Genomic DNA, 72089 nt, shown 5'->3' on the forward strand with positions numbered 1-72089 from the left:
TTCTCTCAACATATTTTTCAATGTTTTCATCCTCTGTCATCTTCATCCGATCAAACTAACCTCTCAAGCTTATTGCCTTGACTTTTTTCAAATTATCATCACCTCCATACATATCCTTTAGTTTGGTCCACATGTCATGAGTAGTAGCACATCCTTTGATTTCATCAAATTCAACATAGTTAATAGATGATGCAATGCCAATCATCATATTGTTATTATTTTTCTTTTCAACATTCTCATCCATAGTCAATGTTCTAGTAGGAGCCTTGTAAGCATTTTCCAAATATTTTAAACCTGAATCACTGATGGTTTCTAAGTGAAACTTCATATGTTCTTTCCATGACTCGAAGTTATCTCTATTTAGGTTGGGGATCTCTATTATGTAAGACATCCTGATCTTTAGCTTGGCTCCTCTAAATCTTTTCTGCGAGTACCAAAATCTCTGATATCAATTGTTGGAAATATAAGAGAAGTAACTGAGAGGGGAGGGGTGAATTATTTACCACTAAAATAAATCCTAGATCCCTTAGATGTCAAAAAAGAACATAAAATTCACTGAAAAAATATTGTTTCTCAGAAAACACACAGTCACTCGGTTAATACTGATAATATGTTGTAACTCGGTAACCACTTAAATAACAACTATAACTTAGTAAATGCTTAACATGAATTTTTTTAGATATGATCTATGATTAACCTTAATTAACTGAGTTTATAAACATAAAAGAAATAACATGAACACAAGTGATACCAAGATTTAACATGGAAACCCAATTTGGGAAAAACCACCAATTGTAACTAGATACTGATTTTCACTCTTTTGAAGTGAGCTTTGTTAGGAGCCAACCCTATTAAAGGTTACAAAACACACTGTTAGTGTGACCTTGTTAGAGGATTTAATCACCTTTTTAGGAGTGGCCTTGTTAGAGGTCTTTAGACACTTCAATCTAGAAATTTCACCTTGTTAGAGGATTTACAAATAGCTCTTAAGCCAACTCTACTAAGAGATTTAAATCATTGCTACAATGGTTAGAGAGTAACAATGAGATAACCTAATTTCTAATGCAACTAAATTGTTGATTATAGATATCAATTCTGGCTTGAATACTTGATCCTTTCTGATTGAATGTATCTTTGTAGCTCCTCAAGGACATTCTTCTTATCCTTCCAATTCACTTCCTCTAAGCATCTTCTATTCTTCCATACACTTGCACACATTTAATCCTCAATTTGACCTTATATTTATAACTTATGCATCATCAAGTCAGCTTGAATATATCTTAGAATAATTATTATTCATCTCCTCAATCAGCTAGAAGCAAAAAGCAAATCCATTCGACTCAAAATGCAAAAACAAGAAAATCCTTCATTAGTTGACTCTGCTCGGTAGACACTACCTCATAAATGATTTTCCTATGTCAACCAAGTGAAATAGGTTAACACTACATCTTCACAAAATTCCTTTGGTAATCGAGTGAACTTGACTAACACTGTTTCCATCCAACTTTTCTTTTGTTACCTGAGTGAACTCGGTAGAAATTGACATCTAAACTTTGAAAACACTAGAATGCCTGGTAGACCTAGGAAACTGACTTCATTGCCTGAGTGAGCTTGGCATACACTGCCTAATAAAGATATGAAATTTTGTGTAACATTAAAGAAAATACACAATTAACCATTTTTTTTCAACACAGAGTGCCTCCTGAGGCCCCTCCAGAACTACTAGCCAAAAGACCATAGTTATTGAAAGGATTCTAAACTTTTTGCTTTTCCTTTCATCATTTTCATTTCCTGTTTCCTGAATCACCATGATATCAAAAAAAAATTCCTATCTACATCTAATTTATGGATTCTTTTCATCCCCCTTACATTCCAAGATATGATCTTCATTAATTTTTAGGACTAAAATCCATAATATTAGCTTGCTTTCCATCAACTATATTCTACATATTTTCAATTTCTCTCTTATTTTTAATAGTCTTTTCACCCATTTTTCCTAGAGATCCAACTTTAGGCTTAAATTTTGATGACGCTATCTCTAGTTTCCTTCTTCTAGTTGCAACTCTTGAAAATAAGACTTTTGAGGAAGCTTCCTTTTTAGCTTTCTTCCTTTGTCTAATTTTATGTTTAAATTATTCCTTACCAACTTTTTGTTCCTTTAGTTCACTTGGAGAACCAAGGACAAAAAAAATCAAGATTGACTCCTCTAGTAGAGGTTTCGATAATGGAGGTTGCCTCCATAAATGGAGTCCACCACATAATCATTCAAAATATCATCTAGAAATCCTTTCTCTTCCTCTTGGATTTCTCCTTCCTCAAAGTCCCTTCATCATTTCCCAAATTCTCTTTCTTATTTAGATTAATAACCATATGGTTTTGTATCCTCCCCAATTTTCCATTTACCTGTGGGATAGAGGGAAGACTTTTCTCTACTTCCATCACCTTAATACCATCCATAGACTACACCCTACTCTCATCAGCCCTATCTTGATTGCTAGGAGTTTCCCTAGGTTGTATCTCCTTAGAAATTGACTCCCCTTCTGTTACTTTAGGTTTCCATACAAGTTTTGGAGCCTTCTTTTCCACTATCTCCACCTTTTTTTTTTGTTTTCAATTTTTGTGGGCAATTTTTTTCTAGCTGACTCATCTTCATGCAGAAGAAACATGCACTAGGGAGATCTTCAAAAACAATCTCTTGAGTCCATTTTACCACTAGAGATAATATTTTCCTTCTAAGGTAAATCCTTTAGTTGAACAACCTTAACATAGATCTTAGCTAATAATAACCTCGACCTTGAGGCAATCATATTATTAATAGCAATAATTTCACCAAAGGATCCAACAATTCCTTTAAAAATATCTTCATGTGAAAACTCTAGTGGGATACTCGGGAGTCTAACCCAAACATGAGTAGTGAGAAAGAAAGCATTTGATAGGTCCAGATTTGGTTCCCATTTTTTGACAGTGGGGGAGATACTTCCAAAGTACCATGGGTCCCCACATAAAACCATATTTAAAATCCTCCTTGTAGGTAAATAAAAAGGAAAAAAAAACCTTTTAGGCATAATAGAAATGTCAATCTGACCCCGAAGGGCCCATTTCCTTTTTACCATATTTCTTATGGAGTCAAATATCTACTCAAGATAATAAAGTCACCAAGTGCAAGAATGAAACATCTACTCAAGATAATAAAGTAGGGAACATGGCTAAACCCACATGTTCACCTACACCAGCGAAAGTGTTACAAACACTTCCAAAGATTCCCAAGAACTAAACCATAACTTAGAATCCAAAGATCATATGAATCATGAGAATATACCAAGGAGATATTATTTTTAAACCCAAAGTAAAAGTTCCTGGCATGATTAAACATACAAGTCCATTTCCAACTAACCATAACATAATCAAGAAATATACATAGAGACCATCAAATGGCCATGCACAAGATGAGGATGCAAAGTTATGACTACTCATCTATTAGACACCATGTTGAATCCTAAAATTTGGCTAAGTCTGAAATCTTGAAGCCTTGAAATTTGGCTAACTTTTAAATTCTGAAAACCCAAAATTTTCTAAAATCTTTATCTTAACTCCTAGAGGGCTAGAATCTATCTATAGTGCCTCTCATGTTTGTAGTTTGTACCTTGTTTATTTTGAGCTGAGAGATACTTGATACTCTTATTCTTATTTATATTTTGAGATGGCATGAGGGTCAGATGTTATACATTGATTCAATATCATTGATGCTTTATTGCTATGTTGTTCAATTTATCATATTGGCATGTTAATGCCATTTTGAGATGACAATAGATCTATGATGATATTTGATTATTTGGTATTTGGGCATATTTCTGATTATGTTATGTGATGGATTTCATGCTATGGTTATTTAGTTCATTCTTGTATCTTTTATGCTTTATGCGAACTTGAGTGATGTAAATGGATTAATTAGTTATTTAATACTTTTATTACTTTGGCTATGATATTATTATGCAATTGCACTTGATCGTGTATTTTAGTGTGCATGATTTATATCCCTGGTAGTGGCACATGGAGTTAGTGATTCAGCTTTTCATATTTACCAATGTCATCCCTGTATGGTTGACGAATCCTTATTTTAAATTGTTTAATGTAAAACCTTTCAGTGATTATTAAATCCAAACACATCTACATTATATGATTAGACTAGTAAGCGTGTCTGCGCATTTAGAGGTTTGCATTGTCACAAAAGTTGTTTAGTGATTTTTCGTGATTTTGGGTTTTTGGGCTTTAAATCTTTTCAAATTTAATTTCTAGCAGCTTTGCCTTAGGTGAATTCCCGTTATATAAAATAACCTATTTTCATTTGGGTTGATTTGGAATCTAGCTAGTCTAACTGGCTATATGCCCTAATCAACTATTCACTCAATAAGTGAATAAGTATTGAAAAAAAGCTTTTATTATTCACTTTTCACTTTTTCAAAACAGAAATTTGAGAGCTCTTTTGAGATTCTTCTTCTAAAGGATTCAATTTCTACTCGTTTTGGGAGCTGTGAGTGTGGGTTTTTCACGAGATCAGTCTCATTGGATCCAGCACGGGGAGTTCTTGCTTTGCCATCACTTTTAGCAGTTTTGGCAAGATATTTATTTTATTCTGCAGGTTTTGGTTTTTGCCCTTTTTCTGTCAGGTAGGGCCTTCTCATTTTATTATTTTTTCTCCAGTTAAGCTTTTGTTTCTTGTAGTATTATGTTAGGAGGCTGAGAACTAGTGTTCCCCTCCATTTCTATTTGCTGGTTTTCCCAGTTGGTCAGGTATGAATATTTTTCTTATTTTTGGAATGAGGGTTTGGGATTTTGAGCCGTTATGTTGGCCATTTTTGCATACAGTGTCCAAACTCATTAATTTTTTGATTTTCAGGGGTTTTTACACCTAAAGGCCAAATGGGTTTTAATTTCAAAGTTTTTTAAAATTTTGGGTTTTTTACCTCAATTTGTGTGCCACCTTATTATCTAAGGTTTTCTTGGCTTGAGTCTGGTCATGGGCTTGGATGATCTGTTTGGATGTCGGTCAAACCTTTATTACAATTTTATGTTGCATTGCGATGTGTGTTGCGTCTGTCCTCTTGATTCTATTTTTGGTGGAGTGACTTTTTACTTTGTGTTCTCATCCAGTCCTTGTGTTATGATCTTCATGATGGTGGTGCAACACATATGAGTATGTGCATGTACATCTATCGAGTGATTTGCAAGGCCCAATCTCCCATGGTACTTTTGAAAGTTATGATCATTTGGGTTGGGTTGGGAATTTGCATGCCTACAAGCACTCATCATTGGATGAGCATGGGTAGATTAGGGTAGCATATGGAGGGGGCTTCTATCTTGCAGCTCTATGAACATGACGTTGGAGGTTGGCAAAGGAAGTTTTATATAAGTGATAACTAAATAAAACACTGGGTGGTAATAAAACTTAAGATAATAAAAAATGTTTTGTGTTAGAGACTTTTCATTGAGGGAGTTGAATCTGCATTATCCAAGCTTGGGCTTGTCGATGCCAAGTGACTCTCCATGATGTCAACCCCTACTTAGTAGCCCTTTGAGTGTCTAACTAGGACCTATAGTTTATGCATTGTCTTTGTCTTGGTTTTAGTCATCATACTGTCTAGTGTGTGTGTTAGCCATGGATGTTTGCTTTACATGTGTTTGTGGTTGGATCATTATCTCCATCAGTATGATGGGTGTGGACCTATGGGTACCACATGGTTGGGAGGCATAGCTACCTACACCACTGCTAGGTACCAATGTATAGAGATGGTATTTTTTCCTAGTGCGATTGTTGCTGGATATTTTCACTTGGTACTTTGGGTTCCAAAGTATGCTTTCTTGTGATTTATGCTTTCATTGGAATGTTTGTATATCATGTTTAGATGATGTTAGTTACTGCTGCATTTCCTTATTATGATGATTAGCATGTGATAGGTGATGTTTTCTACTTTGTAGGATTATCTTATGCTTTACTTCTAGCATGTTAGATTTCCTTATGCTTATGCTGTAGCATGTTTTAGTAGTGATGTCCCTATTATGATAGTACTGATGATCTGTTCGGTGACTTGGGATGTTACGCATGGGGGATGGTTAGGGCCCATGATGGCCTTATGGTGCCATTGACGGTTGGGAGGAACTGCGTACTTAGTTTGGTTGTACTGCTCATTGTGATGTTATTACCATTTACTACGATGTTGCTTCTATACTTTGCAATGTTTCCCTTTTGTTCCTTTCCTTTGCTGTTTGACTAGATGGTTATATGTTATTTCCAATTTTCCTTCTTTTAGCTTGGTTTGAGTGTTCTTGCCTCAAAATGTGGATCTGGTACTCCCAAGGGTGGAGGAATTTAATCACTTAGATTTCTTAGCTTTTTCCAGATTTTTTGTTTGCATGCTAACTTAAGATCTCATGTGAGATTGCACTTTCTGGTGTGAGGAAGCAAGACTTCATGTGGTGTAGTGGGTTTCTTCACATGGCTGGGCACTTCCTCATGTGAAAGCTTGCATCAATTTTTTGGTGTTTTGGTTGTATGGCCAAACACATGCTCACACTGTTGTGCACATCTTTGCGTGGCATGATGCACTTCTTCGTGCAAAATTTTGGTAGAGATAAGTTCTCATGTGAAAAATAGGGGGTGTACCCTTTGGGTTGCCTTAAATTACCTTGGTCAGGCAGTTTTGAGATTCTTAGTATTGGTTTCCATCTTTAGGTTTCCGTTCGTATATTGTTGTGTTAGTTTTGGTAGTGGTGTCAGGAGATCTATTGGTTGCTGGGATGGTGGTTAAGTTTTTCATTGTAATTTGTATAATCCATGTGTGATGCAATATTGTGCACTCATACTTGTTAAAAATAAAAATCTTGGCTTGTATTTCATCCTTGTTCCAAGGATCTCTGGGTAGAGCATTACACTATCTCAAATGAATTGTCACATATATTAAAAGATATCTTAAGTATAAGTTGCCAACTTATACTTAATTGATATATTTTGCACACCCTAGAGCTAATTTTTTTTAATATAGGAAGATGTAGGACCCAAAAGGGTAATCAAAACTATAATTTACATCTTCTCAAAGTGTGTGCAAACACTCATTATTTTCCATGCAAGAAAGCAACATCAATGCTCATGCAAGATAGGATTGACTATTACATGCAAATCCCTCACGAACTTGGTGAGACTCCACACCAAGCTCTCATGAGACTTCACTTCACCATGTACTTGTAAGTACACACTCACACGAGACTTTGCACTACCACATGAAAAAGTGCATACTCACATCAAACTCTGCTTAGTTATGCACAAATCCTCCACGAACTAGGTGAGACTCCACACCAGGATCTCGCAAGAATTCACTTCACCATGTGAGTAAGTACACACTCATGTGAGACTTTTCACTACCACACAAGAAAGTGCATACTCACACAAGACTATTCTTAGTCACACAAGAGAATGCTCCTTTAAGGGAGAGCAAACATTTCTTGGAGGACCCCATTTAATTAAGGGGATGACCTAGACTCATGCTAGCCTCTATACCTATCACACATCCCCACACTATCCAATCAACCAACATATAATCATGTGGCCATTTTTTGCATTTTACGGGAGTTACATGAGTTTTTGGCTTAGAGAACACACTTTTACTAGCCTACATGGGCCCTCAACCTCTATGCATCTGTTTGGAGACCCACACATTTACTTTGGCACCTATCTTTTTTACCCATGCACTTTGGCCATATGGCTCCCACTTTTGCCCTTACCACCACGAAAACATCTGTTGTGCCTTCCACCTGATTTGAAAAGTGCCTAGTGTTGAAGTTAATTTGGGCAAAGATTTTTTGTGGGCAAGTATTTGATTTGATTTGGACCAATGAATTTCTTGGCCTTTGTCCTCTGTCATTTTTTGGGAACACATACTTTGGAGATAATGCTTAATAAATGATGCTTTTCATAGGCTCATCCTCATCCACTGAGGCCCGCTCAAATTTTGATCACATTTAATGGTTTTTATTTGGAGAACATGTTGATTAATTTTTTGTATTAGAGTGCATGTTCAACCACACCTGATATTTTTGGTGATTGTCGAGTTTTCATATGACCAACCAACTTTGGTGTTGATTGCCCCTCCTCACCCATGATTGATAGATTTATTACTTGTCATTTTGATGGTTTTACATGTTTTTGGCATTTGTTTTTTCCATATACATGATTGGTGATTTTTTGGTTGGGATTTTGTTTTTTCACAACCTATCACTTCCACCACATAGCAACTTAATTAGCCATCATATTTCTTTTTCTGACATTGACCCCATTGTTTTTGGCATTCTGGTATTTTTATAGCACTATTTTTTTGGTGATGTTATTTTTTCTAGGAACAAGATTTTTTTGGCATTTTTTCCTTATTTGTCATTTGATCACTTGCTGATGTCATCACCACGTTAGGACTGCATCTTTAGTGTGTTTGCCCTCATCGCTCTACTTGGACCTACCTTCACATTTTTGCTCATATCTCAGGCATACAAAATCTATTTTCCACAAATGAGATATCACCAAAAAGCTAGTTTCAAGCCCGTCATATTGGTGCAAGTAATTTTTAATTTTGATGCTTTTTTATAGTTTTTGTTATTGTCAAAATCAGGAGTTTATTTTTACACTCTGAGATACATAATTTGAGCATATGATCTCCAATTTGGCAATTCTTTATATCATTGAAAAGGTCTTTCAAATCTCTTTCTAGTGATGCTAGTTGTTTTTCCAAATTCTTCTCTAGGTACATTTTATTCATTTTTTTTTGCAATTTTGCATTCTGGTGGATATATTGGTTATTTCAGGTCCACAATTGATTTTATTGCTTTAGATGATTTTTCATGAGTTATAAAATCTATTATATCAGCCTTATGTCTCTTCTAGTCTTTGTAGACATCATTTATGTGCATTTTTGCAAACACACTAAGATAAAGTGCCACATTCCTTCTATATTTTCATTTCAATTGTTTTGCCTTATTTTGCCTTTTGATTCAAGTAGTGTCATCTGAGGAAACTCATGTAGATTATTGTATTCTTGGGATTCATTATATATGCACTATTTTGATTAAAGTGTTAGGGTTGATGTTTTTCCTTTATTTTCCATCTTCCTTTGTCTAGTAATTTCCCTTCCATGACATTAGCCTCATGACTTGTTTGAGATTGATCACCTCAGTACAATCTATGCATTATTTTGTGCATCTTGATTGTGGCTCCTTGACATGTAGTTCTTTTGGCCCACTTTTCCTATTGTCTCTCACCTCACCCTTGTCTGCATTAGGGGGGTTCTTCTATTAGTTCTTATGCTTCCTTGATTTGATGGAGCGAGCCATGCATTCAGTATTTGTTCCTATGTAATAAGTAGATATAGTGGTTGTCTACCTATGTATTTTAGTGAGATGGACCTTTTACCATAAAGACACTCTTCTTTTTGTTCCTACTTTGCATGTAGCCTTCCATGTTTGATTGATCAACTCTTCGGACTTTGGTGTTTTATGCTATTTTTATCTTTGAGTTCAATTATTTGACTTTGTGTGCCTCTTGATTTGAGTAGTGTCTTCTAAGAGAACTCATGCAGATTATAGTCTTCTCTACTTAGCCAGGTTCTATTTCTATGGAGGTTCTTCATATCAATAGTTACTTTTGACAGAGCTTTGCAACTTCTACATGCTTCATTGGTGTTCTTCATGAGCATGTTTTTTCTTATCTAGTTTGGAGGCTTCTTCAGCCCTTCACTAATTTTTTTAACATTCTTTCCATATCTTCTTGGAGTAGGGTTTTTCCCATGTGGTTTTCTCTATTCCTCCTCTTTTCAGAGATTTGGTTGTACTTGGTACCTCATTAGGCTTTGTTGCCGAGACCCAAATCTACTTTCAGTAGTAGTTTCTAGGTTTCTAGCTACTCCTCAAGTTTATCTTAAGAGGGGGGGGGGGGGAGGGGAATGTTAGAGTAATAAATTATTTCCTTATTAATAAATTCATGATGATTTAATTATTAAGTCACTTATTAACTCAATTCTACTTAAGCTAAACTTTAGACATCTAATAATTAATTATAATCATGCAACCTAGGTTTTACCTTTTAGGGTTTTGGATCTCCTTTTATAAGGATTGATTTCTCTTTGTAACAATTCATTCAATATAATTTGTAGTTCTTTTTTGCACATCAAGAATGTCTCATATGTGGATCTAGGAATTCTATGCTCCATAGCTTTTTCTCCTCTCTTTTTGTGATAGATTTTTGCATGAAGGGGATTCTTGGGAGCTGTGAGGTTGATCTTTCCCCCCTCCATAGCTTTTACTCCTCTCTTTTTGTGACAAGTGTTTGCATGCAGGTGATTCTTGGAAGCTGCGGGGTTGATCTTTCATCAACTTCAACAATTATAATTAAATATTAATAGTTAACATTTATTTGTTTGAAGAATACTAAACTATGTAATTCTTATTTTCATCCAAAACATAATAATATAGTCTCATTTTCAAAAGTAAATATAAGCAAATGTTAGTCTTCAATGTTTATTGCCTTAACCCCTTTTTTGTATTTTAGAATAATTGAACTTAGCACTGTCTAGGTGAAAAAAGAGATATTATATTAATTTAATAATATTCAAGTGATAATTAAACTTATAATATAATCTATTCTAATTAAGTTTTAGGATTTAGTAAAATATAATTGGTTTCATAGCAATCATATTAAAAAAAAATTATAGTATCCATAATTTGATAAATATAACTGAATACATCCAAATGAATTCATATATATAATAAAGTTAAACTTACAAGTCTGTACAAAATAAAAATCAATTGTTAGATATATTACAATTGAAATATTGATAAAATATATGCGAAATACAATCAATCAATACATTACAATCCATATTAACATCATTAATATGTATGAATTTTAAATATATTACATTTTATCATAAACTATATATATATATATATATATATATATATATATATATATATATATATATATATATATATATATATATATATATATATATATATATATATATATATTCATATCATTTTATCTAGTTTTAAAATAGATTTATATAAAAGTAAATATTTAATTTAAATTGAATCCTTATTTTATTATAATAACAACTTGTACATAATTAATTCACATTCTATTTGATTTTATTATCTCTATCTAAATGTTTTAAAAAATATTCTTTTATAAATGAAATATGCTTTTGATAAATTTTAAAATTTTATTTAAAATTTTTAAAATATATTATTATCATTTATGATTACATTTTTTATCTTATATTTTACATTTTATACCTTACATAAGAATTTATATTTTTTACATTTTCTATTATTTATACATTTCAAATCAAATTTAATATTTAACAACAAACATTATAAAACCCTCCCCACCTTTTTCATTCTGAAGTCAAGGTTTGGGAAGCATATACAAGATCTGGTATATGAAACTACTTACATATTCTACCATAATTGCTAAACTAGGGGACACACTACAAATACCTATAAACTGAAGGAGCATAAAGAAAAAGAGAGAGTCTCCTCCCCAGGGATTGCGAATATTGCTATGGGAGAAATCTCAAAACCTAGTGAAACCACCACCCAAAGTGAGGAAAATATTAATACCTTAGAAGGAGATAAATCACAAGAGACCATGGAGGTCCAAAAAGGCCTTATAGGAGGAGAAATGCAACAAACTCTTGCTGAGAAGGAGATAAAAAATACTAAAATTGACCACCACCAAAAGCTGGATGAGATCTTGCAACTTGAGGACCCCCACTTGTAGGGAATAGTGAACCAAATTGTAGTGGTTGATGTAGGAAGCACCTTGGTTTTTGCTTTCTAGTATCAAGCCAAAGGGAGACCTAGAAGAGGGAACTGCAAAACTCAGATGATTCTCTAGGTGTGACCCCCAAGGAATTGGTTAGTATTATTGATCTATCCAAGTCTTCAACACTCACCCCCCATGGAAGGGTTATACCAGGTGGATGACCTAGTTAATATTAATAGATCTCTCCAAGATTGCAACACTAAATCTCCCTCCTCCCCCACCCCCCTAGAAGGGTTACACAAAGAGGAAGACCTCTAGTAGTAGGCAGAGGAAACTTTGGTGGAAGCTAATTCTAAGGAGGAGGAAGGGGAATGTAAAAAGAAAAAAAGATGATCAAAGGGAAAAATATTGAAAAGCTGAATGTGGGCGGAGACTCCACAAGAGGAAGACTTAAAGAAAGGGTCAGGTGCCAGAAAGTCATTACAAGGGAGATTTTTGTTGGAAGGCAACTCACCTTAAACACTCATTGACAAGGTAAGAAATGATCTTTCTACCCTAGAATATAAAAGGGCTAAACAACCCTAAGAAGCATTTTGCTATTAAACAATACATTTTTTAACACAAGAGGGATATCCTGATGATCCAAGAAGTTAAAAAATGACTTGTATTAACTTCTCCAAATTTCTAACAACCTTAGGTAGGGGTCCATGTACTTATATCACGAATCCAATGGTACTTTAGGGGGTATTACTACCCTTTGAAACTTGTCTAGATTGAAACGTTCCCTCCTTTTCTTTTTCCAAAACTACCTTTTGGATTCTTTTGTGAAATATCAAAACTCTTGATAAATTTTTTATGTGTACACCCCCAACACTAGGGTAGGCAGAAAATCCCCATGGGAGGAATTACATAATTGTTTACAACCTTTCCCCTTTGACAATTACATGTTAAGAGGGGACTTTAACTCCCCCTTGTTCCAATTGAAAAAGAGGGGGGTGGGGGTGGGTCTTGCTAACTATACTGATAACACGAGGGACCTTGTTAGATTCATTAATAATTCCTACCTTGTGGATATAAATATCACTAGAAACCCCTTTACATGGACTAATAATAGAAAATGAACCCTTTTGATCAAGGTCAGATTGGATAGATTCCTTTCTTCCTCTACTTAGGTGGCTTCCAATGATTCTAATTTGAAGTCTTTGCCCCATATTGTCTTTGATCACAACCTGTTGATGTTTTGATGGATGGATAATATATTGCATGGCCCTCCCCTATATAGATATGAAATCATGTGATCCTTCCACCTGTCTTTCAAGGAGATGGTTAAAAGGTGGTGGGTCACTCCTATAATGGGTATTTTTATGTTTAGAATCTCTTCTAAAATAGAGATAATTAAAACTAAGGTCAAAGGATGCAGTAAGAATATTTTTTTTACTAAGAAAGATCTTGCTTGCTCACTTCCCCACCTCTAGGCCTAGTTGGCTAAAGGGAATGCCCTACTGGATGTTCAACACAAAGAGGAAATGTATAGAGGGGACTGGAAGAAACTTCTAGACATGGAGGAAACTTATTGGAACTAACACTCTAGGGTCCAAAGGTTGAGCGAAGGGGATAAAAATACTTCCTCCTTCCATAGATCTGATACAAATCATAAAAGAAGAAACACTTTTGAGATTCTTCAAGATGAAGGGGAGGAATCTTTATTGACAAACTGCTTTAGGGGGGTTTGGCTACCAACTCTTTCAAATCCTTCTTTTCTTTTGGGGGTACTAACATGAGTTGATTGTAACGTCCCCTAATTAATGTGACCATCAGGGTTAGTATATTAACCTATGATAGGAGCTTCCATAAGCTAATGAAGTGATTAGGGAGCTCATTTGCAGTACTTTCAAGAGTTACTATTTTTAGTAAGTCCATGGGAGTCAAGTGATATAGAAATTTTTAGTGTTCAGCTTGGTGGATTTGGATGAGCTCTTTCCAATGAGCTATCACACATGGTATTCTAAGTTTTACTCATATGATTTTAATGCCAAGGTTAATTTACTTTATTATAAAGTGATAATTAAATAAAACACTTATCAATTAAGTCACTTTATTATAAAGTTCTTTTAAAAAGGTGTTCCCCATTTATCCCACATTGCTTATGCAAATGAAGTTGACCTCCTTGAGGACTTTACATTCTCTTTACTGGAATGAGTAGATGAATGCTTGGATGATATTATTATTATGTTGTTGTATTTTTTTGGAAAATCTAATTGTTGAGCTTGAAGGATGAAACCCCTCTTTGCTAGCATTCTCTTCATTGTTGAAAGACAAAATCATGAGGATTATTGGGTGTTTTCATTTAGGAAACACAGTGGGATTTATTGGTGATTTTACACCTGATTTAAGAGCTTTGAAGTTTAGGTTATGTAGGCATGAATAGTGTTTTTTTACAATGCACGTGAATACTATTTTGTATTTTTGCTACACTGTGCGTGAACAATATTTTGCTACAATGTGCATGAATAGTGAAATTGCTATAGTACCATGAATAGTGCTGCTACAGTATGTGAACAATGTTGCATTGAGTTTTCTTGCCCACCCTTGCCGGTTAAAAGTTGGGACACTATCATTTCATCTATAGATCACTACTTCCAGGTTCCTTCCATCATACTATTAATTTTAGGCATTATAATTGTTAAATACCAGTCTAAATATTTGGTGCAGCCCATAGTGCAATTGTATGTAAACATTTCTATTGTAAAATCAATATTTTATCAGCGAATGTGGAGGTGCTAGACTTTGCATATTTATTGTTGTATGTTGCTAAGTGTTTGTCAAAATGCCATGTTGAAAATAACACTCTAATTGATAATACTTAGTAGTTTGCAAGTCTCCTCAAAAAAAAAAAAGGGGGTGATTATTACAATTGTGTTGGAGCTATAAGTCCTGCCATCCCGTGGAGGTCTTATAAGGAATTTGGAACAAACAAATAGAGGGAAAAATGTTTGACAAAATATCAAAAAACTAAAATATTTTTTTAAAAAAAAAGCAAAGCTTTTATGTTTGAGCATGCAATAGTGGCCTTATAATTTTTGCAATACTAGAACAAGACAATATAGGATTTCAGACTTGCAAAGAAAATAGTCTAGTTCATCCGTGTAGGTGGACATACAATCCAATCATATAGACACATAGAAGATATTGTTTGATTAGGAAAATAATATGGGTGACCGAGATGACAGGAATACAAGATTAGGAAGAGGTGGGAATACTAGTCCAGACTAGGGGGAGGCAATGTTTAGACAGTTATTGGATACATTAGAGTAGGGGCAGTGTATGCAATAGGAGTAGAATAGGTGAATGGACATGATGCTACAACTTATGGCTAGATAGATGGGCATCAATATTAATCCAAGTGATGCTAATAATGAAAACAATAACAATGGGGGAAATGATAACAATAGGGGCAATGATAATAATGGAGGCCAAGGCAACAACAATGGTCCCGAGAATAACATTAATGGAAATAATAGACATGGAAACAATGGGAATGAGGCTGATAACTTTAGACATGTTACATACCCAACTTGAACTGTGAGCTTGAGACCTCTTCTACCCACCTTCCCACCCAAAGATCTGGTTCAACCAGTAAACAAACTACAGATTACTGAGTTACAAGATTATTTCAGGAGGGACTAAGAGGCTAGTGTACCAAAGTTTTAGGTGGACATTTCCCTTAGAGATTATATGGACTTGAGGATGAGACACATGCCCTGAGCAGGAGGGAGGAATCAAAATTTTGAGTTGAGAAAGAAAGTTGGAAAAATTTCTTTACCTTATTATGATGCTTTAGGGAAGATGACTACACAAGCTTGGGTGTAGAAGGTAGATACATACTTGTAGCTGAATCCTATGCTTGAGGAGTAGGTTATAAAGTATGCAACTATTGATTTGGATGGTCCAGTGGATGAGTGGTGACACCATAGCATGGTAACCTTGGGGCATAATTAGATCACATCTTATGAGGAGTTCACTAAGAGGCTCATAGAGAGATTTGATACTAGGGATCCCAAGCTACAGTTGAAAGAGCTAGCACAACTCAAGGAGTGGGGATCAGTTGAAACATACATCAATGAATTTCAGAGGTTAGTTTTGTTTACAAGTATTTTAGAGAAGAGATTAGTAGTACTATTTATGGATGAACTCTCATATCCCTTGAGAAGTTGGGTTAAGGGACATGACTTGGCTACATTACAAGAGGTAACTAAGAAGGTTCGTGACTTAGCACCTTCTTCTTTTAAAAGTAGCTTTCAACCTAGGGATTCACATATGAAGAAGGATAAGGGTAAGGACAAAAAACCTTTTTACTAGGATGCACAACCAAAATGGGATGATAGGAAGTTGGATAATGATACCCTAGATGAGTTGAGGAAGAAGCTATGTTTTCATTATAGAGAGTCTTGGGACTTATCTCATAAATGTCCTCTCAAGGCTAAGGCCAATCAAATGGAGTACTTTTCAATGGAGGATTCACAGTCAGAGGGGAGAATTAACACTCTAATTCAGATGAGAGTAGCACTCTAGAGGAGAACATCATTCCTAAGGATGATAACTCATTGGCATGATTGAAAAGGGTTCAAAAGGCGATCACATTTAGGGTTAGGAGTACTATCTAGGGGCAGAAAGTGATCTCTCTCATTGACACTAGGGCTACACATAACTTCATATATCCACGGTTAGTAGCCATGAGAGATTTATAGACCAGGGAGCATGTTGGGTTTAGAGTCATGGTAGCTAATGGTGAAAAATTATTATGCACTTGAAAGATATCTAATCTTCATATCAGGTTTAGAGATGGCTATGAGTTGGAGGATGAGTTTTATGTAGTAGACATGGGAGACTATGACATCATCCTTGGCATGACATGGATGACATTTCTAGTTGAGTTCACACTCAACCTAGAAAATTGGAGATGAGATTCCAGCATGAGGGAAGAATTGTTATACTTAGAGGACTTTCAGATGGTAGTTGCAGAGTAGTCTCCTTGAGGAGAATGCAAAGACTTTTTTGGCATAATGACATAGAGTGGGTAGTAGAATGTTTCACTATGCTAGCTTTACAGGAGCCACAGGTGAAGAGTCATCCACTAGATATCTAGAAAGTATTTGATAGACACATTACAATATTTGGTGAGTTTCCACATGGGGTTCCTCCTGATAGGGGGGAAAGAGCATGTAATTGAGCTTGAGGAAGGAGCCAAACCAGTTGTGATTACCCCCTATTGTCATCCTAAGAAACACAAGGATGAGATAGAAAAGGAAATTAAGGAGTATGTAGGAGATGATTGGGCTTCTATAGTAGTTGCAGGCACCATTCAAGATGATAGGTATAGAGTGTTGGATGGGTTGATAAGGTTTCAAGATAGGATTTATTTGATTCCTACATCATAGTTTAGAGAAGAGATCTTGAGGGCATTTCATAATGCACTTACAGATGGACATCCTAGGGTCTTCAAAACTTATAGGAAGATCCATGAGAGATTCACTTAGAGGGGACTCAAGGATGATGTCCAAAGATATGTGAGAGAGTGCATGTTGTGTCAACATAATAAGGGAGAGCACACTTTTCCCATAGGATTGCTTCAACCCTTGCCCATTCCTAAGATGAATTAGGAAAGTATTTCAATGGATTCCATCATTGGGTTACCATGAGTGCAAGGGAGAGATTGCATCTATGTGGTGGTAGAATTCTTGATGAAATTTACTCACTTCTTTGCTACTCCATTCACTTATATAGTAGCACAGGTGGTAGATATTTCCTTCAGAGAGATATTATGGTTACATGGGCTACCTAGATTCATAATTAGTGACAGGGATGGTAAATTTATGAGTATTTTTTGGCAAGAATTATTTAGGTTGTTTGGTATAGATCTTACATCCCACACTAATTACCATCTGCAGACAGATGGACGGATGGAGATTGTGAATAAATGGGTGGAGGGATATTTAAGAAACTATGTGAGTGCACAATAGAGGGCTTGAGTCAAATGGTTACATATGGGAGATTACTATTATAATACCACTTATCATATGTCCATCAAGATGACTCCTTTCATGGCACTATATGGTTATGAAGAACCTAACTTCATCAATTTAGTTTTGGGGGTCAACAAAGTGCCCAAAGACAAAGACTTATTGTAGGATAGTTAAGATATCCTAAAAGTGCATAGGGAGAACATACACTAGGCTCAGAATCAACAAAAGTGGTATGCTTTTTAGTACAGGGTAGAGTGCAGTTTTGAGGTAGGGGATATGGTCCACTTGAGGCTACAACTATATAGACAGTCATTGCTCAAGAAGAGCAGAGCCAAGAAGCTGAAGCCCAGGTTTTATGGCCCCTATAGAGTGATTCACAAAGTGGGCAAGGTCACCTATGAGATTGAGCTTCAAGAGGGTAGTCAAGTACATAATTTGTTTCATGTGTCAAGACTTAAGAAAGCCATTGGTCAACAAATTGTGCCTTCTATAGATTTGCCACTATTGGATGAGGAAGGTAAGCTTGTGTTGGTCCTTGAAGCTATTTTAGATACCAGAGAGAGGACTCTTAGGAATAGGGTAGTTAAGGAATACTTGGTTAAGCGGAGAAACCTACCAAAGCTGGATGCCACTTGGGAAAAAGAGGAGGTATTGCAGCATCAAGAACTGAGATTGCTGGAGGACAAGAAATTTCAAGGGGGGTAAATTATAATGTCCCCTACTTAACATGACCAAAAATCTTGATATATTAGCCTATGATAGAGCTTCCGTAGGCTAATTATTGGGACTCAAAATTGAAGCCCCGATTTTGAGTACCATTGAGAAATTAAGCCCTATAAATGCTTTTTGATGCATGCGTACCCGACTATACTTATGAGACCTAAGAGGTGTTTAATGCTTCTAGCACATTTCATTTAGTAAATCTATGTGTCCCATGATGATAAACTGCCATTCCAAACCATTTCGTGAATTCCTATTTTGAGCAATTGTCAAATCTGCATTTTTGCTGAAGTGTTAAACAACAACATGAGGCTGTGTTTGCAATTGAATATCTCACACCCAGTAATTTTTTATGACTCATCACTTTGGGAGTTTTTAGTATCTATACCTGAGAGCCTATGTTTTAGATTTTGAGTTGTTTTGAATTTGTTTGACTAGGTTTTAAATCCCTCAAAGTTGGTCATTTATTGTTTTCATGCATTTGCAAATTGTGCAAAATTCTAGAAGGCACTATTTGACCTATCATAACTTTTGAATAGTTAACTTGAATGAGAAAATTCCTTTTGTGTTGCATTCTAGAGGTCGGATACTTTTTATGTTTCAATTTTGAACTTATGACGAATCTGTTTGATAAGTTTTCAAACGTGATTCCAAATGGAATTTCTAACTTTTTACTGGTGTCAAGAGATGCAGATTTGTCAGAACCCCTGTTTGTGATGTCATCTCTCAAAATCTATTATAGGTGAAATCAAATGGATGGTACCACTATGTTTTACTTTTAAAATGCTTTAAGTGTGCAAATTTTCAAGTTTCGATGAATCCGTTTGCACACTTTCCTAGGTCAATTCCATTTGCAAAAAATGTTTTTCTGCCATTGTTTCACTCTGTAAAATTTTAGTAGCCTACTTTGACCGCTTGCCATTTGCGTCTAGTTATTCATTGTGAGTCCAAATTGTAGATTTATACTCCCCTCGTGATAGTGAACCAATGCCCCAGTTTTTGTTTCCCCAAGTGTCAGTTTTCCCAGCTTTCAAAGCCAATTCTAAACATGTTTTATACTTTTCTAACATGTTTTCTTGTAGGTAGTTCTGAGAGGGAAACTTTGACACTCAATATCTTTTGACTAAGAATTCATCATGAGATGAGATTCGACAGGGTGCAAGTATGCGGAACAAAGAATTAGTATGTAGAATTTTATAGCTTGGTTAGGTGTTTGAATTAAGTTTTAAAGCCGGTCAAATGACCTCCTGGCACAAAGTTGACAAGTTGCAAGAAAGCGATAAAATGAGTTTTAATTGACAGTTCAATGATCAAGTTTGATTTTGATCTGTATCACATGGTCAATGGATCAGTTTGGCATTTTAGGTGTTTGAGTTTGAATTTTTTTTTAATTGGACCCGCTTTGGGGCCTGACAAATCTGTCTTAGAATGATTAGAATTGCAAGTTTCAAAGGTTTTCAAAGTATTATAATTGGTTATAATCATTTAATTGCTTTGAGGTGCATATGAAAATTTAAAGTTCAACCTTTTACCAATAGAAGGGTCCTTCTTCGCTCTTTGATGATTTCATTCTAGGGCTCTCGGTCAAAAATCATGGTCAAGAGGAGAGAGTAGACCAAAACATTGTTTGTCCATTGCTTCTTCTCAGAAGCCTCTGAAAAAATCTTTTGTTGTGCTGGATCTAGATTTGTCATCAAATCCAACATTTATTTTTGCACCCAATTCCTTAGAACAACTGAGTGTATCATCTTTTCCTATGAACACTAATGAAAGTAAGGTTTTGGACAAATAATACAAGAGGGATTGATCCATATAGAAATTTTTTCTTTGGATATATTATGTAAGTTGTCTTTTACAAAATATGATTGGGCCGATATACTTGAAGAAATGCTATTCTTTCCAAGCATTGAGGTAGATTCTCGACATGAGAGGTATATCAAAAGCTGGTCCAAGGACACAAGGATGACTAAGGTGCATCAATTATAGCCTCAAAAAACTCACATAGACTTAATATGAAAATGATAGAGTCTGACCTTAAAAGAGGTTATAGGGGAAGCCAATGAAGGCATCTGGTGAGTTTAGAGCACATAGCAATGATAGAGAGTAGAGAATTGAAACATGTTGTCATGTTTCCTTTCATGGCACATGACCATTTTATTCCTAGTTTTTGCAAGTGGTGATTGTTGCCTTGGTTTGAGCTTTTGATGCTCAGTGCACCTTTGTCACCATTTTCACTGATGCCTAACCTTCATGGCACTGCACTAATAATGTCAATGTCAGTCACTTAATAGAAGTATGCACTCAAGCGTCCAAGGCAGTAATGGACACATTTGCTTGACACTATTCTTCTCTAGCTGAATTCAAAGAGAAATCCCTTTTCTTTTGCATAACCAAGAGCATATGAAGAATGGAAAATCTAGACTAGGATGCTGATAAGAAAGTAGAGGGTAATGATACATAAGAAGATGACGAACCTAATTATGTGCCATATCATAGAATGTTTCCTATTGTTCCACTTAATTGGTATGGAGTTAGTGCATGAACCAGGAAGCGACAACATAGAACAGGGAAAACCATGAAAAGGAACCTCCAAGCAAACCCATGCATGAAAAAAAGGAGCCAACCAAGTAGAAACTAGCATATAAAAAAGAGAAAGCTGTCACTACATTTTGAAGGACAGAGCCATCAAAGTAGGAAGACATTTTTTGTAGCAGGAGAGGCAATATTTGACTAAATGTTTAGTCTCCTATGCCATATGAAGTGGAGATTTGCGAAATAACAAGAAGCCTCATGCAAAAAAAGGAGGCAGCATGTAAGGTTTTTTGAAATTTTATTTTATTTCATTTGTTTGATTGCTATCTTTGAAATAAGTATGACATGCCTAGCGTGGGAGCAGTGTTCCCACTATGGATGAGGATAGATGGAAAATGCCAAGGAAGACATGGCTAGCAAAAGAGGGAGAACTCGTGCTCAGGCAATAGACAAGAGAGATCTCACATGTTTTAGCAAGCTATAGTTATAAGGTGGAAGTCACCATAAAATATGAAAAATCCATAGGAGAATAGCCTTGCAAGGGTGGCACCCAAATATTTTGTAAGCGATTTGTATTTTTATTACAAATTGGTGGCAAACATTGGAGAATCCATGTAGAGAACAGAGCAGACGCTATGGCTGCCGTAGCGTGAAGGACCACCCACATCATTAGTGCAGGTGTCCACGTAAATGTTGGAGAGAGACCATGGTTGAAGAGGGGAAGCCACTTCAATGAGGAAGCCATTTCAAAATAGGGGTGCAACACAAAGAAAAATACGCCTAATTGTCTTTAAAAACATTGAATATGGTTTTGTTAAAAAAACTAAACTAGATGCAAGCTTTTGGAATGGAGCAGAGCTGGTTAAAGGGAGGCACCATGCAAGAAAGAAGCCACTAGTTGATAGGAGGAAGCCTTTGATTTTTCACCATGATCAAAGGAGAGAAAATGCATTTAAAAGGATATATCCCACATTTAGTGGGTATGAAGAACTTTTAACATTTAAATACTAAAACACTCACTTTGCATAATGTCTTCAAGATTGTGAGCTATTGGAAGTCGTGTATGAATGGTGAGGCCCATGATCGACTGACTGAAGGAACTCAAATTCTGAGCTAAGATAAAATTTTAAACAAATCAACGCACACAATGATTTGTCAACAGAGGCACCATATGATGACATGTGTCTTCATCCTATAGTGTGTGCTTGCCCACAAAATAAAGATGCTTGACATATAAGGAATGTGGGAATGTGCCCAATCGCCACGTGGTAGTGGGCTCGGGGCACATGGTGACATGGCACAACTTGTCAGCAATAATGTGGAGCTCCAAATGAATAGAAGAGTGACACATGGCATCGATTGGATGAGTCTTAAAGTGACAAGTGCTAGTGTGGAGATCTGTAGGAGCTTGAGATGGAGCTGTCAAATTTTTCCACGTGGCAAGATCTGATGGCTGGCGCTTGCCCACAATATGGAGATGCAGGGAGGTTAAGCAAAGTGGGAATGCGCTTGAGTGCCATGTGGCAATGGGCCCAGGTCAAAAATAAGGTGGCAACTGACTAGATGGATAGACGGGCCAATCATATGCTACCACATGGCAACCTAGTCAAACTAAGTTTGATCGAGATCCAAGGATAAGGGGAAATTTAGAAGTGTCAAAATATTTTTTAATATTTCCTCATAGAAAGTGCACGTTCAAAAATTTTAAATTCAAAAGGACATATTATTTTTAGATTTTTGAATTTTCAATGTTGCAGACCAAAGTTTTATAGCATGAGGATATTTTTTCAAATTGAGATTCGGGAGGTTTCTGGAAGGCAAGCATAGTGATATTATATATTGTTGAAACTGGGAGAAGACAAAATTTCTGACTATAGAGTTCATTTTTGCACAAGAATTCATTTGTTTGAGATATTGCCAAAAATGTAAAATTTGGGGCCTTCTTAGTGAAATGGGCAAAAAGTGGAAATGTAGTTACGGACATGGTAAGAATGCAGTTGGGGTCGATTTTGATCACCTTCATTCAGTTTAAACCTAGATTTTTACCAGCATTTCATGATGTAGTTAAGATATTTTGGTTGCAAAATGGTTTTCATCATTGAGTAGAGATATTTACAAGTTAGTTACATAATAATGATGAACTCCATATCAGATCAAATAGGTAGAGAGATGAAAGAGGTTTAGCAACTGCAAGGAAGGGAGTTTCAAGTGGACACATGTCATCTTCATATCAGATCCAAGAATTCACTCTCCTCTATATCTTTCTTTCTGTCATCCATTGTAAGGGTTGGTTCCAGTTTTGAGAAGAAAATTGATTCACTACTAAGACACCATTCTTTTAGCATGATTCTCTTGTATGAACAACAGTAGGAAAGATAATACAACAAGTTCAGATCTATTAGGTGTTTTTGTGTTTTGATTTCATGCATATGAATGCATTATTTCAAGGAAATCAATACAAAGAACAACACGTGTTGAGTTTCATTTTAAATCTTGTCTCCTTTCTTAGTGAGCTGTAATGTTTTATGACCTTTGAACAAAGGGCCTAGGTCATAGTTGCAGTCCCTTAAGGTTGTATGTTGTTTCATTGTTGCTTATAATTCAAGGAGTTATGTAAATGCTTTAGGAAAATCAATAGGGTTGCAAGTTTATTGAGGAGAATGTTGGGTAAGAATGAAATTTATATTGAACACAGATGTCTATTTACAAGGTGAATGGATAGCTCAGATACCTGAATATATGAATAGGTATCAGGTGTCCATATGTATGTGTTTGATTCATGGAATTGCCCAATAGATAAGGCACTGATCAGCTACAGGATCATTAGTTCTTACTATTGCATATTAGGGTTTTTTCTGAATTCAACATTATTAATCAAATGCTTTTTCCTTTCATGTTGAAGAGCTGAAAAGTCTAACCCTCACTCAACTTATGAATTTCATTATCTTGCATTTAGCTATCGCAGATCTATGTCATTGCATGAGTAAATAGAAGAAATAAGGGTTAAATCTTCTGATTATAGATTTAGGAATATGTTTTTGCACTGGTACCATATTAATTGAATCAGAGGTCCACCCACCTAGGTTTTGCAGAGCCTAAAGTAGAAGAAGGGTCTAGCCTTATAGTTGGCCCAATGTCTGATAATATGTGTTAAGGATGCAAGTTAGCTGCCCCTAGATGTATGTTGTTCTCATCGGGGTAATTTGAAACCTATAACATTTCAAAACACCAACACTAATGACTTGATTGGGGTGCTCATTTGGTAGTACTTTCAGGAGTTACTATTTCTACTTAGTCAATGGGAGTCAAGTGATATAGAAATTTTTCGTGTTCAGCTTGGTGGATTTGGTTGAGCTCTTTGCGACGAGCTATCATATATGGTATTATGAGTTTGACTCTCATATGATTTTAATTTTGATGTTAATTTAATTTATTATAAAGTGATAATTAAATAGAAGACTTATCAATTAAGTCACTTTATTATAAAGTTGTTTTAAAAAGGCATTCCCCATTTATCCCACATTGCTTAAGCAAATGAAGTCGACCTCCTTGAGGACTTTATATTCTCTTGGCTGGAATGAGTTGAGGCATGCTTGGATGATATTATTATTATGCTATTGGATTTTTTGGGAAATCTAATTGTTGAGCTTGGAGGATGAAACCCCTCTTTTCTAGCATTCTCTTCGTTGTTGAAAGACACATTCAAGAGGATTATCGAGTGTTTTCATTTAGGAAACATAGTGAGATTTATTGGTGATTTTACACATGATTTAAGAGCTCCAAAGTTTAGGTTATGCAGCCATGAATAGTGATTTTGCTATAGTGCACGTGAATAGTGAAATTGCTACAATGCCATGAATAGTGCTCCTACAGTGCATGAACAATGTTGCATTGAGTTTTCTTGCCTACCCTTGTTGGTTAAAAGTTGGGACACTATCATTTCATCTGTAGATCACTACTTCTAGGTTCCTTCCATAATACTGTTGATGTTAGGTATTGTAATTGTTAAATACTAGTCTGAATATTTGTTGCAACCCATAAGGCAATTGTATGTAAACATTTCTATTGCAAAATCAATATTTTATTAGAAAATATGGAGGTTCTAGAATTTGCATATTTATTGTTGTATGTTGCTAAGTGTTTGTCAAAATGCCATGTTGAAAATAACACTCTAATTGATAATACTTAGTAGTTTGCAAGTCTCCTCAAAAAAAAAAGGAGGTGGTTATTACACCAGTTCCATGATCAACTCCTCCAACACATCCCTAACATGGTTACTACTGAGGACAATGAACATCTCTTGGAGACTATTTCAGACAAAGAAGTTAGAAAGATTGTGTCCTCTATGAATTCTTACAAGGCCCCCAACTCAGAAGGCTTCCTGACAACCTTCTACAAAGAATTCTAGGACATTATGGGGTTGGATGTGTCCAGAGCTTCTAGGGACTTCTTCATGACCAATAAAATGTTAAGAGAACACAATAAAACTTATATTCTATTAATCCCTAAACACATTACTCCTATCAACATTAATAACTATAGGCCTATAAGAATCTACACCACCTTTTACAAAATTCTTTCCAAAATTATAGTGAACAAAATTAAGACTATTCTTGATAAACTTATCAGTGTTAATCAAAAGGGATTTGTCTTGGGAAGATAAATTCTTCATGCTGCCATCTCTACACATGAAATCATATGCTTTATGGACAAAAGTAAGCATGTGGGTATGGCTCTTCAACTTGACATTTCCAAATATTATGATATGTTAATTGGTCCTTCCTATATATTCTTGCTTACTTTAGTTTTAATAACAAAATTGTCACTTAAAAAAAATAATGTGTTAAAACGGTTAACTACAATGTTATTGTTAATGACACTCTGGGGGATTTTTTTGGTCCTAGTAAAGGTCTTAGACAAGGGAACCTCCTCTCACCCTACTTATTTATTATGATTACTGAGGTCTTAGGAAGAAACATTCAAAGATTAGTAGCTAAACAAAAAGCGAAAGGCATTAGGTCTACCTCGAACCTTCCCCCTTCTATTATCCAATAGTTTATGGATGATACCTTTTTCTTTGGTGAGTCCTTAGTGGTGGAAGACAAAGAATGGAAATTCTTGTTAGATCATTATGTAGCTACTTTTGGTTAGAAAATTAACTTTTAAAAGAGAAGAATCTTATTCTGTAATACTGATCATGATATTTAAAATAAGATTATCAAAATTATGGGTTTCCAACCTGCTACTTTCCCCTCTACTTATCTTTGTGTCCCTCTCATGGTTAAGGAGGTTAAGTCTAGGTTTTGGGACTCTATCCTGGAGAGAACTTAAAAAAACTTGTAGGGTAGAGAGGAAAACTCCTTAGTCACACGGGTAAACTCTAGCTCTTGAAATCTACCTACCCTTTAGGGTATACCGGTTTATATCTTGTCCATCTTCAAGATATCTAGTGTGATGGCTAAAAAATTGGAAATGATACAATGCAAGTTCTTATGGTTTGGAACTAAGGAGAAAATAGACTCTCTCATGATAGTTGGGACATGATTTGTGCCCCCCAAAAATTTGGAGGCTTAGGTTTAAGGAAAGTTAGGAATATTAATATAGCCCTCAATTGCAAAATGGCTTGGAAGCTGATGATAGAAGAAGAGGATTGGTGCAACATTATAAGAGCCAAGTATGTTTTAAGGATAAGTTCAAATATGGTAATCTCCCCTAGGGCTCCAAAATTTGGAACAACATTACTAAATGTAAAGATCTTCTTCATAAACGTCTAAAGTGGCAACTTGGAAATGACCAAAAAATTAATTTCTGGAAGGAAAACTGGAATACTACTCAACTAGATATGGCTAAGAATCATAATTTGAGTGCTACGCTGACACAAAGACTAGGGGATAAAGTGGAGGGGTACATTAGTAACAAAAAGTGGATTAACTTGAGCCAATTTGTGACCAACAATTAGGGGTTGTAGGTCTTTGTTCAGGAGTTGACTAAAAATTTGAAGTACACTAGAATCTTCCAGACTAACATTGAGGACATAATTCTCTAGGCCCCTATGCCCTCAAGAAGTTTTTCCACTAGATTGACTTATGATATCAATTTAGCTTTACCAAAAATAGTCTTGAATGGAGAAAAAATTGGGATAAGCTCCTCATCCCCAAAATGAATTTCTTTTGGTGGACTCTTCTACATGGGAAGGTTCTCATCCACGATAACCTTTTTAAAAGGGGATTCATCTTAGCCATTAGATGTGTCATGTGCAAAAAATAAAAGGAGACCATTGACCACCTTTTCATTCACTACGAGGTTGCTACTTTTATATGGAAAAAAGGTCCTTAACAAGCTAAGGCTCAATTGGACTCTGAATGTGGATCTTAGATAATTCGTTAACTGGCTTAGTCTCTCTAACTACCCCCTCGTCAATATGCTTTGGGAATTAATCCCCCCACACATCTATTGGTGTATTTGGAAAGAGAGAAATGACATGATCTTTCAGGAAGAGGAAAGAACACCCTAAGTTATTTTACATTTGGGTATAAGGATGTTATTAGAGAATATGAATGCTAGACTATGTGGAACGCTCTCAGAGAGCAAACAATTAACTAGGCTGAGGGAATGACTCTGCTCTAGGGTCTTAATATTGCTTTTACTTTAAGGATAACACAAATTGAAGTTGAGGGTAATTCTAAAGTTATTAAATAGGCCATCCACATGAATGCCAGTGTAGGGTGGAGAGTCAATACCATTCTTGATGATATCACCGCTCAACTGCTTAGATTCCAAAACAAAAAAATGTAGGTACATTTATAGAGAGGGAAATGTAGTTACAAATACCATGGCTACCACTGGGCTGCAAAAGAAAGGGTTAAGGTATTGGAGGGAAGTAAATCTTCTTCCATAATAAACAAGGAACCTCATAATGAGGTAGGAACATATGGGAATAGGTAACCATAGTTACCACCATTTCGTGGGATACTTGGCAGAGGCTTAAGGGTGATAAGGGATACCCTTTCCCTAGTTTGAGATTTTTATCTTTTTGAAAAGACACTTAGCATTTATTAATTATGAGTTGGAATGGCAATTTTGGGCTCAATTCGAAGGAGTATAGGAACACATTTTTAATGATTTTGTATCATTACAAAAATATTCTAGGAAATTATACTTACAAAAAAGCCTTAAATTACAAAGGCAAGTTGTGTATTAAAATGATGATTCAGGAGATGAGAAGAGAGCTCAACAACTTTAATATAAGAATTAAAGATTCTAATAAGTTTTCTATTAAAGTGATACATGCTTTTTTGGTGATGCTATTTATTTTGCATGAAAATATCTCTAGGACTAACCTGAAGACAGATGGAGACTATATAGATGTCTTCCAATTCCTTAAGGAAGAGTGGACTTCCACACAGTTGTTGAAGTGGTTGGGAAGAAATTAGTTCTTTTATTTTATGGTTTTTTTTTTTGTTCCAATTTTTTGATAAACCTAGTTGGCTTTAGAACTCTTACCCTGCATGGCATAGATACTATGTTTTTATTATTACTATGTTGCAAGAATTTACTTTTAACCTTGATGCTTTGAACTTTACTTTTTTGTTTTGTTTTGTTTTTGATAGAGGCAAACTATGTGTTGTTATTTATGTGCTAAAGTTTTCTAGTGCTATTAATGTTCTATTAGTACACTAGTTTGTTACATGGGGCACCACCTTCTTGCTGCTTTTATTGATAAAAAACAATGAAGCTCATTTATTAATCACAATGGATTTATATCATATATATGCACTCATACTTCAAGTGGGCTTTTCCAAAGCACTTCATATAGTATTAATTGTCATGTGCACATTCAAAATGATACTACTCATTAGAAAGGCTTTATTTTAGTCTAATTGGTCTCTGTTAGTTTGGGGAAATTCAAACTGTGAAAGCAAAACCTTCAATTTTGATCATATGGTTAAAATCTAGCTTCAAATTTTTATGTGGAGAATAAAAGACAAAATAGAGAGTGCAAATAAGGTTGACAATTTACTAGTATCATGTTTCATTTTTTTCTACGGCAACTGCAATCCACAAATTTTATTTGTATTATTTTAATCTTGAAAGTAACCTAGGTTTATTTAATTCAACTTTAGTTAATTATTCTTGTTATTATTAAATAATTACAAAAAATAAAATTAATGGCATGTCTTGGAAAATGTATTAAGAAATTGAATAAATTTTACAAAAGAAAACTAATAAATGTTTGAATTTTTTCAAAACAAAAAAATTCTTAAATCTTGCAGTGGTATGATTTCCACACACCAAAGCCACATGCCCAATATTTGAAACCTTTATCTACACCCATTGTTGCAGAGTAAACAAATCCACTTTTTCCCTCTCAATCTCTTCACCCCTTTAGAGTCCTAACCTAAGCAGAAATCCTAGACAAGATTATTTCAATCTTCAAAGAAATTAAAAAACACAGATATCTAGAATTGAAAAACTAGAAAATGGGAATTGTTCTTCCTTACTTTGTCTTGTTTTATTGTGTGAGTAGTTAACTATGAGATACAATTTTTTTTTGTTATGAGAAAAGGTCTGCACCACTTGCATGATTAACTAACCATGTTAATGGAGTGCTACCAACATTTCTATCACTATCTAAAATTAACTTACCAACGAGCGATTTTTCTTTTCCACTATGAGACATCACACTCACCGACCATATGATGTGTTTAATTTCATAAAGTATTATAGTTGTTTTCTCTGCCACATTCTGACCAACTTGTTATCAAGTATTTTTCATTTGCCAGGTTTTTCATTTAATAAGTAAGATGTCTTAGAAACTGATCAAAGTTCCCTACATAATAACCTATCAACTAGTTATGGACTAATGTTCAAAACTATAGAAATCATGTAGATGTATTTTCTTGGGACGATGTCTATCTAGCCATCAAAAACTTAAATTTTACCTAAAAGAGTTAAATTGAAAAATCATGTCCCTCTTTCATAAGATTTAGGTATTTGATGGATAGATAGAAGTTTTGTTAATTTAGAGCTTGAAGTTCACAAATGACTAATAAAATGAGTATTTCTAATGGTGTCATCATTATTTTTATTATATCTAAAAAAATGTTGTAGCTTATGGTCTCTCAAATATTTATGCTCGAGTGGGTAGGCAAAGTGAGCTTTAAGTAATGACACTACAACATTTGGAATCAAATTGTGACAACAATTTGTGACGGTGGTGTAATTTGTCATGATTTTCATCTTGGAAGTTGATGATAGAAGAAGAGGATTGGTGCAACATTATAAGAGCCAAGTATATGTAGGGGGGAGTTTTAAGGATAAGTTCAAATATCGTAATCTCCCCTAGGCTCAAAATTTGGAATAACAATACTAAATGTAAAGATCTTCTCCATAAAGGTCTAAAGTGGAAACTTGGAAATGACCAAAAAATTAATTTATGGAAGTACAACTAGAATACTACTCAATTGGATATAGCTAAGAATCATAATTTGAGTGCTATGCTGACACAAAAAGTGGATTAACTTGAGCCAATTTGTGACCAACAATCAGGGGTTGTAGTTCTTTTCTCAGGAGTTGACTAAAAATATGAAGTACACTAGAATCTTCCAGACTGACATTGAGGACATAATTCTCTAGGCCCCTATGCCCTCAAGAAGTTTTTCCATTAGATCAACTTTTGATATCAATTTAGCTATACCAAATGCTAGTCTTGAATGGAGAAAAATTTAGGATAAGCTCCTCATCCCCAAAATAAATTTCTTTTGGTGGACTCTTCTACACGGGAAGGTTCTCAGGATAACCTTGTTAAAAGGGTATTCATTTTAGCCAATAGATGTGTCATGTGAAAAAAAGAAAAGGAGACCATTAACCACCTTTTCATTTACTATGAGGTTGCTACTTTTATATGGCAAAAAGGTCCTTAAAAAGATAAGGCTCAATTGGACTATGAATGTGGATCTTAGATAATTCATTAACTGCCTTAGTCTCTCTAACCACCCCTTCATTAGTATGCTTTGAGAACTAATCCCCCCACACATCTGTTGGTGTATCTGGAAAAAGAGAAATGATATGATCTTTCAGGAAGAGGAAAGAACACCCTAAGTTATTTTACATTTGGGTATAAGGATGTTGTTAGAGAATATGAATACTAGTTGTTGGAAAACCCTAGAATCACCCCCCCACCCCATAGACATTGAGATTGCAAGGGAATTGAACATTCTCCAGGGGTTTAACATAATTGATAGTACTAAAAAAGTGGCTAGAGTTTATAACAAATGAGCTCCACTTTCGGTTGGATGGTGTAAACTTAAGTTTGATGGGGCTGTTAGAGGACACAAACATGTTGGTGGAGGCAAAATAAGGGACTTTGAAGGTAAATGTATGACTGACTATGTGGAACCTCTTAGAGAGCAAACAATTAACTAAGTTGAGGGAATGACTCTCCTCTAGGGTCTTAATATTGCTTTGAGTTTAAGAATAACTAGAATTGAAATTGAGGGTGATTTTAAAGTTATTAAATAGCCATCCACATGGAGGGTAGTGCAAGGTGGAGAGTGAGTACCATTCTTGATGATATTGCCACCCAACTGCTTAGATTCCAGAACCAAAAATGTAGGCACATTTATAAAGAGGGAAATGTGGTTGCAAATTCCATGGCTACCACTGGGCTGCAAAAGACATGGTTAAGGTATTGGAGGGAGGTAAATCTCCTTCCGTAATAAACAAGGAACCTCATAATGAGGGAGGAATATATGGGAATAGGTAACCATTGTTACCACCATTTTGTGGGATACTTGGCAGAGGCTTAAGGGTAATAACGGATACCCTTTCCCTAGTTTGAGATTTTTATCTTTCTGAAAAGACACTTAGCATTTATTAATTATGAGCTGGAATGGAAATTTTCGGATCAATTCAAAGGAGTATAGGGACAAATTTTTAATGATTTTGAATCATTATAGAAAGATTCTAGGAAATTATACTTACAACAAAGCCTTAAATTACAAAGGCAAGTTGTGTATTAAAATGACACTTTAGGAGATGAGAAGAGAGGCCAGAAACTTTAACAAGAGAATTGAAGATTCTATTAAGTTTTCTATCAAAGTGATACATGCTTGTTCGGTGATGCTATGTCTTCTGCATGAAATATCTCTAGGACTAAGCCGAAGATAGATGGAGACTATAGATGTGTCTTCCAGTTCCTTAAGGAAGAGTGGACTTCCACACGATTGTTGAAGTGGTTGGGAAGAAATTAGTTCTTTTATTTTATGGTTTTTTTTTTCGTTCTAGTTTTTTGATAAACCTGGTTGGCTTTAGAACTCTTACCCTGCATGGCGTAGACACTATATTTTTATTATTACTATGTTGGAAGACTTTACTTTTAACCTTGATGCTCTGAACTTTACTTTTTTTGTTTTGTTTTTGATAAAGGCAAACTATGTATTGTTATTTATGTGCTAAAGTTTTCTAGTGCTATTAATGTTCTATTAATATGATAGTTTGTTACATGGGGCAACACCTTCTTGCTACTTTTATTGATAAAAAAAAATGAACCTCATTTATTAATCACAATGGATTTATATCATATATATGCACTCATACTTCAAGTGGGCTTTGCCAAAACACTTCATATAGTATTAATTGTCATGTGCACATTCAAAATGATACTAATCATTAGAAAGGCTTTATTTTAGTCTAATTGGTCTCTGTTAGTTTGGGGAAATTCAAACTGTGAAAGCAAAACCTTCAATTTTGATTATATGGTTAAAATCTAGCTTCAAATTTTTATGTGGAGAATAAAAGATAAAATAAAGAGTGCAGATAAGGTCAACAATTTACTAGCATCATGATTTCATTTTTTTCTATGGTAGCTGCAATCTGCAAATTTTATTTGTATTATTTTAATCTTGAAAGTAACCTAGCTTTATTTAATTCAACTTTAGTAAATTATTCTTGTTATTATTAAATAATTAAAAAAAAAAAAATTAATGGCATGTCTTGGAAAATGTATTAAGAAATTGAATAAATTTTACAAAAGAAAACTAATAAATGTTTGAATTTGTTCAAAACACAAAAATTCTTAAATCTTGTAGCGGTATGATTTCCACCCACCAAAGCCACATGCCCAATATTTGAAACCTTTATCTACATCCGCTGTTGTAGAGTAAACAAGTCCATTTTTTCCCTCTCAATCTCTTCACCCCTTTAGAGTCCTAACCTAAGCAGAAATCCTAGACAAGATTATATCAATCTTCAAAGAAATAAAAAAACATAGATCTCTAGAATTGAAAAACTAGAAAATGGGAATTGTTCTTCCTTACTTTGTCTTGTTTTATTGTCTGAGTAGTTAACTATGGGATACAAATTTTTGTTTGTTATGAGAAAAGGTTGGCACCACTTGCATGATTAATTGACCACATTAGTAGAGCACTACCATCATTTCTATCACTTTCTAAAATTAACTTACCAGCGAGCGATTTTTCTTTTCCACTATGAGACATCACACTCACCGACCATATGATGTGTTTAATTTGATAAAGTATTATAGTTGTTTGCTCTGCCACTTTCTAACCAACTTGTTATCAACTATTTTTCATTTGCCAAGTAAGATGTCTTAGAAGTTGATCAAAGTTCCCTACATAATAGCCTATCGACTAGTTATGGACTAATGGTCAAAACTATAGAAATCATGTAGATGTATTATCCTGGGACAACATCTATCTAGCCATCAAAAACTTAAATTTTACCTAGAATATTTTAACTAAAAATCATGTCCCTCTTTCATAAGATTTAGGCATTCGATGGCTAGATAGAAGTTTCCTTAATTTAGAGCTTGAAGTTCACAAATGACTATAAAATGAGTATTTCTAATGGTGTCATCATTATTTTTATTAGATCTAAAAAATGTTGTAGCTTATGGTCTCTCAAATATTTATGCTCAAGTGGGTAGGCAAAGTGAGCTTCAAGTAATGACACTACAATATTTGGGGTCAAATTGCAACAACAATTTGTGATGGTGGTGTAATTTATGATGATTTTCATGATTTTTTTTGCAATTGTCCCCAACAACATTGCAATACTAATGTTGGCTTGTAATTGCGACACCCTCACAAGAATAAAATAAAAAAAAAGAAACACAAAAAATCATTATCTATTTGTTTTGATTTTGGAGAGAGTTGCGTGCAAAAGAGGTGTAGAGGTATGAATGTTGTCATGGCACCCTTGTGATTAGTGCATTTGGTTTTTGTTCCATCGTGATCTCTGGATTTCATTGTCATGCCCTTTCTCTATAATTTAATTATCGTATCATGCCCTTTCTTTGCAATTTCATTATCGTGTATTGCCATTGCTCTGCAATTTCATTTTCTCGTCGTGCCCTTGTTATCTACGTGCCCTAGCTCTACGATTTTCTTCAAGGGTGAGAAGAGGTGCATATGGAATTTTCTTTTCTTTTCCTTGTAAACATGTATGTCTTTATATTTCCTTCTAAACATGTATCTCTTTATATATTTTGAGAGATCTTTTTCAAGGTGCTTATTACATATATGATCCAATTGCATACATATTCCATAATCCAAATAATAAAACAATAAAACTCACTGAACCCATGCTAAGTGACTTACCTCAAGATCCTACACAAAAATAATGTAGACCACAAAAAATGGGTCGAGTTTGTGAGGAATTTTACAAAAAACATATCATAGCAGATATTTTTAGGAAAAAAAAAGCCATAACAAGTTAAATGGGTCTAGTTGCTGATTAGATGGGTTGATATATATGTATATTTAATTGGGTTATGACATCTACAAGGGAATGAGCCTCGTGATTATGCATATGTGTTTGGTGCATTTCTTTCCTGTGATATATATCTTCGCATTTTTTTGTTGTGCCCTTGCTCTATGATTTGGTTGCCATGCCCTTGTGATCTCAACATTTCATTGTCATGTCCTTGCTCTACAATTTTGATGTCATGCCCTTGCTCTATGATTTTGTTGCCATGTTGTGCCCTTGCTCTATGATTTTGTTGTCATGTTGTGCCCTTTCTCTATAATTTTGTTGCCATTTCCTAGCTCAGTGATTTTCTTCAAGGGTATATACATGTTGGTTTCTTTTCCTTCTAAATAGGTATCTCTTTATATCACCTTTTGAACATGTATATCTAGAGATCTTTTTAAAGGTTCTTGTTACATATTAGCTACACAACAGAAAAATTGATCTAGCTGCATACATATTCCAAAATTCAAATAATAAAACAATAAAGATCACTCAACTTGTGCTAAGTGACTTACCTCAAGATCCTCAAAAAAAATAATGCAGACCAGGAAAAATGGATAGAGTTCACAAGAAATTTTACAAAAACATATCATAACAGATATTTTTAGAAAGAAACTAGCCATAACTAGTTAAATGGATTTAGTTGCTGATTTTTTGGGTTGATTACAAATTCTTGTAGAGCTGTCATCAAATTAGGTACAATAAAATGAATAATCAGTTGTTCCTAGCTAGCAAGATCAAATACAATTTTCTAAGGTGATAAAATTACATATGCAAGAAATTGAAGAATAACTTCAGTGAAGAGTTGAGTGTAAGGAGTTGAAGAAGCAAGTTGTGCATGTATAAATGCCATAATCACAGGGCTCATTCCCTTGTAGAAGCTTCTGGTGAAATGAAATTACCTATAAACCATGTAAAGGATGTTGAAGTGGTTTCCAACCTTGAAACACTCCTATAAGCATTTGATAGTTGGACTGTAAATTCTCAAAGACACTTGCAAGTGATTCCAATGTCATAGTAACTACCGCAACACTTTCCTAGATTCTACCTAGTGGCTCCCATATTATCCTCTATGTTGTCTACCTATTGTTTCTGCTGTGCATTTTCTTTCTAAAGCCACTCCTTCTCCTTCTCTTTCTAAAGCCTCTCCTTCTCCCTCACTCTTGTGCCTTAAATTTTGATTATCAACTTTCTAAACATTGGCCTCTACCTTACCTAAAATTAAATTCACATTGTGTTGTAACTTAGCATAGGTGTTTGATCATTGATAGCTTGCATTTCAAAATTCAAGTTTTCAAGATTGGTGAACACCCTTACTTGTGGACCTCTCATGTCAAGCACTTTATGTACTATTTCAACACCACATTCTTACTTCTTAGCTAACAGTTCTTCAGGTGAATTTTCTTGTAAAACATTAATTTTGTTGAACAATTGTAAGCTCTTAGAAAGTGCATTGTTTTTTTCATGTATGTATGTATATAGAATACTGAATAATAATAATGTTTTCATGTATGTAAAAATAATAACTAAACCATTGGATCATATAATAATCAAGTAATCAACCCAGGTAATCAACAACTACACCAGTTTAATTGTTGTTTCCAATGTCATAGTACCTTTAGATGCATCTTCTTGTAGAACATTAATTTTGTTGAACAATTGTAAACACTTAGAAAGTGCATTGTCGTTTTCATGTATCTATTTATATATGTATGTATGTATGTATAAATGTATGTGTATATGTATGTATGTATTTATATCTATGTATGTATGTATGTATGTATGCCGTTATGCATATATATACAGAGAGTTCTTGTGGATTATGGATTATGGATTATAAACAAAAAAGAAAAGAAAACATGACATTAATCATTCCCCATTTGTTTTGATTGATTGCAGAGAGCTGTGTGCGAAAGAGGGTGGAAAGCTTTGAATGAGGGTGGAGAGCTTTGAACATTGGTGGAGATAAGTGGAGATGTAGGATTTTGTTGTAGTTCCCTTGTGATCTCTGTGCCCTTGCTCTATGATTTTATTCAAGGGGAGAAGAGGAACCCATGTAAATGTTCTTTTCTTTTCCTTCTAAACATGTATCTCTTGTTCATATATAATAGCTTTGGTCAAATTCAAGGATAACTGATTATGATGATTGTATGCATATGTGCATGTATGTATGTAAATTAGTTTACTATGTGAACTACTTTTCATGCATACACATGAACTTGCATAGTACTTGTGCTAAATTAAATTAATCATTCATGTCTTCAATTCACACAAGCAATTATCCTTGCATTCAATCAAATTTATTCATACCAAATTAAGTATGCAACAATATGTACTTACATATTATATTATCTCTTGGTGATTGAGTAAAGATCTCGTGCTTTATATCATCCACATAATGATAAGATGCATTCACATTAAGTCATTATAGGATCAAGCAGATGATCTATTTATGTTACTTCATACTTGTTTTATTGAACATTTTGTTTAACCTACTTAGTAATACTAGAATTATACAGCTACAACTAGTGCTCTCGTTCATTTTATTTAATCATATACATTTAAGACTATTATTTTTCTTTAAATTAGACTGTATATTTGTTATCCTAAAACACAAATGAAGATCTCTGATAGTTATCTTCTTTAATTTCAAGATCTTCATATTTAACATGAAGAGTTTTCACTACTAGACAATGGAATGACCATAATGAGGAGCCACATAGCTCATGGCTTTTTTCACCAAATTATATTTTTATTCTATTTTTGTTCTTCAAAATATTATAGGTGAATGTTCTTTTAATTTTTCATATATTTAATAATTTGTCACTTATCGTTTGAGGTAATTTTCTATTATGAGATAGAGACATCTATCATAAGGATGGACATGCCAATTTTGATCATCCCACTTTCAAAGTTGATTCCCTTATCAAATTAATGAAACTACTTGCAACTAAAACCCTAATTTTTTGCAACTTGCCTGATCAACCATTCACACAACCATCTTCCTCTTACCCCACCATCTAATCTTTTGTAAGTATTTCTCCTTTAAAGAACGAATACATGGAGCGATTATCATCATGAGTAGACTGACTCTCCTCAGACTAATTCAATAAAAACTATTCATAACAAACCAAGTATGTAGAAATCTGTACATACAAATTATATTATCTCTTGATGATTGAATAAAGATCAAATATAGTTTTCCAAGGTGATAAAAATTGCAATGCAGATGTATGTATGTATGTATGTATATATGTATCTCTGCATCTTGTTGCTTTGCCCTTGTGATTAGCTACTGGGAGAAATATAAAGAGATACATGTTTAGAAGGACAAGAAAAGAACATTTACATAGGTACCTCTTCTCCCCTTGAAGAAAATCACAGAGCAAGCACTACTACATTTGGGCACGAACACCAAAAATTACACCGCCATCACAAATTGCCATCGCAATTTGACCCTAAATGTTGTAGTGAGCTGCAAAGGGCACAACATGACAAAAAAAAATTGCAGAGAAAGGGCAAGGAGATCACAAGGGCACAACAATAAAATGCAGAGATCACAAGGGAACAACAATGAAATCCTAGATCTCCACTGATCTCCACCAAGGGTATGACAATGAAATGTAGAGATCATAAGGGCATGACAACCAAATATAGTAATAATAAGGGCATGGCAATGAAATATCCACCAATGTTCAGAGCTCTCTACCCTCTTTCGCACGCAACTCTCCATAATCAAAACTAATGGGGAATGATTTATGTCATGGTTTTTTTTTTTTTTTTTTTTTGGTTTATATCTAAAATCAGCTTTACATTGTTATTATAACTCTACCATAGGCATCTGATCCTAGATAGCTTTCATTTTAGCAATTCAACATTCAACTTTTCAAGTTTCCTCTTAATTATATAGTCCTTTCCACCCTAAAAACCACTTTGTTACTTCATTAAAATCATTTTTTGAACAAAGCCAATGATAAAACAAAGCCCATATTCCAAAATTAAAATAATAAAACAATAAAACTCACTCAACCGTGCTAAGTGACTTAGCTCAAGATCCTGCACAAGAATAATGCAAACCAGGAAAAATGGGAAAAGTTTGAAAGAAATTTTAGAAAAACATATCATAGTAGATATTTTTAGAAAAAAACAAGCCATAACCTAGTTAAATTGGTCTAGTTGCTAATTAGTTGGGTTGATTACAAATTCTTGTAGAACTGTCATCAACTTAGGTACAATAATATGAACAATCAACTGTTCTCAACTTGCAAGATCAAATACAATTTTCCAAGGTGCTAAAATTGCATATGCAGATGTATGTATGTATATATGTATGTGTATATGTATGTATGTATGTATGTATGTATATATATAGAGATCTTGTCAATTGTGGAGATTAGTGGAGATCTAGGATTTTGTCAACATGCCCTTGTGATTGCTTCATTTCATTGCCGTGCCCTTGTGATCTCTGCATCTCATTTTTGTGCCCTTGTGATCTATGTATATATATGTATGTATCTCATCCCTACCCAATTTGACTTCTACACATTCTCCAAGTGTGTTTGTGTGAAGATGATATTGGTAGAGACTTTATCTCAAATAATCTTCAATCTTTTGACAATTTCTAGCTCCAACATATTTTTCAAGATGGTAAAAGGGCTATTGACTTCCTGGAAAATGTGGGGATTGATTGGAATGATGAGTGGAGATCGCACTCCACAGAGTTTGCTAGATATTCTGTTAGATGATATGCACGTATTTGTTAGTAAAGGCATTGGTTAAAATTTGAAAGAATCCTCTTGTATATAGTCAATGGTGTTCTCATGATTTTTTGGTGTTGTTGCTACCATCCTTAGATTTGAATAATCTTTCTCTCAGATCTTTTACAGTATTTTGTTAGTATTGCTTGGACTGACAGGAGATTGTCATAGCTTTTTCCTATTTATTTGGGCCTCTTTTTTTTAAAATCTCAAATCAAATGGTGTTCTTGGGAATTTAGTGTAGGTGCACACAGGTTGTGGTGGTGGAGGAGGTTCAGAAGCTCAAGTGGCTAGGATCTTCAAACAAACCAATGAGAAGGAGAAGGATACAATCATTATGTTGTTGGGAGTAGATTATTGGTCTGATGGTCACATTTATGATGATAGGGTAGTCTTTGACTTATTCCAACCTATAATACAAATTTTGAGCCATCCTATTTTTGCATATGGTGCGGCTAGGAGGATGATTGCTGAAAATCTCTATTTGGAGGTGATGAATGCTCTGGATTTGATAAATACAAACTTGGCTTGAGGGGTCTTCTGAGTGTTTTCTTTCTTGAAGTTAGGGAAAGAAGAAAAAGATGAAGAAATCTTGGTCACTTTTCAAATATGGGGTTACAAAAGAATATGATTTGAGTAAGTATGAAACATTTTGCCAAGAAAATGATGATCTTTTCCCTGCTGAAGTCTCTACCAAGTTGATTTTAATCACTAATGAGATTGGATACCTAGTTCATTAATTCAACATGTTTGGTCTTTAGGATGATATGTAATGGAGTGTTAGCTCCTTGATATTATGTATTTTCTTTCTTATGATATTATTGTACAACTAATTATTGTGGAAAGAAATGATGACATCTGGGTTAAAAAACTATGGCTTCAAACTAGATCCTGTAAGTTCACATATATTCTTAAGTAGACATTTGTGAGCACTAGGTGTGTGAAGGCTCCATGCAAAAACATGTAGAAGCAAAAAAGTTCATGATGAACATTTTTGATGACATGTTTTCCAAGAGCATACACAAGTTCCTCAAGGTGACTTGGCATTACTAAATTTTCATGTTTGCCAACACCTGCTCTTCCTCCATATCTTGCACAAATGAAAAATACTACCTATAACATTGCAACCATATGATAAATAGGAATAAAATATGCCGGAGTTGTAAACTAGTTAAATTGGTCTAGTTGCTGATTAGCTAGGTTGATTACAAATTCTTGTAGAACTATCATCAGATTAGGTAGAATATAATGAACAATCAACTGTTCTCAGCTAGCAGGATCAAATACAATTTTTCAAGGTGATAAAATTGCATGTGTAGATGCACCACTTGAATGCCAGGCATAAAGCGCATTCCCCAATTTATAATGAATGGTTGGATATAAAGGCTCCATACTCTGGCCCAACAATGGAAGCCAAGGATGTAACCATGCATGTATTGGCATAGTTAATGTCATTGTTAATGGGCATATATTTCTCCCACACACACACACACACACACACACACACACACACCCCATTAACTTTGCATTATTTTTGTGTAGGATCTTGAGTTAAGTCACTTAGCATAGGTTGAATGATTTTTATTGTTTAATTATTTGGATTTTGGAATATGTATGCAACTGGATCAATTTTTATTGTTGTGCTAAGATGTAATAAGCACCTTAAAAAAAATCTCTCTATATGCATACATACATACATACATGTATATGTATGTATGTATGTATATATGTATGTATGTATGTGTATGTATGTATATGTATGTATGTACGTATGTATGTACATATCATGTGGAGATCTAAGATTATTTTGTTGTGCCCTTGTGATCACTGCATTTCATTATTGTTCCCTTGTGATCTTTGCATCTCATTCATTGTCGTGCCCTTCTGATCTCTACATCTCATTTGTTTTATTGTACCTAATATGATGATAATACATACATACATACATGTATATGTATGTATGTATGTATATGTATGTATATGTATGTATATATATGTATATATGTAGGTATGTATGTATGTATATATATCATGTGGAGATCTAGGATTTCATTGTCGTGCCTTTGTGATCGCTACATTCCATTGTCATTCCCTTGTGATCTCTGCATCTCATTCATTGTCATGCCCTTTTGATCTCTACATCTCATTCATTTTATTGTACCTAATATGACGATAGCTCTATAGAAATTTTTTGTCATGCCCTTGTGATCTCTGCATCCCAAGTATCTACTGCTACTATTAATTTGGGCATCACTATATGATCTAGATTGTTATGAAGTATTTAAGCTGGTAATAACTTCTCCCATGTCTCCTAAAAATGTAGCATAGGTTCAGGGTCCCTTTGCTCCCAAGAATTTTTAGTAGCTATTCTCACTGCTGGAATGACTTGTTTCTTTCTAAAAATATTTGCTATTATATGTTTTGGTAGAATTTCTTGCAAACTCTGCCTATTTTTCTTGGTCTGCATTATTTTTGTGGAGGATCTTGAGGTAAGTCATCACTAAGAACCTTAAAAAAGATCTCTCTGTATATACATACATACATGTATGTATGTATATATGCATGCATGCATGCATGTATGTATGTATGTATGTATGTATGTATATGTATGTATGTATATATATGTATGTGTGTATGTATGTATGTATCATGTGGAGATCTAGGATTTCATTGTCATGCCCTTGTAATCTTTGCATCTCATTCGTTGTTGTGCCCTTGTGATCTATGTATATGTATGTATGTATGTGTATATATATGTATATATGTGTGTGTGTATATGTATGTATGTATGTATGTATGTATGTATGTATGTATATATACAGAGAGATCTGGGTACAATAGGAAAATAATAAAACTCACTCAACAAGTAGCATGGCCATAGATGCAATGGCAACACACCTATTGGTAAGTAGATTCCTCTTTCTCTCTCTCATTTTTCATGTGTTTATTTCACTTGAACTATTATTTCTTAGAGGGCATTTTCTAATATTAGATTCATTTTATGTAGGGAGCATGAGGACATTCTTGGATGTACCCATGTGATGAATTACTCATGAACAATGAAGATGTTCAAATGCATGGACAACAGGTGGAGCAATGAAGATGTTCAAATGCATGCATTTTTGTTTGAGGTTTTTAATTAGGTATTGAATAAATTTTAATTGTGTTGTGTTTTATTAGCTCCGCTTGCTGTCCATGCATTCTTGATTCACAGTGGCAGAATATTATTTTGGATGCGATGGAAAAATGATATTGACCAGAATATGGGAAAATGATGTCACTTTTGTAGGTATGGAACTTTTTTTTGTACTTTAAACATTGATCCTTTCTTAAAGATTTTAGATGTTTGAGGGGGGGGGGATGAGCTTCCACCTTCACATGGCTGGTCTTGATTAATAGAGAATATTAAACTATTCTTGAAACCAAGTGAAGCTCAATATTAACTTATTTTGCAATCATAATAGAAAAAAATTATGGATAGTGTGACATTGGAGAGAGTTCTTTTCTAACAAATCTATTTCTAAAATTCAACTTTGGTTATGAGCATTATTAGGACACTGCAACACTCTTACCCCTATAACTGGTTTTTTATCTTTTGGGAGAGACCAGATGATTCTTATGACACAAGAATCATCCGATCTCTCTCAAAAGATAAAAATAACAAGAAAACTAGTTATAGGGGTAAGAGCATTGCAGTGTCCTGATAATGTTCTTAACCAAAGTTGAATTTTAGAAATAAATTTGTTAGGAAAGCACACTCTCCAACATCACACATTCTATATTTTTTTCCTACCATGTAGTCATCGCAAATCTGACGACTAGCTGTTGGTTCCACAATGTTGCTGCCACCTATCCATCACTATTGTGATAGACATGTACGACGACTATTTATCGGATCCACAACATTCCCATTGCTTGGACATCACACATGTGACAGGGCCTCCAATGGTGTATTGCCCCCTATGGATTCAATTTACGACAACTTGGCATCGTAATTATGACGAGAGACCTCGCCATCGCAACTTTTTGATGAGAAAAGTCTATTGCCTATGTAACAAGAGCCAATTTTTGTCGGAGTCACTTGGGCGATAGGTTCTCATCACCATTGTGATGTCTCACTGTTGCAAATTGGGTCCAAATGTAGTAGTGTGAGGAGATTGGTGAAAGATTTGTATGGTAATGAGATTACAAGTATGACAATGCATGCTTTTTGCATAGGAAAAACAAGTGCCAAGTAGTGGCGTGTACTTGTCATTATAGTTTAGAGACTAATTACAATATAGTTTTAGTTTAAAAAATAATTATAACATAATCAAAATTATTTGTTTAAACATTCTAATATGTTATATTGTCATATTGACTATTATAATCTATTATATTGAAATAATTAATAAAAATCATTTGTTTCTTTTAACCACAAGATTTCAAAGATTAGAAAAAATTAAAATATTGGTAAAAGAATATTAAAACTATGCCATGTGCTAGGAAGGTTGAATTATATGAAATTCCTTTTTAAATTGATTTAAAAAGCCACATTTTATGTTAATTGTTAATGAATTAGCAAATTTAACAAGTGTGCTATTACTTGTCTTTATAGTTTTGAATTTTGAATCATATTGTAGAAAAAATGTTATATTATTGTAAATTAATTATATTGTAATATATATTTCAAAACTTACATATATGCTATTACATATTACTATTATAATAACATCTTTTAAATATTTTTAATAATAATACTTATTTATTCAATATAAATTGTTATTTTTTAATAAATAAAATTTAATCTAATTAAAACATATTATTTTTGGGCATGTAAAAGGATATACTATTTTTAATTATTTTTGGGCATGTAAAAGGATATACTATTTTTTATAAGTTGAATATGAAGTGAGAAAATCATTATGAAAAGTGAAAATAAGAGAATTAACAATTAATATTTAATTGAATAAATTATAATTAATAAAATCTATCATGTCTCACTTTGGCCTACAAAATTTAAAGTTACTAAAATGAAAATTTATTATTCATATTCACTTGATTCTATTGTTCTTTATTGATTTGGTAAAATGTTAAAGATATATAATTTTTTAATCGGTAAAAGCTGAAGCCTTTTGGATTACATAAAAAAATAAATTGCAATGTTAACTATATCTCTGACAAATGTTAAAGATATATTACTTATATATGTCTTAATTTTTTTCAACTTTTTATATAATGTTTTATTTAAAAAAAAAAAAATGCAAGTCAATATTGTTAAGGTTAGGTCTCTAAAAACTTTTAATATACAATATTAAATCAAAAGAAACATATTGTAAACAAACAAAGATCACCTATCTTATGCCTATACATAGACCTAAAATATATTAAATCAAAAAATTGGCAAAACAAAATGCATCCATGAAAAATGCCTAACAAAGTGGAATATGGAGGAAGCTCTAAAATAACACAAAATGATTTTGATGAATGAGATTTCAAATAAATAGTGTATTTATTGAAAAAAATTAAAAATTAGCAATTTTAACTTTAGAAAAATAATGATTATTTCTTAGATTAAAAAAATGAAGTGTTTGATAGGTGATAATTAATTGACTAATTCTTATATGTGAATGCAATACTATTGCCTACGACAAGTACAACAAGATGTCTACATATATATAAAAAAATAATTTGGGTAGAAAAGCATTTCATCAATGTTTTCACTTGTAACATGTTCGATGGAGATAGATGTTGAGACTTCTTGTCTGAATGTCATTAGCAATATAATTTGTATACTTTTATATTCAATCATATAGTCTCTTGTATGAGAATTATTTCTTATGTTTCGTCTATTATTTGACTTATGTATTTAGGCACTATGTCGAAATTCTAATATCATGCACTTATTTTATATATTTGAATTGATCTCTATTTGTGATATTACTACCAGGATTTAACTGTGTAGTTTTCGAGTCAAACTCATTGACCCATGTTTCATGAGTAGTGATTCACAAGAATCCATCTCATGAGAATAAATGGAACACCCAACATTCATTGAATCTAGATGATGCTCACTAATCTCTATTTAACCATGTATAAGACTAAATATATTTATATAATTTAACAGTTTAATAAATAAAAGACCATTAATGTAATAATGATATACATTTCAACCCTTCTTAATGAAAGATATATTATGTATTTAAGATAAATCTATTGTTCAAAATTTTAATATAATTTTTAAAAAGTAAGTCGCAACCATTCTTGTCTATCAATTCATTCTATGATTGCTAATTTGATATTAAATTAAGTATAGTCAGAGAAACAGGACTAAGATTATTTAAGTCTAGCTGCCTATAAGACAGTTATTAATTGAAAAGAAAATGACCAACCTCAATAATATAACGGTCTTCATTTCAGTCCACTTCTTATTCAAAGAAACTAACTAGTAAACGTCCCTCTCTATCATGGCATTCCATGACTGGTAATCTGCAAATAAATTGAGAGAATAGTTGACAAACCATAAGAAGACCCTGACAATCCCAGTAAAACAGCCATTACCACTGCTAATGATCAAAGCAAACAAATCCCTTAAAACTTTAAAACACATTTCATCAACCGAACCCAACCATAAAATCCCAAGCATTCCTCAAAAACGATTCACAAACTGAGAAATCCTGTCCTGCAGAGCAACCGCAGCCTGAGACTTGGGCTGGTAAAGAAAATAAACATGAGTCTCGCCATGTTCCTCCATGAACTCCGCCTCTTTCCCAGCCCTCTTAAGAAGATCATAATACATAATACCCCTCGCCTTCAACAGATCCAAACCAGCCACAGTCACAAGAACAGGGGGCAATGCAATTTCCCCCAAAGCGGCCGCCCCGGGAGCCTGAGGATTACAAGCCGGGTGATCCCGATTCGCGTCCTCAGGAAGAGCCATTCGCCAAAATGTGTCATTGAATTCCAACGCCATTGAATCATCGGTAGAATACTCAGATTCCGCCTTCTTTTCACACTCAATCCGTTCTTCACTCCCGAAGTAAGGCTGCAGAACAATCAGTCCCCTGATCTTCAGGTCAGTTTTGCGGGCAGCCATGATTCCGACTGTGTGCGCAATGTTCCCGCCCGCGCTCTCCCCGGCCAAGAAAATCCGGCTGAAATCCACATGATTTGCGAGCCATTGATCCTTAAAAGTCTCATCTTGGGTCCCTGAAGAATCCTTCAAGACTTCATTTTGGGCCCCTGAAGAATCCTTCGAGAGTTCATTTTGGGCGGATTTGAAGACCCAATTGAGAGCATCGAAGCAATCATCATAGGCCGCCGGGAGTCGATTTTCTGGTGCGAGGCGGTAGTCGACTGAAACGACCACAGATTTCGACCGAATTGAGAGGCCGGAGAGGAATTCGTGGTATGATTGCCAGGCCGTTGAACCGATGCAGAAGCCGCCGCCATGGAAGTAGAGAATGAGGGGGAGTTTTTCCTGTGAGCTGGGGATGGTGGGGAGGAAGATTCTGGCCCAGAGGGATCTGGATGAGTCGATTGTTACGTCCCGAGTGCGGACTCCGTCGATTGGGTCGGCTGAGGATTTGGTTAGTTTGTGGTCGAAGCGGACGATGAAGCCGTCGGCGCAGACTTGGATGAATCCAGGGACTTCTTCGACCAGAGTCTGTGTGATTTCCATTGCTGGGTGTTTTGAGGGAGTTTGGGAGGATTGAGGGGATTGTGGGAGGTTTTTGTAGGGTGCTTTTGCTTGGTTGGTGAGTCATGGAGTTTTTGCTCAGTGGTACGATCATTGTGTGGGTGGGTTTGTTTTTGTTGTTTTTCTAGTTCTGGTTGGTGGGGAATGGGAGTGGAAATGTCATGCTGCTTGTGGTGAGGAGGGTATTTGTGTGATCTTGGTTTTCTCTTGTAGCTAAAGCACACTTCTTGTACCTTGCATTTCAGGGGTTATGATGTGTCGTGGGCATCAATGTGAGTGATTTATATGTTTAGTTCAGGCAGCTTTGGTTGTCGTTTTAGGGAGTTTTGGGTGGGTTGGTTTGTTTTTCAAGTTGTAGGGAATGTAGTTTAGTGGCAATGTTATGTTTTTGTGGTAGGAATAATGTTTGCGTGTGAGAAGAATAGTTGTGAGGTTGTATTTGGTTTTGGGTGTTGTTCTAGGTAGTCTCATGTGGTGGGTGAGTTTGTTTTTCTAGTTTTGTAGGGAATGTAGCTTGGTAGCAATGTTATGTTCTTGTGGTGAGAAAAATATTTTTCTAGTTTTATAGGGAATGTAGCTTGGTAGCAATGTTATTTTCTTGTGGTGAGAAAAATATATTTTTTAGATCATAGGGAATGTAGCTTGGTAGCAATGTTATGCTCTTGTGGTGAGATTTTTTTTTTATAGATCATAGAGAATGTAGCTTGGTAGCAATGTTATGTTCTTGTGGTGTGAAGAATATTTCATTGTGACAGGAATAGTTGTAGGTTGCATTTGATTTTGATTGTCGTTTTAGGTAGCCTAGGTGGTGGGTTGGTTGGTTTATTTTTCTAGTTTTAGTTTCAAAGAAATGTAATTTGTGTTTAGTGAGGAGAGTATTTCTATATGGTAAAAGCTATTTAAGGTTGACATTTATTTGGGTTTCTTCCCCCTTGTAGTTACCATATACTTCTTGTTTGTTGTATTTCACAATTTAGCGTTGTGGGTTAATGAGTTTGACCTCTAGGGTTGGTTAATTGGGTTTGGGTTGTGGCATTAAGCAGTTCAAGGCAGTTGGTGTGATTGTTTTCATGTTTTAGGTTGTAGGGAATGGAGTTCAGTAGCTATGTCAAACTCTTGTGGTGACAAGAATATTTGTGTGAGAACAATATTTTTGGGGTTGCGTTTTGTCTCAACCATCATTTTAGGTAGTCTAGGTGGTGGATCGATTAGTTTGTTTTACTAGTTTTGGTTTCTAAAAAAATGTAATTTGTCTTTAGTAGCAATGTCATCTATTTTTTTTTGGTGAGGAGCGAATTTGTGTGTGTGAATAGTCATTTAAGATTGTCATCTATTTGGGTTTTCTCTTGTAGGGTATGTGCACAATCATGGTATTGCAAAAGTAGCAATGTGAAAGAAATCTTCTTTTCACCCATCAAAAAGTGCTTTAGAAAACTTGTTGACTTTTTAGTAGGCATGGGTGTCAATAGACCTGGCCAAAGCAAGAGCCAATCACACACTTGATTAGATTTTCAATATTATAAGATATCCAACTTATACTAGTAAAAAATAAGGTTGCAAGCTATGCTTCTCATTTTTCATTGTGAAAACTTGAAAGACACAATCCACAAAATCCAATATCGAATTAATGATTGGATATACGAATAGCTCCTAGCATATCTCTTGCAAAATTCAATAGGTATGTTCAAATTTTAATTTGTTTTTGTTATTTGATGTTTTTGAAATGATTCGATAGTTTTTTTTGATAAAAAGGTAGGTTTTAATTGACTTTGTTTAGATTTCTATAAAATTAGTTGTAATTGCATAGTTGTTTGTATCGTGATTGTCACGACCCACCTTGTGCGACTCCTAAATTGTAAGATGTCTTCGACACTTTCATTTGAGTCGACTTGGTTGATGGACCATGACTAGTGTTTATGGGTATGTTTTGAGTTAGACTCTAAGTCGATATGATGTTCGACTTAGACTTTAGTTGATATGCTATTTGACTATTTTGGTTTTCACCAATGATCTTGACTAAGACTTGTGTCACTATTCTAAATGTTGTTATGATTCTTGACATTAGCCAATGTTATGTTTTGATCAATTTGACTACACAACCATGTTTCTTTCATTTCCTTCATATGTTGATTGATATATGATGATGTTATACTTATGATGCGTTATGATGTAATTAGGGTAAATGTAAGAATTTGGGTTTCAATTTCGTAAAAGTCTTATGGAATTAGAAAATGTCTCTACAAATGGGTGTATGTTTATGGTTTGGACGCTCGATCCAAATAAAAAAAGTGGGTACCCATTTTAAAAAAATTGGGCGCCCATTTTAAAAAAAATGGGTGTCTATTTTTTATTAATAAAAACTAGGTGCCCATTTTCATTTTAATTTTTTTTGATTTAAGATGAATTTTCAAAAATCATTTTTTGTTTTTAAGAAAAGAGTACCTATTTTCAAAGTTTAAATAATGGGTGCTCGTTTCTTAGAACATGGAGCAAGATTTTTCCTTTGCCTCGATTTTGGTTTGAGGTAGGTCTGGTATGATCAAACCTATGCCTTGACCTCCAAAAATTTGGCTAAGGCTTTGGAATGATAGATTTCAACCTTGGTGTAATTTTTATAGGGATTTGTTGATCAAATATTTTGATGTTAATTTCTTTTGAGAAAATGAAAACCCATTATAGCTCTCACTATCTTGATTTCCAAAATGTAAATTTCATAGTGTTATGATTTTTTTACTAATTTTGCATTATCTATTAATCAAAAGTGGCACCTAAACAATAAATAGTCAGGTTCACTAAGGCTTTAATAACTTTTTAAATTTTAGGTTTTAAAATTTTATATGTCATCAATCTAAATACTATTCTTTTGAAGTTGATTTTTTAAAATCAAATTATGGTGGTCATAATCCAGAGGTTTTGAAAATCAATTTTATAGTCAATTAAAAATTAATAAATAGATAAATATTCAATAAGAAATTTAAAAAATATTCTTAGATCAATTTTTGGTGTGTTAGGCATCTTTCCTAAAAAGGATTCACAAAAAATTATTTGTTTTTGTCAAAATATGGTGGTTGTACACGAGTGTGGTATGGTCCTAAAACATGCATTTTGGAAAAGTGGGTTTTAAAGCTTTCTAGCAAAAAATAATTTTTGTCATGTGGGTATTGAAATAAATTACATATTGGAAAAGTAGACTCTGAGCACTACAATTTCTATAACTGATTTTTTTTTGAGATTCAATCTCTAAGTGCCTCAAATTTTGATATCAATTGATAGGAAATTTTAGAAATAGGGAAAACCATTCCACTTTTTGCCCAAAAGTGAGACCCAACTTCTTGCACTCATCCATTACATTTTTATGTTTATCAGTCCATAAATTTATGCACTTGGATTATTATATGTTGTGCGAGTAACCTAACGATGTATATACTATTGTTGTAATGAGGACATAATTTTATATGATTTTATTGATGATGATTATTGATAGATACTGATTTATTTTCTATGATTGCAAGTGTAGAGTGTGGTCAAGGTAGAGGAGGCTAGCTCCTTGGCAGTGGTGGATCTTGATGATTCAATTTCAAACACACACTCATATAATTCAGTTTCATTATATATCAATGGTTTTGTCTCTAACCTTACCTTCTTTATGCCTAGTCATAGAGTTCTTTTAATGTGATAACACATTCAATTTCTAATCCTACTTTTGAGACTAAGTAGTTAATTTGAAAGAAGGAAATAATTTTTTAAAGAAATTTAATTACTTTTATCAAAACAATGATAAGATTACATTTAAATATTTTAAGTTTTTTTATTCCATAAAATAATGAGGGTAACTATATGAGAAATTTGTATTATAATAAGTTTTTAAAATTGGCCTATATTGTATAAGTCACATTGCTAAATACACAAGCGTTATTTAATTATCAATTATTGAGTGTAATATTTAAAGTGAAGGAATACTTTTTTTTTACAAGTTATTTAAAGTCTTTTGGATAAAACAAAAATGAAAACATATGTGTTATGCCCCATGAGGGAACCCGAAAGGACTAGATCTAAAGTTGTCAAATTAAGTAACTATTTTTTAAAAACTAAATTTGAATTCAATTGCTTAATTTTACACTAAGTCCTTGTATGTTCCCTAATGTGAATTCATCCTTTAAACCACCACTTAGTATTATTAAAATTCTAATGGAAACGCTATTCTATGAAATCAATTATGTTAAACTCTATTGAAACCATATCTACCCATTATCTTTCTTCATTTTGTTCATTATTCATTTCATTTTTCATACAATACACCAGGGTACGAAACAACAACTTCATAACTTAGATCTCACGTAAAAATTAGTCCTTTACCTTAATAATAGTACACACACATCTTTACAGGAGTTAGGGTAAGAGACCAAACAACTAAATAATCTTCCTTATTTAATTTTCCTATTAACTTCTAGCGCTACCCATAAATTTTAATTATAAGAAAATCAATTACTTGATGACATAGGGTAAAAGCAAATAATGGGGCCAAAGGCTTACCCAAGTACCCAACCAAGCCTGCTTAAACACAACACAGGAAATGAGACAACAATGCAGATCTAATTCATTTATTTATTCAAAGGCTTGATACATGAAGAGTTGTGAGGCCTTCTCAGTTACAACCATACAGAATGAAACAAGCTGCCCTTATACATGCAAGATTCAAGATATCTAGAGTCTCAACTCCCACTTCTTCTATCTTTCCCCCAAAACTATTCTAATCTTACAACATGACTCCCTATATATATTGGATGGAACAACTCCAATAACCTTCTAGATCCAACATAGGAGAAAGTGACGACCCAAAATAGGTCTACATGCTTCCCAATGAAAGATCCCTTTATTTTAATGATGACCCAAATTACATACATAGTTAGCCATGAAGAAGAACCAACGCATAACCACTTGGTGAAGAAAGGAACCAAGCAATAAAAACATTGAATAGAAGACATTGATCCAACTCAGTGACAATGAAAATTGACCATCACTCATTGACAACAACAATTGATCAACTTGGTGAAAAACAACACTCCACTGAGTGCACCAAAGTATCTACCAAGAAAAATAGAAAAAGGTAACCGCAAATAATTGCTAAGCTATTAAGATACATGATTGTAAATAAATCCAAGATGCTTCTGCATTAGACACCTAGAGTTGAACAAAAATGATTCTCCAAATCATGTGGAAATTTCAACCTCAACTAAATCCAACTCAAGAAGAGAAATCCATGTAGAATTTTTGATGCAGGAGCATCTAGTGGTGTAAGGGCAATCCTGCATCACCCAAAATTATGCTTAGAAATAGTTTCTGTTTAATGTGTTTTCATTTTTGGATACCCATTTGGGTCAAATAAAGGTTCCAACTCTCACAGTTCCACTATTAGTGTTCTGGGTTAGAGTTTTTAAGCACCTTGAGATACGTATAAATGCCAAAAAATAGGATTATGTAATTGAGCCATAATTATGGTGAGTTAGAGGCTTTAAATTGGAGGGAAGGTTATATTTTTAATTTAGAACACTCCAAAAAAAGAATTAGGTCAAAAGGCTTCATGATTAGAAAGTTATTGGATTTTTTCGATTCCTGGAGACCTCCTAAGAGTGCTTCAAAGTTAGATATGGGGTACTAAATGGCCTTTTACAGGGCCAAAAAATGAGGGACAAGTGAAGCTAGTCCGTAGGGCTATAGAGCACTTTGAGAGCTTTCCAAAAGTGTAAACGGTTTGTCAATCAGAGCTATGGTTCAAAAGTTATGCCTCCTAGAAGTTCGACTACCGTTTCTAGATTCTTCTAATTTTGTACTAACTTCTAACATGATTTTTGGAACCTTCTACTTTTGCGGTGGATGCTGACCAGCATATTCTAGAATGTATTCCTAACCCTAAACCATTTGGGGCTTATTTAAGAACATTTTTGGCATTGTAAAAGGGCACTTAGTGGAGTTAGAGAGAAGGTACTGTGTGGAGGATTTCTTTCTCCAGAATCATATTTTTGTAAGCCCATAGGGCATTTTTAATTGATAATAATATCTTCCCTTTTCTTGTGTGTTCATTTTGGTCTTTGGTTGTGTCTCCATCAAGTGGTATCAGAGCAGGTTTTTCAGAGTGTGTAGACAAAGCGCCGACTGTGAGGTAGTTTGCACCAGGACTGTGTGGTTGTGGATTTGAGTCAAGAAGATGCCTCTATGAAGAGAGTGTGGTGGAAGGGCTAGAGTTGTTAATCTTGAGGAGGTTAGAGCCCTCTAGAGGCAAGTTCAAGCATTGCAGGAGGAGATCCGTAGAGGACTGAATGTTGCTGTAGGCAACAAAATTGAGGAAGAAAATGAAGAAGAAGTTGGACAAGAAGGGGAAGGCGACGGGGAAGTCCTAAATCAGGTAGAGGAGAGGCTTTTTAGGGCCATTTCTAAGCTTGATAAAAGACCTAAAATTGATGTGGGTATGTTTTCGGGAACCCTAAACTGAGGTGAGTTGATTGATTGGATCAATGAACTAGATGAATATTTTGAGTATGAGGATATCAGAGACCTTAAGAGGGTTACATTTGTGAAGGCTAAAATGAAAGGCCATGCCAAAATTTTGTGGCAAGTGGTTCAGCTAGAAAGGAATAGAAGAGGAAAGGAGAAAATCACAAGGTGGGATCACATGGTGGGCAAATTAAAGAAGCAGTTCATTCTTATTGATTATGAGCTTGATTCGTTCAAGAAAATGCAAGGGTTAAAACAAGTAGAAAAATCTGTCCAAGAATATACAGAGGAATTTTATCAACTTCTTATTAGGGTAGGGCATGCAGAAGCTAATAAGGAGAAGATTGCTCGTTACCTCAATGGGTTACGACCTAGCATATAGAAGGAGTTAAGTCTAGTTAGAATGACTAGCATTGAAGAGGCATATCAGTTTGCCCTACGAGTTGAAGAGAATCTAAATAAAAGGTTTGAAGGAAGGAAAAGAGGGTGTGGTCAAGGGGGAAGGGGTGACAGTATGTCATCTGGAGGCCAAAATGAGACCCAAAAGAAAAATGAAGATGTGGGTACTAGCTGAAACCAAAGAAATGAGGGTTTCAACCGCTCCCGTGATCAAAACTTTGGAGATAAGAGAGGAAGAGGTAGAGGATGTGGACAAGGATCACGAAGGGGAGGCTTCTGTGGTACCTTTTTTCATTGCAATGAAGAAGGTCATCGTGCCTTTGAATGCCCTAGTCAACGACAAGGAAGGAAAGATAGGAGGGTTGATGGTCAAGAAAGGGTTGCTCATGTGGACGAAGATGCATAGTCATCACATTTTGAAGATGCAGAAAGAGGAGAGGTTCTTGTAAATGAAAGGGTCTTACTAAGTGGTGAGACTAAACCTGGACAAAGGAGGAATTTGTTTCGTACCAAATGCAAGTGCGAGGATAAGTGTTATGATGTGATTATTGATGGTGGTAGCACTAACAACTTGGTGTTTGAAGAGATGGTCTTTAAGCTAAAGCTCAAAAGGGAGAAACACCCCCAACCCTATCAGATTGCTTGGGTGAAGGATGATCATAAGGTCCTAGTTAGTGAATAGTGTTTGGTGAAGTTCAAGATTGGGAGTTACCATGATGAAGTTCTCTGTGACATTATTCCAATGGATGTCTGCCATTTATTGTTGGGAAAACCATGGAAATTTGATGGACATGCTATACATGATGGCCATGCAAATACACACTCTCTAAGCAAGGATGGAGTTCGCCACAAACTGAAACCCATGATAAAGGAAGGTGAAAAGGTATGCAGTAGTGCTAGGATATGTCTTGTTGATTGAAGAAATTTTTTGGATGGTATAAATCATGAACGCATGTGTTATGCTTTGATTGCTAGAAGAGATAAGGAAGGTAGTAGTGAAATTCCACCTAAAGTTTTAGGCCTCTTAAGTGAGTATGAAGATGTCATCTCTGATAATATTCTAGAAGGGTTGCCACCAGTAAGGCAGATCAGTCATCAGATAGATTTAATCCCTGGAGCTAGTTTTCCTAACAAGGCTGCTCATAGGATGACTCCTACTAAAACTGAGGAGCTAAATAGATAGGTTCAGGACCTATTGAGGAAGGGTTTGATTCGGGAGATCCTGAGTCCATGTGTAGTACCTGCAGTACTAGCACTAAAGAAAGATGGAGAATGGAGAATGTGCACCGATTCATGAGCTATAAATAGGATAACCATCAAATATCGATTTCTTTTGCCAAGAATGGATGATCTTATGGACTGCTTGAGTGGAGCTCAGTACTTCACAAAGATAGATCTTAAGAGTGGCTATCACCAGATACGGATCCAAGAAGGAGATGAGTGGAAGATTGTCTTCAAGACCAAGGAGGGTCTATATGAGTGGTTAGTCATGCCTTTTAGACTGACCAACATGCCAAGAACCTTCATGCGGCTTATGAATGAAGTACTAAAGAAATTCTTGGGAAAATTTTTTATTGTCTATTTGGATGATATTTTAATTTTCAGCAAGACTTTAGATGAACATTTATTGCACATTCGTAGTTTCCTTGAAAGATTGAGGGAAGAGAAAATGTTGATTAATTTGAAGAAGTGTAGCTTTGTAAAAAAGGAGTTAGTCAACTTGGAATTTGTTGTATCATCCGAGGGTCTCAAAATGGATCCAGAAAAGGTAAAAGCCATCTCGGAATGGCCTACTCCAAGGTTTGCTACTGAGGTAAGATCATTCCATGGTCTAGTTAGTTTTTACAGAAAATTCATTAAGATTTTCAATGGCATATGTGCACCCCTAATTGAAACAATAAGGGGAGATAGAAAAGAGTTCAAATGGACTACAACAACTACAAGGAGTTTTGAATTGTTGAAGAAGAAGGTGACAGAGCAACCTGTATTGGCACTTCCAAATTTTAGTAAAGTGTTCCAAGTAGATTGTGATGCTAGTAGTAGTGCTATTGGGGCTGTATTGAGCCAAGAAGGTAAGCCTATTGCATATTTTAGTGAAAATTTGAATGATGCAAAGAAGAAGTATTCTGTTTATGACCAAGAGTTCTATGCAATAGTTTAGGCCTTAAAGAAATGAAGGCACTATTTATTTCCAAAGGAATTTGTCTTGTATACTGATCACTAGGCATTGCAGTACCTAAATAGCTAAGGTAAATTGAACCAGAGACTTATGAAGTGGGTAGAGTTCTTGCAGAGCTATACATTTGTGTTGAAACATAGAAGTGGAAGGTCTAATAGGGTTGTAGATGCATTGAGTAGGAGACAGTTTTTGCTTACAGTAATGTAGGTTGAAGTGGTTGGGTTTGATGAACTCAAGCATATGTACCCCGAGGATCTTGATTTTGCTGAAGCTTGGAAGGCTTGTAGAGAACCTATTACTGTAGATAGAACCAGGTGGCTAGACTATTTGATTCAGGATGGCATGTTGTTCAAGGGCAGTCAATTATGCATTCCAAGGAGTTCCATGAGGTAAAAAATGATCAAAGAGAAACACAATGGGGAAATGGCATGACACTTTGGTCGAGATAAGACCATTTCCATTCTTAGAGAATTTTTTTTTTGGCCTCAATTGTCACAAGATGTGAAGAAATTTGTGCAGAGTTGTCAAGTGTGTCAAGCAGCCAAAGGATTTAGTCATAATACTGGACTTTATTAGCCATTTCCTGTTCCATCAAAGCCTTGGGAGGACATAAGTATGGATTTTGTTCTTGGATTACATAGGACACAAAGGGGTAAAGAATCAATACTTGTGGTACTTGATAGGTTCTCCAAGATGGCACATTTCATCCCATGCCACAAGACTCATGATGCTATACATATTGTAGATTTGTTTTTCAGAGAGGTGGTGAGACTACATGGTCTTCCAAAGAGTATTGTTTCTAACAGAGATACTAAATTTTTGGGGTATTTCTAGAGGACCTTATGGAAGAAGTTGAGGATAGAATTGAGGTTCAGTTCCACACATCATTCATAGTCTAATGGACAAATTGAAGTGGTAAATAGAAGTTTGGGCAATTTGCTGAGGTGTTTAGTGGGAGATAAGCCCAAGGGGTGGGATTTGATTCTACCACAAGAAAAATTTGCTTACAATAACTCTATAAATAAGAGTACTAGTAGATCACCATTCCAAATTATGTATGGAAGTAATCCAAGGACCGCACTAGAATTGAGGAAGATGGAGCAAGGAGAGAGGGCAAGTGCCGAGGTAGAAGAATTTTTTGAACATATCAAGAGCCTACATTAGGAGGTCCATGCACACATTACCAAGATGAATCAACAATATAAAGCTAGGGCTGATCAAAGGAGGAGACACAAGGAGTTTCAATTAGGGGATATGGTTATGGTACACTTACAGAAGGAACGGTTTCTAGTGGGTACTCACAACAAGTTGAAGATGAAGAAATTTGGTCCCTATAAATTTTTGAAGAAACATGACTCAGGAAATGCATATGAGGTGGAGTTTCCAGATGGGATTCATATTTCACCTATCTTCAACATTGTAGACTTAATAGACTATGATGATGATGGTGCAGATGGGGGATTGATGCTAGAACCATGTCCAATTCCTAGTTCTAAGAAGGAGGAGATAGAAGAGATTCTGGATAGTCGAGTGGGCAGGAGTACTAGAAATAGGCAATATGAGGAGTACCTAGTGAAGTGGAAAGGACGACCAATAGAGAACTCAACTTGGATATTAGCAGCAGAGGTTGCCTATTTGGGTTTTCCTCTACCATAAAGTGACAGGGTCACTTTTCAATCTACCCTGGGTGTTTGATGTAGGAGCATCTAGTGGTGTAAGGGCAATCCTGTATCACCCAAAAATATGCTTAGAAATAGTTTTTGTTTAATGTGTTTTCATTTCTGGATACCCATTTGGGTCAAATAAATGTTCTGACTCTCATAGTTCCACTATTAGTGTTCTGGGTTAAAGTTTTTAAGCACCTTGGGATATGTGTAAATGTCAAAAAAATAGGACTATGTAATTGAGCCATAATTATGGTGAGTTAGAGGGTGAAAATTGGAGGGAAGGTTATATTTGTAATTTAGAACTATACTTCAACTCGATGTCCAGATTCTTCCACAAAATCTTCCACAAATAACCAACAACTTACTATCTCGGTCATAGATGATACTCCCCAATAACCTATGCAATCTGACAATCACCTTAAAGAAAAGATCTTCTACATGTACTACATATGATGTTTTCCTACATGGTATGAAATTTTCCATTTTTATATTTTTTTCCCCAACAACAAATATGGAGTCATTACCTCTTGTTGTCCTTGGTAAGCCAAGAGAAAAATCCATACCAATATCCCTCCAAGGTTTCTTAGGAATAGAAATCAATGTATAAAATCTATTATTCTAACTCACACCTTTTACAACTTGACAAACTCCACAATTCTTCACAAAAATCTGAACATCCTTATATAAATGAGGCCAAAAGTACCTTAAGTAAATTCAATGTCTTATCAATGCCAAAATGTCTGACCAAACCACTACTATGCTTCTCTTTCATCAAATTAGTTCTGATTGATCCTCTTAGTATACATATCCTAATTCCTTTGAAATACATACCTTCTTGAATGAAACAATCTTCCCACGTATTTTTTTTTCTACTTTTAAGTTATAGGGAATGTAGTTTAGTAACACTGTGATGTTTTTGTGGTAAGAAGACTATTTGTGTGAGAAGAATAGTTGTGGGGTTGTATTTGGGTTTGGAATTGTTTTAGGTATTTTAAGGTGGTGGATAAGTTAGTTTTGTTAGTTTTAGATCATAGGGAACATAGCTTGGTAGCAATATTATGTTCTTATGGTGAAAATAATATTTATTTGTGAGAAAAATAGTTGTGGGTTGCATTTGATTTTGGTCATCCTTTTAGGTATCCTTGGTGGTGGGTTGGTTTGTTTTAATAGTTTTGGTTTTAAATAAATGTAATTTGTGTTTAGTAGTAATGTCAACTTACTTTAGATTGACATTTATTTGTTTTTTTCCCATGTAGTTAACATACACTATTGTTCATTGTATTTCATAATTTAGCATTGTGGGTTAATGAGTTTGACCTATAGGGTTGGTTAATTGGGTTTTGGTTGTGGCTTTAAGTAGTTCAAGGGAACTCAAAAGTACTAGACATAAAGTTGTCAAATTATGTGACTATTTTTTTTGAAATAATTTTAAATTCCATTGTTTAATTTTATACTAAGTCCCTATATGCTCCCTAATTAATAGTTCATCCTTTAAACCACCACTTATTATTATTAATACACTAGTGCACAAACTATTCTATGAAGTTGATTATGTTAAACTCCATTAAAACCATATCTATCCATTATCTTGCCTCATTTTGTTCATGATTCATTTCATTTTTCATTCATCTTATTATAATAGACTAGGGTATGAAGCAACAACTTCACAACTTAGATCTCCTGTAGAACTTAGTCCTTTACATTTATAATAGTACACACACATCTTTACAAGAGGTAGCATAGGAGACCAAACATCTAGACAATCTTCCTTATTTATTTTTCTTATTAATTTCAAGCACTAACCAAAACTTTTAATTATAAGAAAATAAATTACTTAAGTTATTACAAAATAAAAGATAAGGTACATGACTTTGTAACTCAAATGTATTTACTACACATTTTACTTGTATTTATATATTTTCAATGATATATGATGTAGATTAAAGTCTTTAGCCCCACATGTTTACTAACCATATACTATTTGCTAAATTACTTCTATTGCAACACTCATGTTATAACATTTTATTAAAATTTTGTTTAAGTAGGAGCTTTTTTAATACATTACAACATACTATTTGTATCTTTATCATTATCTAATTATACACATGGGAAATTATGTGCTATAACATCATTATTATATCAGTAGTATCTTTGAAACAATACAACATATTTTCTGTTCCCTTTCTTTTCACCTAGAGATAGCCTTATTCCATTTACATTTCTTTTTCATTGATGATACAAGTACTTATAATCTCAAGACATCTTTTAGGAGATCACATTAAAATTGTAAAACATTACATAGATATATTCCAATAGTAATGGAAAATTTACAAGATTCAAGAGATTCTTCAATAACTATTCAACAAGGATCCAAAATGGAGCTATCTGTGAACCACGAGAAATACTTCAAAGATATTTTACCACCCAACCATGTGAAGTCATAAATGGTCCTCTACCCCAAACTAGGAGATAAGACCATGGTCCAGAATGGTTCTAAGGAAATCTATGGCTAGGGTTAACCCTTTTCCCAATATAATCACAACATAAAAGAGGGACCAAACAAAAAAGACAACCATAGATGATAACAACATGAGTGAGGGATTCTAGGTTACTAACAAGGTGACTGTCATTGTATACCCATAAATGTTGGGATCAACCTCCTGAACCATTGTCATCCTACTACACTTAAACCTTCTACAGAATGACATATGGTCATAAAGCTCCAACATGGCATATGTAACCTCATCACTTTCCTTAATGGTTGGATCAACCTCTTGAACTAGTGACATCTTGTCACTCTCATGCCTAAACTACATGATGGCATTTGGTTCTAGTATTCCAAAAGGATAAGCATGGCTTAAATATCTCTTATCTTGATTAATATATTAACCCAAACCCCAATAACCTATATATTTTATTAATTTTTTCACTTGATTACAAAACTCACATGTAGAAACAACCTACTCAAGGCACTAATCTCTACTTCATAGGATCCTCTATTAATCACTTCTGGGTCCTAGCACCTATGGTGAGCCACTCACCTCGGGAACCTAATCAACCATACTAAACATGAAAATAGGATGTATGATTGCACAAAGAAGACATCAAAACATATAGAATAAAGTTTTAGGAAGTATTCTTGGGTCCCATACCACGAGGATAGCCCTAAAAATTAACCTCACCATTGAGGGGTTCCAAACAAATCAAAAGTTTACAATCACATCATGTGAAAAGTATAAGCATGAAATGAAAACATAAATATGAACCAAATAATATTATAAATGCCTCTAGCACTGATACAAAGTCACAAAATATCCCAACAAGGACATTCTAATGAAACCATTACTAATTCTTGAAATCCGACCAAGGCTAAATTTTCTTGAAAACTTCAAAATTCTAAATCTTTATTATAATTCCTATGAGATTAAAACCACTCTCAAACATTTTGAAAAGTATAACATAAAATGTAACTTAATTATAAGAAATAATGTCACTTATACTTAAATGTTACATTTTACGTTTTACCCTGAGGTAGAAATCATACTCAAGACATCAAAATAACCTAATTTATAGAGTTGACATTAGAGTTACACATCTATTCACAACACTTGCACATATATTTTAATCCTAAACATTCATTCATTAATCCTATTCATATATATGCTATTTATAAGCATATGTTATATATATGCTTGTATAAGAAAAAGTTGCACATACATGGAGCAATGCTATGCATATGAAGTCATTATGCACATTTGTATAACAATGTAACGCCCCGCCATGTGAACCAAAAGAAGTTAACCTAAAGCTTTACTAAGTTTGTCAAACTTTTTTTTTATAAAGTTAAAGATAATAACTTAACAACATTAGATACAATATAGTGGAAGCATTAACTCACATACACTCATACATCAACAGCACATAAACATGTTACAACTCTTAATGGTCCCATGACAATGAATCACATTTAATTTAATTAACACTAACTCCAATATACAATAACTCCACCAAAGAATAATGTACAAGTATGATTCTATTTAAATAATATACAATTATATAAGATGCCCCGTGACAATGAACATAATGCACAATCATCCACTATATAGGTCATAGGGTATGAAAGCTGGCTAAAATAATATACATAATGAAATATATAATATCATCTTGTAAGATCCATGTAATCAAATAATATACACTTAGAGTATAAACATCCATTATAGAAATACAAGATCAAATAAAAAGGAACATTTGCACAAACACATCCAACAACAACATCCGACGGTTAGATCTCAATGGTATAAGAAAATGCACTACCACCCAACCTCATGGAACCTAAATGGCCCACTCCCACCATGATAAGGAGATAATCTTAGGTCCCAAACATGATAAAATACTCAAAAATCAAAAACCAACATGTAGGTTCAAGGAATCACCTAAAAGAAAACTAACTCAAAGGGTACCGAGACACAAGTATCAACTAATCCTAGAGGCAATACAGTCACATAGGAATTTTTTTATGCATGTGAGCAAGTGTCATCACATGAACCAACTCTAAGTTTACCCGACTAGTCTTTTAATCCTCTGACCCCTTAGTGATTCTATGCGGTACTAGTATCCTTTCATACTGACAAGGCATACTAATGAAGCATGGTCACAACCAAGTATCCTCTCTACTCCCATCCTAGCCTATACTAGCACTTGAGGCATGAGCGAGGAAAACAATGACTATTATTAATTCATTTTAAACCCATTTAATAAAATGTTATCACTTATTAAATAACCTACAATGGGTTACCCGTTAGCCTCTTTAGGGCCCCAGCCTCCATTGCAAGCCACTTCCCAACATGACATATAGATAACCTACCCTAAGGTCAATAAAATCAAAAAGATCTCAAAAGACCACATACCATACATCAATTCTTAAACAAGCGACTGACAAGCATTGAAATATCACTGGTCAAAATACAAGCATCACTAAAAATGATCATCCTAATAGGACTGATCCAAGAAGGTATACATAAACCAATCCATGTCATAACATGACATCAATAAGAACAAATCATACAAACACCGTAGTCCTATACAATTGATTGGAAAGCAATCCAAATACAAGTGATCGAAGACTCAAAGGTTATATCAGATAGGTCACACCATTCACCGCAGTTTCACACAAGAACACTAGAAAGAAATAACAATAAATAGATCAAAACACCTCATAGAGCATACAAGACACATTACCATGGTTGAGTATAAAAGATCATGATCAAAACATTATCACGACATCACAAAATAGATCTCCAGAGCCTCTGATAAACATCTTGATTTGGTCAAAGTACTAAGTTAATCCAACACCCAATAGTAAAATCACACGTCATGGAAAGAGTACATACAAAAGTAACTTTATCAAAATATTAGGTTTAGAAAACACAACGATTTAGTTTTCACTAAAGGTTTTCAAGTTTACATTTTCAAAGTTTTCCTAGTTGGTAGCTATCCTAAGTTTAGTTGATCAAAATATCAGTTCATCATCATAGTCTAAGAATATGTATTTCTAAGAATCAATCATATATTAATATCACCTCATGCAGCAAGACATACCAAAAGAAACCAACATAAATTCAAAATCTAGTTGATTACAACAAGCACTTTTCTATTTGAAGTCCAATTTGACCATTATATACATATATACTCTCTAACTCTCTCATACATACTAAATATGTATATATACCACATAAGAATTAATTATTACTTAATAAAAATGAAAATAAAAATTCCCTTATTGATTAAAAACACTAATTATTATATAATTATATAAATATATAAATTAATAAATAATATTACTTAATAACTAAAAACTATCTAAATTAATTATTAAATAAAATGATATAAAATGGACTATGATAAAACAAATCCAATTTAAACAAGGATGCATCGTGTCTAGTTCTTGCCTATATAGAATATGAGTAGATAGTTATCTACTTAAAGTATATATGTAATTAAACATTGAATATAATTTTTTTTTGAAGTACTCAAATAATGATTTAAAGTTTTTTTTTTGATTGGTAAATGACCAAGGCCTTGATTATATTTATTAATTCAAAATAATAGTCTACAACAACGTCTCTTCGTTCAAACAGGCACTGGTAGGAAAAAACAAAGAAGAAAACCTCCAGTCTAGCTCGGGACTAACATCCTTTATTATTACAATATAAAAGGGGCATACCCCAATTCAGTTAGCTCAAAAAGTTATTTTTACAAAACATAATTACAATCCAAATTAATATAATTGTCATTAAATCTAGAGTACAATTGTGACCATTGTGGAATGACCATTTCGGTCTTTGCACTTTTGCATCCCTTCATGACTGCGCAAAGAACTCAACCTTGCCTTCTTAACTTAACCAATAGAATTGTCAGTGATAAAACTACATAATCATATTCAATATAATGGATACCTTGGAAAATTATTATCACCTTTCTCTAATTTATGTGTGCTATTTCTTTAAAATACATATGTTGAAATAATTATTATCAATCCTTAGTTAATAGAAGCTTAATAAAGTTTATTAAAGTACCTATTGAATTCTAATAATAAAGCAACATCTTTATAATCTATAAATCAAATAGCCAACACCTAGACCAATCTTCAAAAGTAACAATAGAACTTAGCAATAATTAACTAAGTATTTATACTAAATATCAAACAATAAATCTAGATTCAACACCTTAAATCCTAATTCCATTCTTTAAACACTAGACTACTATACTAGCAAAGATTCTGAGTCATACTCCATATAACCTTATTAGAAGGATATTTGAACTTTGATTAACCTCCTTGATGCAAATCCAAAACTTAAGAGGAAATAATTTTAATATCCTGTATATCAGAGAGTATGCTGCCCACTCTAAATTTCAAACCAAAGAAAGGTAAACATAACTTAAATATCCTCACTGGCCTTATCTCCTCCAACCCCTATATCAGTCTAAACTATATGGTAATAAATGATGATTCTGAATCCAAACAAAAGAGAGTTAGAAAATAGAGCACCTCTCCTAGTACATCTCTAAAATGCTAGACAATATAGTATTAAGAACTAGGGTTAGCACCTCAAACTGATCTAAATCGGACTTGAATTTTAGCTACCTCAAATGAAAATTATACAATCTATACCTACCTAACTAATACAACTAACCTTTGTACCAAAAAAAAATGGATTTCACTAGAAACTGGACTATACAACAAAAACATAATTACCAGTTGGAATCTTAAAGATGCCCCTCTGCCTAGCATGCCATACATGAATTGAAAAGGTAAAATAGAGAGACCAAACCCTCGTATATTTCTCATCCCAATTGAATGTTATTAACAATCCAAAAAAAATCTAGACAGCCTGGAGAAAATACAAAAACTGCAAGCGAGGCACAGAGAGCCATATTTATAATGACATAAACAAAAGTGCATTACTTAAAACCTTTTAAGATCAAGCTAATCATAAATAGACAACCATTTCTATAGTAATTAGATCATATGTGTAGTTCTTAATACATAAGATTTCTTGAGGACCGTAACATGGAATTAGATAAGTCAGGGAGAGAAAAGATTAAGCTAATTTAATAAATAGTTCAAGCTAAACATAAGTATACATAGCTATTGACAATATCCACTATCAATCTATTGACCCATTTTTGCTAATAAAAAATCCCTTACATGAGGTATCCGAGACTTATCTCTTACAAAAGGATAAAAAATACATAAGCCTTTGCTCTGTACACAATTTAAAGATCAAACCATCCTACAAAAAAATCCAATTAATATAGCCGATGATCTAAAATATTCACTTTAATACAATATAATATTTTAAATCTACAATTATTTGATGGTAGAATTTTTTTTTTTGAGCAATGATATATGATATTTGATAAGTATATCATATAGTTTAAAAAAAAATTATTATATGATATTTGAAAATTATATTATATTGTTTATAAAGTAGTTATTAGATAAATAATATTTTCTTATAAGGAAATATAACATTTGAGGTGCCACCTTGAATCTACAATTGAAAAACTCTTCCAAATATTATATTAATAATAGTTATATAATTTAATTACAAATATTAAGAATTACAATTGAAAATATAATTTTACAAAATTATAAAAAAATATATATAATAGACAAACTATAATTATTTAAAAATAAAATAGAAACTAAATGATCACTTTGTCTTTATATTATTTGGAATAATTTTAGGAGTTTATTATGGACTTATTTGTTATTTTATTAACACTCATTTATGCTTAATTTTGTTTCTAATTCTTATTTAAATTAAATTAATTCTTAGTTTCAATTTTTCAATTGATTAATTTCAGTTTTTTTTAATATGTTTCTTATTTTTTAAGCTTTAATTATATTTTTCTATTTCTACTCTTTCCTTTTTATTGTAAATTCAGAAATTGAGTGCCTAAAAATGGAGAAGTACAAGATTAGGGCTTCCTTATTTGCCTAAGAATGGAGAAGTGCAAATTAAATAATTGAAGTTGAAACTAGAAATTATTAGTGTTTGTACAATACAAAAAAGAGCTTTGCTTAGCTAGATCGACCTTTCAGAAAATAATGAATTTGAATGAAAATTACATTCCAAATGGGAGTAGTTCTTGTGACTCCAACACTTCCAAAAAAAGCATGACATGTCTATGTAAAGCATGACACCTAAAAAACATAGATAAAGAATGATCATTGCTTCCACAAATGCAAAGGATTTTAGTTAGCTTAAATGCAATAAAACTTGCAGGGAAAATTTTCAAAAGAGCTTCTCACCATATTTATAAGTTACCCAGTTCAAATCATACCTCAAAATACTCTTGAATTGCACCACAAGACTGTTACAATTTAGGAAAATGATTTATGCAGTCTCGTAAAAGATTCTATCTAAGTTTGAAAAGAACTAAACATTATTAAAAAAATGAGAAACAACCATGTTAGTATCCAAGGTGGTCACAGTTTTAAAACTTCAAGTGTAGAGTTTGAACCACTTCGAACTGAAGTTCGAAGTAGTTCAAAGTGGTTCAGTGGTTCAAATGAGTCATCCTGCAAGTTCAACATAAATTACATCTGGAATGGTTTTATGGGTTCAGAAGGTTCGATCGTTCATCCTAATCTATCTTAGCTCAACAATTTCAGCATTGCCATACTTCAAGGTTTGAGGTTTAAATTGGTTCAAAGCAGTTCAACAGTTCAGAGTTCAGAATTCAAGTTTGAAATTTGACATGGTTCAAAATGGTTCAGATAACCCATCCTATAGTTTCAATACAAGCGAAGTTCGTACTCTAGGTTTGAAAATGTAGATTTGTTAATTCATAATGGTTCAAAAATTGTGTTCAACTTAATACCAGAATCCAGTCTTTGTTCATAATTCAGTTTCAATCAGCTCAATAGTTTCAAAAGATGCAAAAGTGCAGATCAAGACGAAGGTCTGGTTTGAAGGATTCAATTGCAAAACCTCAAGTTTAGGGTTTTTGAACCACTTCGAACTGAAGTTCGAAGTAGTTCAAAGTGCTTCAAAGCAGTTCAAATGGGTTCAAAATGCAGATTGGTTAGAAAGTTCAGAATTCTATCCCAGTGCATTCACCAGGTTTAGTTTGTTAGTTCCATGACTTCAAGAAAGTGCAGAGGTGCAGATTAAGATGAAGTTCAAGTGCGGTGGTTCGAAGTGTTTCAGAAGTTCAAGGTGGCTCATTGGTTCAATTTGCAGATTCAGATCTTGGCTTAAATTGTCAAGTTCAACCTTTCAGTATAGAAGTTTAGAGTGTAATAATTCAAATGCCCAACACCATAAAAGTGGCTCTCAATTGGAAGACATGCAATTGAAGTCATCAGCCAGTTTCTATTTTCAGTGCTGTGTGCGCTAAAGCTCCTCATTTCAAGGGATTCTAACAACAAGATAGCCATGAATTATTGAATTATTTACTAGATAGCCTGCTCTATTTAATGAATGAGCTTACATTGGAATTCATCCATCTTAAAATGGAACAAACATATACAAGTAGAAGAAATCCCAAATTATCTGATGGCAGAAAAATAGTCACATTTTGGGGGTCATATCTCACAATTCAACCATTGGATCAAGCTCAATTTAGGATATGTATTTGCAATCCTAGTTTTCTAATTTCGGACTGGAGAGATTTCCAAAATGTGTCCAGAATCATGATATATACATCACTGTTTGCACCTCTATCAGCTCAACGATAACAATTACGGAATGCAAACAATCAAATTGGGTCTCGGTGCGGGGGGTATAACTCCCAACTCCACCATTGAATCTTTGTGAAATTGAGATATGTCAGAATAATCCTAGTTTTCTAATTTCTCACTGAAGTGATCGTTAAAATGTTTTTGGGTTCATGAGATACATGTGTCTTTTTGCACCTCTATCAGATCAGCACTCTGTCACCAGCAAATGCCACCTGTCAACATGCATGTATTATAGGGGTCCGTGAGTGATGAACAGCTGATGGAATGCAGGGTGAAAAATTTGAAGCATCGTTGATATACTTGATCAAAGGCAGGGACTAACTTTGATAACACAGTGTGGATAATACATGGTATTCGTGAAACTCAGGGAAGATATCATTGGAAGTATATGATAAGAACATTATACGATACCAGAATAATGTTTCAAAAGTTCCACAAATTATGGTAAATGGAAGTCTATATGTTGGTAGATTAAATAGAAGCATGAGAAGTAAGATATGTCCTATGTATTTCCCAAATTGAGAATGATGAGTCATCACTCATTTTAAACCTTGACATGTCACTTGTGTAAAGAAACATTTACACATCTTTTAAACGGCATATGAATCTAAATTACTCATGACTTTGAAATTTATGGAGTATTATAAACCCAATATGATTCCAAGAGCAGGTTGACTCTGCACAGATATGGCTAAGGCTTCTTCCCCCGCTGTCATGGGCCCCTAAAATTATATGGGAGGGGCTATGGCCCCCTACTTATATTATTGTTCGAGTCGATCCGGGTATGGGTAAAGGAGAAAACTAGCACTACGACTTAGGATGGCTTTCTGGGGCGAGAAACGGATTGACTATCTAAGACATCATGCGGCACTAAAAAGGCAATACCAAGAATCAGTTATTCAAAACTGTTGGGAAACTGAAAGGCAAAGGAAGGCTTATTTATTGAAGATTACCAGATCAGCAAAGGGTTCCATTCTTCCTACTTCTGACTATAGGCTTTGTGCTCCATAAGGGAAGGAGATTTTGCAAATTATTCTATTTTTCTTGAGAGTCTGTGAGAGGCAGAGCATGAGTTATTTCTCTTTTCCAAAACTGTGTGTCTAATTTAGAGATAGGATTTTAATGATTGATGTAACATTGTGAAAGAAGTTTCCATCTTTCTTGAAATAGTGATTTGGTTATAATGTGTACAAGATACTTTGCGATCTTTTGCAGTCAGGGAAGGGAGGCTAGAGGTTAATTACATCATAACTTTGATTATGGTGTATTTTCCTTCCATTGATCATGAACTTTGAGTCATTTTCAGTTTTCTCCGAATTACATTTCAATATCGTTGTTTTCTTGTTGCATCATCTTTTCAAAACGTCTTTTAAAGCTCTAATTTTTTAAAATTCTCTCAAGAGGATGGAAGATACATTTTCATTTACATTATGTAATGCAGTGTATGATAGATTAACTTTGTGTAATCTATTTTATTCTGTTTCCTTTCTTTTTAGTTCTTAGGTTTCGCGTTTATTCTGTGTTTACGAATAGATGCTTGTTATCCTTTTGTGCTTTTTGGTCAAAAGTACCTATAATTAATTCATTGCAAATCTTGCACGGGGAGCTGTACCCGATAAAATTCAAAGGAAGGTTATTAATCTAGTAATAACCTATCCAACTGTTGGTGTCAATTTGTGCTTTCATTTGGGCATTCGGGGTCATATTTGCATGTATTTCTTCAAAGGATAATCTGTTCACTAACAAACCACAATTCAAACGCTGCACAAAATTTGACCTCTTGATACAATAACACTTTTTTGTTTGTTTTTAATTTGATGAAAATTGCATAGAGCATCTAAAGCTAGTTAGTGAGAAAATGAGAAAATACTAAGTACAAAAGAAATGAACAAAGTCTACACTAATTAAAAGACTAAATAAGAATATCAAGGAAAAAACAAAGTACAACTTGAAGGGTGAGAATTTCTTACCATAATATTTGTTTCAAAAAAGGGATAACATATTGCTCAAAGCTTCAAACAATTATTCAACAATTTTACTTAGACAACTACTGAACAACTACACTCTGAAGAGACATAAGAAAAGAGAAGGCCATATAAGTATATGGATGTTCAAGATATTAGATTTTTTTTGCCATATAAGTATACAAATGTTTGAGATATTAGATTTTTTTTTAAATACAATTGACGATCTCAACGGCTGGTGCACATTTAATGCCTATCATTTTCTTTAGAATATGTCATTCAATATTAATATTACTCATTGGTCAAAGTGCAAATATCTCGGCATTTAGTACAATTTTGTAGATCTTTCTGGATTCTTTTAGATTTGACAATATATATTATGTGTCCCCAATATGCACTATATTATATGTGTGTGCATATAAATATTTCATTGTTCGATGGACTAAAAGTTTTAAATAATCTTGGAATAATGACTGTTCACTTGTACAAACAAATAAAATTATTGATAAATGTTATTTCATAAAACTAAATGAAAAAGTTTATTTTAAGAAATATTATAATTGAATAGGAATAATAAAAATTCAAAGATTTCATTGGCTATATAAAACTTATGAAATAGCATCTCATGGATGCTATAGTATCTTGCCTGTTGGCATGAACTGAAAAGAGATTAATTCTTACCTACCCCAAGTAAAGCACATAAGGAAATTTCAAGATAAAAAAACAAACAAACACATTTAATTGTTTGGTGGGGAAAAGTAAAGTCACATGCCCTCCAAATAATAAGGAAAATAAAAAGCTTTTAACATCACACTTTTTTAAGTGTTTGATGGGGGACTGAGTTACCTTTTCACCTATATTTTAATTGGATGATGCATGCGCTAAGTAAGCGCTTTCCACGATATTGCCTTGTTTTTTTGGTAATTATATAATTATATAATTTAATATTGTTTTATTATTATTAATAGCTTAATAATAGATATGTATATATAATTGATTTCTTTTATTTTCTCTGATGGAATATATTGACTATATTTTTTTTCTCAAGCAAGTCTAGTTTTCTTTACTATTATTTCTTTTACACAAAGTTTTATAATGAATATGTACATGCATATTTATTTTTTCTTTTTAAAGAAATAATACATTGTAATTTTTCCATCAAATCCTAACCAAACTAAATCATTTTCTCTATAATTTTCTTCTATGGGATTTAAATCAAGGGTTTCATATTGATTTCATCCATAAAAATTTTCGAAAACAAAGAACAATAAACATACATACAAGAGTTTCAAATTCTCAATTCATCTATAAAGGTTTCTCAAACAAAGAATGATAAAATCACATACAAGGGTTTCAACCAAAGGAATTCTCAAAATAGAAACACAACAAACACAAAGAAGACAAATATTTACAATGCAATAACTACTGCACAAAAATCACGAGATCCCACCTGGATCTAATGCTAAATAATGAACGCACAAAACCCGTAGAATTTTTCTTCTCTTTCGAAAACCCTCTTCTTGGAAAATCAACTCCTCCAAAACCTTGTTATTGAAAAATGAACTCCCCCTCTGATAAAAGTTCTCTAAATTTGAGGCTCTGATTGTGCAATCACAAGAGGGAACTCGTTGATCAATATTTTCTTAATATTTAATTATCTTTTACGTTTTCATGCACGTTCTTTTGAAATTTAAAATATCTTTATTAAATTAATCAGCTTTCTCACTTTAATTAATTTATTATATCTTAATTTCATGCATAAGCTTTATGCAATTTTATTAAAATAAACTTTATTAAATTTATGTTTTCTATCTCTAGTTGATTATGAGACATTTTAATAATATATTTATTAA

The 72089-nt window shown here is 33.9% G+C and overlaps 1 protein-coding gene across 1 annotated transcript; it reads right to left on the reverse strand.

Annotated features, from left to right (window-relative positions):
• Nucleotides 1–45856: 45856 nt before the first annotated feature.
• LOC149553158 (putative carboxylesterase 6) lies at nucleotides 45857–47286 on the reverse strand. The gene has a single exon (XM_089789844.1). It carries the CDS (start codon nucleotides 47263–47265, stop codon nucleotides 46234–46236), a length of 1032 nt encoding a protein of 343 aa, XP_089645970.1. The 5' UTR covers nucleotides 47266–47286; the 3' UTR covers nucleotides 45857–46233.
• Nucleotides 47287–72089: the final 24803 nt, after the last annotated feature.

The sequence above is a fragment of the Cupressus sempervirens genome, chromosome 6 (genome assembly GCF_028749045.1).
Source record: "Cupressus sempervirens isolate cs-2001-9-10 chromosome 6, ASM2874904v1, whole genome shotgun sequence".
Classification (NCBI taxonomy): Eukaryota; Viridiplantae; Streptophyta; class Pinopsida; order Cupressales; family Cupressaceae; genus Cupressus; species Cupressus sempervirens.

Excerpts from the sequence above, each read along its gene's own strand:
- LOC149553158 (XM_089789844.1), bottom strand. The coding sequence starts at position 47,265 with ATGGAAATCACACAGACTCTGGTCGAAGAAGTCCCTGGATTCATCCAA.